Source organism: Melitaea cinxia, chromosome 17 (assembly GCF_905220565.1).
Source record: "Melitaea cinxia chromosome 17, ilMelCinx1.1, whole genome shotgun sequence".
In the NCBI taxonomy this organism is placed as follows: domain Eukaryota; kingdom Metazoa; phylum Arthropoda; class Insecta; order Lepidoptera; family Nymphalidae; genus Melitaea; species Melitaea cinxia.
The window spans coordinates 4,515,470-4,576,417 of NC_059410.1; the positions used below are offsets into that span (position 1 = coordinate 4,515,470).

At 32.9% G+C, this 60,948-nt stretch overlaps 1 protein-coding gene across 1 annotated transcript; it reads left to right on the forward strand.

Moving 5' to 3' along the window:
* The first annotated feature begins 13,792 nt into the window (after positions 1-13,792).
* LOC123661488 lies at positions 13,793-59,754 on the forward strand. The gene is made up of 5 exons (XM_045596443.1): positions 13,793-14,142; positions 39,507-39,713; positions 46,273-46,414; positions 56,778-56,894; positions 59,471-59,754. The coding sequence occupies exons 1-5, from the start codon at positions 13,935-13,937 to the stop codon at positions 59,664-59,666; spliced, it is 870 nt and encodes a 289-aa protein (XP_045452399.1). The 5' UTR covers positions 13,793-13,934; the 3' UTR covers positions 59,667-59,754.
* Positions 59,755-60,948: the final 1,194 nt, after the last annotated feature.

The following is a 60,948-nucleotide window of genomic DNA, read 5'->3' on the forward strand; positions in this document are numbered from 1 at the left end:
GTACAATCCATGGCTGTAACCGTTGCGCCAAGGCGACGTCACGGTTCGTCGTCGTTAATTTAATACAATTATAATAGACAACGTATGATGTAATTGTGTTATATTTATGTTTACGTGGTGACATTTTTATGGGTGAATCATTATTTCTAATCTAGATTCATGTGATTCGTCATTTAAAGTTTATTGCATGTAATAAGATGCAGGCAAACGTGCACAGATGATGAGAAATTGAGAATTATAATGCGTAGTTAAATATTAAACATTGTATATCTACAATTACAGACTGTGTATTGTATACATAATGAAAACTAATTTAAAATGTATATTTATATACTTTGAAGAAAGAAACTTTAAGAAATTTAAAGGGATCGATCTTTGAAATGTATTTAATATTAAAAACGTCACATTATCTATACGAATAAATAAAATTGGAGTGTCTGTTTGTAATATTAAAATAACCTTTTTTTACTAAATGCATATTGATGTATACACGGTACATACACTAAAATTTACATTTTTTTTAATTTTTGTCTGTCTGTCTGTCTGTTTGTTCCGGCTAATCTCTGAAACAGCTGGACCGATTTAGACGGGGGTTTCAATGGCAGATATAGCTGACGTAATAAGGAGTAACTTAGGGAACTTTTAATTTAGAAATCGATTGCAAAATGAACAATAATTTTTTTTAAATTCCACGCGGATGAAGTCGCGAGCACAGCTATTATATATATATATATTTAACGGACATAATCATATCTTTCTATATATTCCTAAACATTTATTTCTGTTATGTAAAAATTTATATTTTTTAACGTGAAAGTTTGTTTATGGACATATAAATTAATATCCGTAGTATTATAGGTATAGGTAAAGCATATAGCACACGTTTGTCATACATACATCAAATTCACCTTGAAAACATTTTATTAACATGCATCTAATGTTTCAACGTCCGCATGTTTTAATTTATAGAAGAGCTTTATAAATACACATCTGTGTTCGTACTTGACAGAGTACACATATGGAAAAGTGTCATATACATAAATGCATAAAGAAAACTTGGCAGAAACTTAAATAGGTTTAAGTCATTTTGATATTCGAGTCCACCTGATCATCATTATCATCATCACTTCAGCCTATCGAAGTCCACTGCTATACATATCCCTCCACAAGTTTGCGCTAAAAATGGCGTGAACTCATGTGTGTTGCCCATAGCCACCACGCTGGGCAGGCGGATTGGTGACCGCAGGGCTGGCTTTGTCGCACCGAAAACGTTGCTGCCCGTCTTCGGCCTTGTATTTCAAAGCCAGTAGTTAGATGGTTATCCCGCCATCGGTCGGCTTTATAAGTTCCAAGGTGATAGTGGAACTGTGTTATCCCTTAGTCGCCTCTTACGACACCCACGGGAAGTGAAGAAGTGGCTATATTCTTTACTGCCGTAGCCACACAGTCCAACTATAAAGATCAAATTTTTTATATGTTGACGGATGAAGCAACAAGCGTATTAAAAACTAACAAACAACGGGAAATATAACACAAAGCAACGGAAAAAAATGTAAACACAGAAATTTATGAAGGACCATCACATTCGGAAGCATTCCAAGCTTTAGAATATTTTAAAAAACAAACAGAATATGATTCAGAAAGTTACTACAGCTAAAAAAATTTGTGAATTAACGTTTGTAAAGAAAGAAAAGGCAGATGTCCAGTGATCTACTGAATGTACACTATGACTATATTTTAATTCTCTTGTTAACAACATACATACTTATTTTATTTTTAAGGTTGCAATTTTTTTTTATTATAATCTTTTGTTACTATGTCATAGGTAATGAAATTGGTCTTATATTTCTTCATAGACTTTTAAAACGTTGTAAATTATGCTTATACCTTTTAAGTGAGAAAAAATAATTAAATGGTGACGTACTATAGTGAGGTTTCATTACTTATTGGTATGTGAAGCCATAAAAAATACAATGCCTTTTTAGTTTCAACTAAAGATGTGTATCAATTTAACATTACTATATTTGTCATGTTAATGTTTCCTAGAAGACGTTTGTTTTCATTGTATTTTTTCTAATTACGTGATCGTAGTTACATTAGCACTTAAGAAAATTGAAAACAATTCCTTGTTGCAGTAAGGTTAGGAAACTATTATTAATTATCAAGAGACAAAGCAGCCAATTATTAATTATCCACTGAATATTGATGTCGGTTATGGATGAAAGGTAAATAATGTATAAAAATTACTTAAATTAAATAATAAGTTATATTGTAAATACATGATTATAACATCAAATTGTACGTTAGTGTTGTAAATAATGCAAAAATTTAATTTAATTTTATATATTTTTTGATATTGTAATAGTAATATTGTTTAGATGAACTAAATATATTTTTATTTTCACATCTTATTTCTACATGTGGAATCGACGGGATGAAGCACTACAAAGTATTGTTTAAATTTATGAGATGGGAGACATAAAGGAAATTTCTTTCTCGTTATTTGGAGCAGCCAGCAAAGGTTGCTAAAGTTCCTAGGAATATGTATTGGCAACGGAGGTAGGGTTGGCGCTATTATAAGCTTGTGATGTTCAGGGTGTTGCAGACGTCCATAGATTACGGTTACCGTTTTTGAAGTAAAACTTCTTTACGTACGCTCGGCTTGGGCAGTAAGCTGGTGAATAAATAAATAAATAAATAAATATCTTCACAATACACATACGGTCGTCTGTTACTAAAGTAAGCAACTTGATACTTGTGTTATAGGGGACAGCCGACTGGTATAGCTACATTTTTTTAATGCGTGACGAGAGCGTTACGAAAAGTGTAATCGGGCGAGCTGAACGGAAGTTGAGAGGGAGATATAAGTTAGATAGAGCTAAAGTATTTTTACTTCAGGCGTGTAGTCAAAAGCACACTCGTTTTTTATACAACACACACACACACACACACTTGTTGTTTACTTTAATTAAAATTATAATAAAAAAATTGAAACTTTTTTATATCTCATCTTTAATTTCCATTTCCGACCCGAAATATGGTAAATTCAATACTTATCGATTGATGTGCCTACCTATTGTCGTGCGTATAATTAGATTTAATAAATCCTTCACACAGAAACCTACTACGACAATTGGTCAATTTTTGAATATTATTAATGTATATTTAACCTAGAGTAGACAAGATTTTAAGTAATTAATTTTATTTTTGTTAAGCTGTCGGCTCTGGTTGTTATCATGTACCTGATAGAGATTGTTACTCATAGTAGGGAATATATCCGCCAAACTGCATTGGAGCAGCGTGGTGGATTAAGCTCTGATCCTTCCAGCCAGCCAGTGGGATATTATGCAGGCTGAAGCTTAAGAGTAGATAAGATGTTTTGGCGATGAAATATTGTAACATCGATATATCAAGTAAATAGAAAATTCGAGATTCTTTTTTAGCAAATTTATACTAATATTATAAAGCTGAAGAGTTTGTTTGTTTGAACGCGCTAATCTCAGCAACTACTAGTCCGATTTAAAAAATTCTTTCAGTGTTAGATAGCCCATTTATCGAGGAAGGCTATAGGCTATATATCATCACGCTAAGACCAATAGGAGCGGAGCACCAATGAAGAATGTTTTAAAATCGGGTTTTTTTCCTTATGAGCTTCCGCTGCGTGCCCTGCGTAAACAGTAAAAGTTTTGCAAAAATCATGTATAACAGAATTGTTCCTATTCCTCGCGGACGAAGTCGCAGGCAGAAGCTAGTTAAATATAAATTTAAGCCTTTTGCTATTAATTTTTTTAGTTAATGTAAACAAGCCAATAGAGGTATTTTTAAAGTTTAACTATTTCCAGTATTATGTTTAAACGTTTCTTTACAAAATTCATAAAACACTGGTAAAGTAACTGCTCTACGTCTAATAACACATATCTTGGCAACGATCTTTGTTAAAGTAATTAAATTTGTTTTGGAGCATTATGGAATATTACTTAGCTCGTTGTTTATATGTGAAATATGTTTTTAATTATAATTCGAGTTTGTACGTGAGAATCATTAAATTAAAAATAAAGTGTTTATCCTTCTTACAACTTTAATTTATGAGCTTTTTTGTTTCAACAGATAGGTATTTTAATTTTGTTTTTGTCCCAATATGCTTAATGGTTTTGTTATTCAAAGAAGATTTTAATTAAAAATAAGATAAAAAAGTTTTTTGTAGCTGTATTCTTTAATCGAAATTCAGTATTCTTTATTTAGAAAACTAACGTTTATTTTTAGTAATCAAATTTTAATCAGTCAGTGTCCTAAAACCTAACAGATAATTCAAATTGTCGACGATAATGACGACGATCGATAAATGAAGACGCGTTGGCGCAGCGGTTACGGCACCGCCTGTTGTGCTGGCAGTCGCGTGTTCGATCTCCGCTCACGACAGACATTTGTATCGGCCATATAGATGTTTGTCGTTGTCTAGGCGTTGTACTTGTGTATTGTGACATAGGATTAAATCCTACTGGGGTGCGTTGAGTGTGAAGCGTTCAAATTTTTAAGAAGTAAGCGTACCATGACGTGACTACAATTTCATTACAGTCAGTCTACTGGTACTAAAAATAATTTTTGTATTTAACAGATAAATTCCGTAATTTAAATTACTTATTTTTAGTATTATAAATCATCTAATATATGCTTTTAATATGCGTTTAATAAAAAAAGCACTTATAACTCCTTATAAATTTAGCATATCTACTCGTCAATGTAGCCGAGTGTTTTCTAATAAATGATATAAAACCAAGTATTAAAACGAGGAAACAAAGCGCAGACGGCTAACCTTACTAAAATGATAATGTTGCTTGTTATCGTATCGACGCACGTCATCGGGGATAAGCGGTTGAGTTGCTTTTATATGATATCTAGCTTTGCCCGCGACTTCGTCCGTGTGGAATTTAACAAAATAGTTATTGTTCAGTTCGCAGAGTTATAAAAAACAAAAAATTCTGATATAAAAGTAGCCTAAGTTACTCCTTACTACATCAGTTATCTGCCAGTGAAAGTCCCGTCTAAATCTGTCCAGCCGTTTCAGAGATTAACCAGAACAAACAGACAAACACACAGACAGACAAAAATTTTAAAATATATTATTATGATATATGTACCGTGTATACATCCATACGCATTACGTAAGAAGTGTTTATTTTAATATTACAAACAGACACTCCAATTTTATTTATTTGTATAAATTTATGTTTACTAGATATTTAATCATTTATAACGCAATTCTTGAGAAGAGATTCTTAGAATATTACAAACATTCTTTAGAAACATATTGTACTTTAAACATTATTTAAAAAAACATTGTAAAATATTTAGTGTAATCATGAAAACATTATTTTCCGTATAAAAGCTTCCCACATATAGTAAAAACAATAATAACTTAATTTCGATAATAAACTTATTGTACTGTGTGGCTACGGTACTAAAGAATATAGCCACCCCGTTTCTTCCCGTGGGTGTCGTAAGAGGCGACTAAGGGATAACATAGTTCCACTAACACCTTGGAAGTTCAAAAGCCGACCGATGGCGGGATAACCATCCTACTGCTGGCTTTAAAATACACGGGCCAAAGACGGGCAGCAGCGTCTTCGGTGCGACAAAGCCAACCCTGCGGTCACCAACCCGCCTGCCCAGCGTGGTGACTATGGGCAAAACACATGAGTTCACGTTATTTTTGGCGTAAACTTGTGGAGGCCTATGTCCAGCAGTGGATTGTATAGGCTGTAATGAATGATGAATGAATGAAAACTTATTTCAATATAACATGATCGTATTTTTTTTTTCAGATAAAATCGATTACATAGCATATTAGCGGTTTCCGCTCAACGATTACCGAATTTGTTCCATCTACCGAATTTTGTTACATAACACGTTAGGATTACGTAACAAATTCGTTACATATTATATAAATTGCGGAAGGTCATATATTAGAAAGTTGCCTCTTAATTTCACATCTACATAAAAATCATAAAATTGTTTTGCACACTTTATTTCATAAAATTAGAAAAAAAAAATAGTATGAGAAAATATACCGAATTAAATGAAAAGAATTAAGTTTGTTTATACATATACGTATGTTTTTTTTCTCAATTTAAATGCTTAAAGCTTCAAATATTTTTTATCCACATCTATATATATTGTACGGTTATAATTCTGACACTACGTCCCACACTGCGTTTGCCAAGACGCGGTCTCCACTCCAGGACCCGTCTACTCCAACGGCCATCGGTCCTACGACACAGATGACAAGCCCACTGCCACTTCAACTTGCTAATTCTATGGGCTATGTCGACCTGAATCATAAGTATAAAAAGCAGCCTCAACATAAGTATAAAAAGGAAAGCGAAATAGGCAAAACTCTACAATAAAAACCTAGTATTTATAAAACAAAATGCATTTGTTGCTGTTCTATCTACATATAAAACAGTGAAAAATGTAAACATTTTTTGCGCCCCATCCCACACTCTTTATTTAGTCCTCTGCCCAAAGGTTGCCTGGACGAGATTGCTGTATTAGCGATAAGGCGGCCTGTTGCAACTGATGTAAATTCTATTTTTATATATTATTTGTAATACTATTAAAACCTTGTATTTGTGTGCGAAAGCGTCAATAAATAAATAAATAAATACAAAATATTTTATCTTAAAAATACCTTGGCAGATCATATTGACAGGCAAATTGAAGCAATTAATATTCTAGAGTGGTAATTTAAATTGCACGATTATCTACAAGATTAAACGTTTCTTAAGGCTCTGTTTCTAACCACAGCAAACTTAAACATACCTATATATGTATATCTTAAAGCCTGTTCCAAGCACATGTTATTATATGAAGCTATAAACTAACTGGCAAATGTTAATATCCATGACAATCCGCGAGGTCTGTGTGTTTCATCTATGAGTACCGATGCTAATCTTTCCAATAAAAAATTATGGTAGAGTCTAGACTGTAACAAAACATTATGTACAATTATAATGAAACAACCTTTTCGGATTTTGAAGCATGGTCACGTGAGGACATATTCGCTTCAGCCTGTAATATCTCACTACTAGGCGTAGGCTTCTTTCCCCATGCAGGAGAAGGATCAGAGCTTAATCTACCACGCTGCTCCAATGTGGGTTGGCGGATATATTCTCTACTATGAGTATTGATCGCTATCAGGTATATATGATAACAATCGGGACCGGCGGCAACAGTTACAATCCATGGCTGTGACCGTTGCGCCAACGCGCGCGAAGACATATACGGTTGCTGTAAAGTATCTGAAACGACGGGCACTTAAAAAACTTGATAAAGCGCGATAAAAACCGAAAAAGTTGTTTCATTAGAATTATTGAAATTCGCATAAACATTAGAAAACAATATCATGTACAATTAGTCTAATAATAATCAACAAAAGTGTTTAATTTTAACAATTGTAGTTAGAAAATTATCGATACATTTGTATATTTAGGTACTACAGTATACTACGGTATACCACTGGCTTCATAAAGATAAAGGTTGTTTTTTTGAGAGTTCCTTTGTGTGTAACCTTCTCTTAAAATGTAAAAAAAAATCCCACTTCAGTATTTCACACACTGAGATTAAAATACTTATTATAAATCAAATAATCTTATCCATTTTTATATTACTGTATTTCCTTTCATAAATCCTTGGTGCACAATGCAATTCATCAGAAAACAATTTTTAGAACTAAAAGATCCAGAATGAGTAGATTGCGCAAACAAGCATTTATTTCTTCAATAAACAGTCAGTCAGTCAGTTCAGCCTATTGCAGTCCACTGCAAAAGGATATATATATCTTCTTTAACAAACAAGTTCTACATATTTAGAATGTATAAATAAGCATTTAGCTACATTGTCCCTTTAGATAACAGTATGTTAAACAGTATATAACATATAATAGCAATTTTACATACGCATAATTTATAGCATACCTATTTTTGTAATTACTCAACAAAAAGTTACATTACAGTTTATTAAACTTGAGTTTTTTGTCATCATTTATAAAAGAAATTGCAGTCTCACATATCATACTATGACATAGTTGATTGTATAGTTTTACAGCGAAATCTATTGATGTTAGTGAAATCTCAATATAAGCCTACAATGATGAGGCAGACCGTCATTACAAATCGCTTAACCTGATTGCACTCTCATGTTTGTCTTATCTGATGTTGAGGCTTTCTGCATCAGAAGAAAAAATGTGCTGTAACACAAAGTATATACACATACTTACTTTGGGAAAAAAATGTAGCCTATATTCGTATACTTTAAAGGAACATTTAAAAAAATTGACACACGAGTAAAGCTTAGCTCTGGGCGGAACAATTGTATTGTCTTGTTCGTCAAATGTCATTCTATTATGTGAGTTAAGGCGCGAAACGGGAGTTGACATTTGTGAAGACAATGTCGCAGAGTTACCTTTATATTGAAGTAAGCGTTTTAGGGAACATCGTGATCAAAATCTTTAGCAGCCCAACTGGGGAAACAGTGTAACCTTACAGAAAATCACAGCCATATAGTGTTGTATTCCCATAGTGAGTAAGGTTGCCAGAGTTTCTGGGGAGACTCTCATAGACTACGATAACTGGTCGCCTCTAAGTGGACCATGTGATTTTTACCACGCTATTTGTAACATGAAATGTTTCCTCATTCTGTTTGCACTCACGATATTCTGGTTTAGATGTAGATGTTCTATTCAATGAACTGAGATTGTTGTGAGTTTCCTAAGTATAAAACAAATACTTATTGCAACACTTATGTCATCAAACATTTTCGAATATGTTTTTGCGAAAGTACTATTTCATTCAAAAGTAATAACACGGCTTTTCAAATAGAGATCAAAATGGTTATCTAATAGCTATTTAGCGCAAATATAGACAATTTGATAAGCTTATATTGAGAACTGGTCTGTAGGTAGGTGTTTGACTACGAGCGATTTTTAGTCTCTATTACGCTAAGTCGTTACTATTTGATTTGGGAAATTAATAATTACATTTTTATGAATCGCCGATGATATTGTCATCTTAGTGGAGACGTTGGATGAGTTAGGCCAAATGCTGGCCGGCCTAAACGAGTCCTCCCGACCTGTCGGTCTCTGTATGAACTTGGACAAAACGAAAGTTATGTTTAACATAAAGTCATACCGAGACCGGTATCGGTTGATGGTACCCTTCTCCAAGTTGTTCAGAATTATATTTACCTAGGCCATACTATCCAACTAGGCCGCAACAACTTTGAGAAGGAGGCCGATAGGAGGATTCGGTTGGGCTGGACGGCGTTTGACAGGCTTCGTCGAGTCTTCACTTCAAAGATTCCGCAATGCTTGAAGACAAAAGTTTTCGAGCAATGCGTCCTGCCTGTGTTAACATACGGAGCCGAGACGTGGACACTGACGAAGGGACTGGTTCACAAGTTTAAAGTCGTTCAACGTGCAATAGAACGGGCTATGCTTGGGGTTTCTCTCAAAGATAGGATTAGAAATGAGACTATCCGCGAGAGAACGAAAGTAACCGAGATAGCCCACAGAACTAGCAAGTTGAAGTGGCAGTGGGCTGGTTATCTGTGTCGCAGGATCGATGGCCGTTGGAGCAGACGGGTCTTGGAGCGGAGACCACGTCTTGGAAAACGCAGTGTGGGACGTCCTCAGGCCCGTTGGACCGACGATATACGTAAGATTGCCGGTGTAGGCTGGATGAGGATTGCGGAAAACCGGGATGTCTGGCGCGAACTTGGAGAGACTTATGTCTAGCAGTAGACTGCAATAGGCTGAGCTGTGTGTGTGTGTGTGTGTGTGTGTGTGTGTGAATCCTTTCGCTTTCATTTAAAGTGTTACATTTAAGACGATAAATCGTAATGCAAAATTATTTATCGGTTATTATAATCTATAAAAATAAAAATAAAACACTAACAGTGTTCCTAAGGATAAGATTTGAGAACGGTTTACAAATATTTTGTAGAAGACTTAAGAATAATAAATTAGGTCACTTACGTACGGTTACGAAAACGTACGGTTATTTAAACTTCACGTCTGTTGGGTTGGGTTATATTAATAATATCCTAATAAAATGAAAAAAAAAATAAGACTATTGATTGATAGACAAACAAGATTTAGATTTCTAGCTGTTACTTTTATTAATACCATAAAATATTTTATTTAATAATATCAAATAATATCTAACCATTGTGAGACATAAACCTAATCCAAACATTGTCGCAAGCGACACATCAACACATACATGCGTTGCAGCTAAATAGTTAAAAATTAGTTTATTCGTATAGCCTAAGAGACCATTTCTCTGTAACTATTTTCTTGTATTTTACTGTTACTGATAGACACTATCAGAAGAAGATAATAGAAATCTTTAAACTTGTTTCAACTTATTTTTTAATATTGATTCGCTGAGTGGATGTACACAAACAGTTGGTATAACTTGCCGATGCTCAAATATTAATTTTTATTATATACATCTCGGAAATATAACTGATTGGCGTTGTAACACGTGGTTCAATAAGTCCCGAGACTAAGTACTAAAAAAAGGTCTTTTTTATAAAATTAATTTTTATTCATCAACATAGTCTCCTCCAAGAGCGATACAGTCCCTCCAACGCTTTTCTAACTTTTGTATCCCATGTGTGTAGAACGATTTGTCTTTGGCTTCAAAATAAGCCTCCGTTGCTGCGATAACTTCACTATTTGAGTCAAATTTCTTACCCTGAAGCATTTTTTTGAGGTCTGCAAACTGCCACTAATCGCTGGGGGCCAAGTCTGGCAAATAAGGGGGATGAGGAAGCAATTCGAAGCCCAATTCGTTAATTTTGGCCATCGTTCTCACGGACTTGTGACAAGGCGCGTTGTCCTGGTGAAACACCACATTCTTTTTGTTCATGTGAGGCCGTTTATCCGCAATTTCGTACTTCAATCGCTCCAATAAGCACATGTAATAGTCACTATTTATATTTTGCCCCTTTTCAAGGTAGTCGATGAAAAGTATTCCATGCGCATCCCAAAATATAGACGCCATAACCTTACCGGCCGATTTCTGAGTCTTTGGACGCTTCGGGCGGCTTTCACCAGCCGCTCTCCACTCCGCTGCCTGCCGATTGGATTCCGGAGTGAAATGGTATATCCAGGTTTCATCCATTGTTACATACCGACGTAAAAAATCCTTTTTATTATGATTCATCAGCGCCAAACATCGCTCTGAATCATTGATACGTTGTTCCTTTTGATTAGTTGTAAGCAAACGCGGCACCCACTTAGAAAAAAGCTTTTTCATGGCCAAATTTTTATTTAAAATAGTGAAAACACTACCAGCTGAAATCTTCACTATCTCGGCTATCTCTCGCACTTTTACCTTCCGATCTTCCAATACGATTTTGAGGACTTGGTTAATATTTTGTTGAGTCACTGCTTCATTTGCACGACCTGAGCGTTCCCCATCATTGGTGTCCATGCGACCGCGTTTGAAGTCGGCATACCACCGACAAATGGTTGCTTTAGAGGGAGCTGATCCTGCATAACATTTTATAAGCCATTGCTGTGCTTCAACGGTATTTTTTCCCATTAAAAAACAATGTTTTATCAACACGCGAAACTCGTTTTTTTCCATTGTATCGAAATTACAACCGTAGCGTCACTTAAATGTTTCAAAATCAATAATTTTATTGTTCCATTTTTAAAAAATTGACACTAATTCTTGTATTGATAGCCAGTACTTTTTAAAAATCAAAAGAGTTTTTAATATATGCGCCATTTCCAGGTTAGTCTCGGGACTTATTGAACGATCTAGTAGAGCCTTATTTGCAATAGAGGACGAGAAAAGAATAACGATGATGATGGTAATGATGAAAACTATATATTTATCAATTAATTTCAATTAATTTCAATTAATTACAAGAACAGAAATATGTATAAACATCTATTTAAATATTATCCTGTCAAAAAATATGTGTCAGGTTATTGTTACTGCCATGCCAACCATGCCAGTACCGCCAACGTTACAATCTTGCTAACGAGGGGACTAGTTCTCTCATTGAATTGTTATTTTAGGTAGATAGCTACAACATATTCACATAGCGTTCCGTACGACCGCTCACAAACAATGTAACTTCCTAGACGATTGAGTACCGTGGAGATGTGTAATTATTTCGACTCAGCTCCGTTTCTACACCATGACTTATCATTACATGTCTGTTAAAATGGAGAGATAAATCAATGAATGATGTTCACGAGTTAAATGGAGCTACAATTTTACACTGATGTCATACATCGGTTCGTAATGTTATAGACATTTTAAAAAAAAATTGTCGTTATACCCGAGTATATTAGAATTCCTCGAATCTCAAGATGAAACCTAGACCAGATTTTAAGTTAGACTTGTAGGATCAGAGTTATGAAAACTGAACCGAACTTCATACAGAAGAGCTTGTTCAGACCGTTTTTTTTTTAATTGTTCTGGCTTCAATAATTTCATTAAAATTCTTAATTTTCATAAATATTTTTCATGTACATACATCGGAACTGTACAAAATGAATAATAAAAATCAAACATGTTACATTTATGGATAATACTTAGTAGGCACTACACTTATTGAACCATATTATACTTTTAATATTTTGACTTAGCTATGGCGCTACGAGAAGCGATAATCGGTAAAAATAAATTCAATAAACTTATTAATTAAAACAAACAAAAATACTTCGCTATTTGTGTTCAAAAGAAAAATGTCATAAAAAACGGTGACGATTTTACTGTTTTTTTTTTTTTGAAACACTCGGCGCCAGTAAGGCGACCAGTCCATTTACTCTTTATAAATGTCACCTCGGCTTAGTCCTGGCGTCTTTAATAATAATTCTTTATTCATCACTCCAGCCTATCGTAGTCCACTGCTGGACATAGGCCTCTACAAGTTCGCGCCAAAAATGGCGTGAACTCATGTCTCGGGATGGTGACCGCAGGGCTGGCTTTGTCGCAACGAAGACGCTGATGCCCGTCTTCGACCTGTGTATTTCAAAGCCAACAGTTGGATGATTATCCCGCCATCGGTTGGCTTTTTAATTTTCAAGGTGGTAGTGGAATCCCATAGTCGCCTCTTACGACACCAACGGGAAGAGAGGGTGTGGCTGGATTCTTTACTGCCATACCTAATTTTTTTTTTGTAGGAATCGATTTTCTGTTACTAAATTAACGATTGTACAAGATATCACGCACTCGTTAGGCGTCGTTCTAAATAATTAAGAGTAATGTTTACTTTAATTTAAAAGTCATTACAAAGTAGTCGTATCTTAACATTATTAACTTCATTATTTATCGTTGTGTCCATTTGTTATAATTATTCTTTGACGGTTCGCAGGAAAGTGGACATAAGTTATATTATGTCCACTTTCCTGCGAACCGTCAAAGAATAATTATTAACTTGTTTTTTTTTTTTTGTAGTTTCTAACGTAGGTATATATTTTGTTAACTTTTTCTCCATTAAAAAAGGCTGAAAAAATATGAAAAGAAAATTCACTGTTCTAAGTAATTAATATCTTAACATAACGTTGTATGTTAGATTTGTAGAATTTGCCGACTTTATTAATGTTTATTAAAAATGTAGCGTCAATAAAAGTAGATTTTAAAAGTTATGTTTCCGCAGATTAAATGAGCGTTAACCCTTCGTGTTTGGATAATAGAATTGCCCTTGAAAGGAACCTGTATCATTTCAGGACAAACGGTTGTCATATAAACAACCTTTCATATAGCGAAGCAATGAACGCACGCACAGCACAACAACACTGCTTCTCGATGCGCGCGCACGTTTCTTTGACTTCGCGAACGCGTAAACACCTCGATCCTCGAGATATGTGACTTCGAAACTTAAGTTTGACAGTTTTTTATTTTTTTTAAACAATGCAGTTCATAGTGTTGTGCCTGTGTGTCTGTGTGTTGACGGTGATGGGACAGGACATCGATGCGATGCGAAACTTGCCCAAATATGACTCGAGATACGATTATCTAGATGTAGATGCCTTGTTTAATAGTAAACGTTTAGTGAGGAACTATGTGGAATGTTTAGTTAATGGACAGAGGTGTACACCTGAAGGGAAGGCTTTGAAAAGTAAGTTATGCCTACAGGAAACTTAATGTTAAATAGTATATGGTACTGTACTGGTTCTCTGTCATACTGGTACAGTAAAAAAATGTGACAAGCTCTTGTGGTTGTTTTCTTTTGTTTTACTATGAAATTAAAATAAATAAACATCAAATAGTTTTCTGTTTATCTATAAGTTGCTATGTAAAATAAAATTCAAAAATATTTTATGGTAATGAGTATAATTATGGTCGATGGAAAAATAAAAAAAAAATACAGATGTCCAATTTCAATTTTAATGAACGGTGTTTTTTATTTATATTATTTTTAATAATATAATACAGTTGTTCTCGAAGCAGATATAAATACGTAAGTAACGAAGACACAATTAAAACGTATATGGTGTGTTAAACAATAACCAATCTTCTTTACTCTTAAACCTATTTAAGAAGTTATGGTTATAACTTATTAACTTAAGTTATTTAAGCCACTATGAAAATGCTAGGTTCATGGCTTCCTAAACATAATTAATCAACAAAACAACAATTAGCCCTAACTCTTACTTCTTAGACCCTGTCCTACCGGTTGCCGATAAAATAAAAGTTAATGGTAATATTTTTCTTTTTTACCATCAAACTCTACAATATCCCCTTTTACCCTTTTGACTCTTTTTGTAACATATTATTTACAAAAGATTAATTAAAATAATCAATTGACAATATCTGAAATGAATTAAATCAATTGTTGTTCTAACTCAATTGATAGACATAATTCGTCTTAAAGAACCCTTGTTCTACTATAATAGGACGGAAGGTTATTTCTTGTCTAGTTCTCGCATTGTCGCACTTTTAGAAATAAACGACAGAAAATAACAATATTCAATTTCTAAATAAATAATGTGCAATCTTATATTATCACTTCAGCCTATCGCAGTTCACTGCTGGGCAAAGGCATTAGCAGAAATATTAAGTTACATTATAAATTCGCATTGAGAAAGTAGTACCTTAATCAATGAAATCGCAGTACGAGTAAATTGGAATACTGTGTTCACAGTATGACCTGTTGAGAAGCACTTCAGACAGAAGTTCCAATTTACATCGATTTAATAGCTCGAGGGGCGTAACCAAATCGAGTGTCAATGATGAGTCACTATTTTCTTAAAGTGAATAGAATATAATGTGTTCGAACCATCCCTTTAAAGTTTTCGCGCCTAGTTGTCAGTTACGAGTATTTTGCTTACTCCCACGGTAATAATATTTAAAAAGTATGTATATTTTGTTGTAGTCTTAAAAAAGTGAGTATAAATATACATACAAAAGATTACCCATCCATGGGTAAATATTATTATTCTGTATATAAAATGCTTTTTTATACATAAAGTTTATTCATTATATCATTTTATCGTCCAAGTTGGACGTCATCTATCTTCTCAAAACCAGTATGAGATAATGAAAAAAAAATTACCATAAAATAATATTTTATGTTTTTACTCACTTTCAACAATGCAACGATTTGTATTTAAAAGTAAGTACTTTTTTATCATCTTGATTTCTCTTTTCTCTTGAATGATTTTTTTTCTTATATAAACAAAAATATATTATTATTTTTAGTTATTATATTAGTAACTAAATTCTACGACACTACAAAAGAATAACAAAGAAAGAGTTAAAATAAAAACAAAATTTTTCACCAAATAAAAAATAGTTATATTAATTGTATGGACGAAAATCCAAGCCGGCGAAAAAAATTGTAGCTTCATCATAAGTTGTTATTTTATCAAATGTAAAGCGTGTCCCGCTTCAATAAATAAACCCTATAATATAATGTAATAATACAGGCAGTTAAATTACTTGAGTATCAAGGAAATAATTTCAAGATTTATAATATTTTTTAAAAAGGTAAATACGAAAGTTAAAAGTGTTCAGCCTAGTGCTTGACAGCTTAGTAGGTATTATATTTATTTCTGTCTAGATATATGGACTTACAACAAAACTAAATAACAATATTTATTCAACGAATTTCACGAAATTTGGTTTTGTATATTTTAACTAATTTTTTAACGTTCTAAATATTTTCCTATTACATTATAATACTTCTGATGTTTTTAATTTTTTATGCAGATTTTCGATAGTTTTCCTCGATTGGATCCCATTATCAGATCTCTTGGAGCCCATTATCAGATCCTGGTTTCCTTATCATGGTACTAAACTAGGGATATCTCCTTTCCAAGAAAAAAAGAATTATCAAAAAAAGGAGTTATCCCCAAACATACATAAATATATATATACGGTCGAATTGAGTAACCGCCTCCTTTGTTGAAGTCGGTTAAAAAATTAGAAATAGCAGCTGTGAGCGATCGAGCGCTCTTCTTATAAAGTTTTCGTTATTAATTCGTTTAATATTTTAGAATTTATTCGTTTAACATTTTTTTTTCTATTCAAAAGATAAAAAGTTTTACTAATGTCTAAAGATGTTAAACAAAGCGTAACTTATGTAGGAAGTATCTATATATTTTAAGATATAATCTAAGCATTAAACGCATTCCTTCCGCTAAATAGAAAGTCAGGTCGGCAGATTTCGCCAATGTTATTTTAGACGCATATTATTATATACTCGTAAATGAATTGGATAATAACTTTAACCTGGTAGGTACCTCTAGGTACCTGACAGAAAATTAAATTGATTGATTTAAACAATGAACAGTAAACAGTGATTTACGCCTAATATTGTTTTGAGCAAAAAAAATAAGACAACATTTTATTAAATTTTTTTTTTTTTTGCAAATGTTACCATATGTTAAATTATAATTTAATGCCCAACAAACAAATATGTCTTCTCGCTTATTTTATCTGACAATATACTTCACTAAGTACTAAAGAAATTACGATTGTTAATAAGCTTGTCAAAATAATTACCGATTGTTAACAAGTCGTTAAGTTAAAAAGAATATTGATTAACCTAAATATTTATATCATTCAATGTCATTATTACCCAAAATTACGTCCCATTCAATCGGTTATCTATAAAAATGAACTTAATACCTTGCTATATTATAACTAACTGTAAAACTACCAAATATTGAAATTACACTGTTGAAATAAATTCAAGTAATCTGGTCAAATCAATATATTACTTTCTCTGGGTATCGTATAGGAAAAACCATTTTTTTTAAATTAAGTTTATAAGAGTCAAACCGTAAACAGTTCTTTCAGAACCCGGAAACAAACATTTAGGTACAGATAATAATCTAAACAGGTAGTCATTAATTATACCTGTATAAAATTAACTATAATTTCTATAAAATAAAATTAAATTTGATACGCATTATTCAACAATAAAAAATACGAGAGCAAAAACACCATAAAGAAAGCTTATTTCGATTCATATATCAGACAGTTAATTTTCTTTTAAATCACTCTGTAAATGTTGGTAAATAGGCTTATAATCACATAAACGACTATTTTGAAATAAAAGAAATGCAACCATAGGTGTGTCTTAACATCATTAACATTGTTACTTAATTTTAATGTGAGTTTATATTTGTTATTTATCATGTTAATAAAGACCTTTGATATTCATCTAATTATAATTATTAAACTAAATCATTGTGAAAATCCGTTATAATCATTTTTATAGTATAATTGTATTAAAAAATGTTTATTTCAGTGATTTTTATCAAATGCGCTTGACCCTCGTTTTTTGTTTTACACATGGATGATTAATTATCCAAAACACTGATATTTTGGACAAAAATTTTTTATCAGAAATACTATTAAAAAAAAATAGTGTATTTTTTTTAGATTAATACAAATATGACTTGTCTTTTTCTATTTTTTTAGGATAATCATAAATCATATTAAACTATTTTAATAATTTATAAAATAGTAATTCACCACTAATTTATTTTTCTTCTGTCTTAAAGTTCTTTACAGAAAATGCCACTGCCATGCCAGCACTATGTAATAGGGCCGCCTTTTGTTCCAATTGCATTTTTTAAAATTACTTTCAAAGTGTTCATAAAATAAATCACAAAGCACATTTATGAGACAGACAGTGGACTATACACTGATTATAAGTGTAAAGTGTATTATACTCTAAGCTTTCGAAATGTCATCAACATTAAGGTGATATGGAATACTGAGAAAACACTCAGGTATTGAAAATTTGATGTGCTTTGCGATTTAAGCCGCGTTAGATTTGATGTCACAATGGATAATGTTTATATTTATTTCCTTATACATACCATTTGGTTTGTAGTTTTTATTAATCTTTGTCATAAATATAAAACTATTAAGCATATTATAGTATTTTTTATCATTAGAAAGATTATTCAGAAGTTACATAGATAATTAAACATCGTGGTCTAATTCATCAATGGTATTCAATCAATGAGACTAAAGCCACAAATACGTTTAATAGTATACATATGAATTGAGAATACCTAAGTTTTAATTATATATATAGAAATACTTCAAAAGTCATTGTTATTCACAAAACTACAAGTACCTACAAATTAGGTTAAATTATGAATTTAAATGAAGATAACGTTTTTCGACTTGTTTTTTTAAAATAAATTCTATAAATCTTAGTATACTTTATACTCGTAGATACATTCTCGTGATACACAAAATTATTAAAAAAAAAAAAATAGTGCCTATCACATATAGCCAGTTTTAACGAGTTAAATCGTAAAATATTATATTATCATATTTGTTTGTTATATTATCATAAGACGTAACGGGAAAGTCGATATTTTTTTATTTAAATTATATAAAATAAGTATGTATAAATTATATAAAAACATATATGTGGTTCAAATATAAAAAATTTTAGTTCAGATATAAGCTTCATAATTGTAGCTTGAAAAGATCAAAAAGTGGCGCAATTTGCAAATTATTAATCTATTAAAAGTTGCGTATTCCTCCAAGTGTAAAGGATTGTCATAAATCAAAATTCTTTTGTCACACATCTTGTGACAGTTTTTATTCTCACAATTCAATATATACCTATTATTATTCAGTTAACAAAATAGCAAAGATTTTAGATTAACATGGTTACATCTATTACTAAAACTATTCAAAAACGGAATATTGTTTTTTATTTTCATTTTGCGTAGCTCGATATTTCGACATTATCTGCGAATGTCTTGTGCACGAGACTCTAGACCACAAAATGAAAATAAAAAACATGGTAAATATCCAGTTTTTGAATAGTTTTAAAATAGCAAAGATCTCGTTTATCAGTATTTTTAAGAACCTCCTTCGTGATTATGATTCGTGATCACATGTACAGGTAAAGATTACAATCACAATGTTGTTTACAATTCTAAACAAAAATCGAATGGTACTACGCCTCACGTTCTTAATATGTATTTTAATACTAGATTCTACCCGCGGCCTCGCTTGATCGAAACCAGAAGAAACTCTGTCATTCTGTCTGGACTCCTGATAGTCGTAATATGATATTGTATAGTCTATACACTACTCGATTTAGGAACTATACGAAACTAAAGTAAATTTGAACCAGTAACTCCTGAGATAAGCAAAACAAACCAACTCTACAGCTTCATAATTTCAGTAAAGATTATTAAAACAATAGGCGACCAATGAACCGCGACCAATATAAACGTGCATTACCTCCAGTGACCAACATAAGATGTTCCAGTCCATTTGTATTGTTACTAGTTTACTGGCGAAATCTTGCGCTTGTGAAAGTCGTATATGGCTAAAAGAGAGGGGAGGATACTAATTTGTTTTTTTTTTTTGCAAATTGTTCGCTATCTTGTTCGCTATTTATATCTACGTATATTATATCGCTATTTGCATTGTTAATCACATTTTATTATTTAAGCTATGAGTATAAGTTTTCTCCTTATTTTAGGTTTTCTCCACATCCTACACAAATAAGCATAATTTGTATATTGTACAGAGCTACGTGGCATGTATTTACATTTTTTTTTCCATAAAAACGAAGTACAACATGCAATATAAATACAAAAAAATCTGAAGTATCTCGAAAAGTTTTTTTCGAGATTTTTCTGACTTTTTTGTTTTTCAACACAAAGAATGATATCTCTATTTATTTGGATAATGTTTCATATATTATATGTTTCCACGAACCTTACATTATAAAAAAATATATATTAAGTAATTAAAATTATAATAAGTATTTAATAAGTAATTCTAAATTTGTTTGTATAAAATCCGACTCGAATTCGTAAGAAAAACCACTAAAACTATAATTTTTTTTTGCATGATTATAAAGTATACTTAAATATATTGATATTCTAACAAGGTTCACTTTCGTATATACAAGATATTTAGAAAAAAGTTTTTGTTGTCTTACTGTATAATGGACGATGAAACCAAAAATGTATTTGTCTGTACTTACCTTTTTTTGTATTTTGCCTCAAATACTGGAATAGTCATCATCAGTCTTGGTATATTTGACTTTATACCATGCTTTAGGCCACTGAATAGTTTCTATACTGTAATTCAGTATTGTTCCTTCCTACCAAACTTTTGACAATGTGGATTGACAACTTTTCGGTAGTAAGGTATTATAACTAACAGACTCTTAAAAAAATACTAAAAGTTGACTAAATGGCTGACTAGTAGGTAATTATAACAAAAATAACATCCATTAAAATGGCGCCATAGCCATTTATGTGCAACAGAAAAAAAATTAAAAAAATGTTAATTAAAAGAACAAAGTAATAACAATAAAAGTAGTGAGAATGTCACCGCTATTACCGTAATTGTATCATTCCAACGTCTATAAAAACTTTTTCCACCATTAATTGCTTCTTGTCATTTACACTTAGTAAAAAAAGAAACAAATTATACATTACTTTGTCCAGCAACAAATGAAACGGTACATAATTATATGTTATTAAAGTCGCTTAATACTATTAGAATTATTTATATAATAATTAAATACCTTAATGTATATTGTTAGATATATTCAAATCAATGGCAGAGCTTAAGTACTGAAACAAAATCATTATATGTATAGATAAAGAATATAACCATCCAACTGCTGGCTTTGAAATACACAGGCCGAAGACGGGCAGCAGCGTCTTCGGTGCGACAAAGCCAGCCCTGCGGTCATCAACCCGCCTGCCCAGCGTGATGTCTATGGGCAACACACATGAGTTCACGCTATTTTTGGCGCGAGCTTGGGGAGGCCTGTGTCCATCAGTGGACTGCGATAGGCTGAAGTGTGAAATCTGGAAATCCGGTTCTCGAAAATATGTGTACTTTTTTCGCCAGTATAATAGAACCGGGCTATCGAATATCATTCCGGGTTAATTCGGTTGTTTTTTGATTTCGTACGCTTAGAAGTTTGATTTTTTCACAGCTCCAAGGGACAGTCGACTTAAGTATTTGATATGAATTTCCGCTTGATACCTCCACGCGTTCTTGAGAAAGAGGGTCTTGATAGACAGACGGACAACAAAGTGATTCTATAAGGGTTCCGTTTTTTCCTTTTGAGATATGGAACCCAAAAAACGATTTAAATTAGGTTTAAAATTAAGTACGTAAAGTTACAAAAAATCTCAAGGAGACCTACATTTGCTACAAAAATCTCAAGATCTTTATTAATTTTATCTCTGTAAACTGATCAAAACATAACGTGATTACACTTTACCAGCATAATTATTTGAGCTTGTTAAACTTAATACGTTATTATCTTATTTCCACTAGGATAAAACTAATTGTCAATGTTATTCTTTCAAGTTTCAGTAAATTCAGATTTGTTTTTCAGACAATTTAATTTTTTTAAGAAGTCCTTTTTTATTTTTACTCAATTAAAAAGCTATCAGTATTTTAATATATCTTGATTTATTGGTTTAGTGATTTTCAGTTGTGCCACTGGATCACGGTTGATTCCGCCAATGTCACGTAGAGTGAAGACACGAACGAGTTAATCGTTCCGGTTGAGATTTCTCTTTAATTTGTCTCGATTTAATTTTGGAAACAGACAAAGTAGTCGGACTTACAAATATGTTTATCTAACATAAATGATTAATTAAGTTGATTATATAAGACAAATTTAGTTACAAATCAAATCTTTCTTTTTTACGTAACTTAATAAGTGAAAGCAGTGTTATAAAAATACGTTCTAGGTAAAATCCGCTAAAACGCCGTGTATTATCGTAGTGGACGAAGTTTTCAGCCTTTTTATTTTATAAGAGAAGCATTAATCCAGCAGAACGATGTTCAGACGCTGTCCCAGTACAGTAAATGTAACAATTTTCTCAAAGTAAATATTAAATATACCCACTTTTTAATAAAGACATGGAATACTTTTCACTTTGAAGTTAAACACATGCTTGTAGTGCCAAAAAAGGATTTTCAATATTTATTTTAACAAAGTTGAACTGAACTTTCTAAAAGTAATTCGCTAAAGCATGCTTTTTAAGGTCATTGAACGGTATATTTTTTTTTACTTTTTTTTAACTAATGAGTTACAAACCAAAGTTAGTATTCAGAAATTTAATGCTTAAATGATTATAAGATTAAAAAAGGTTATAGAAATAAAACGAGTATGCTTTAGACCACACGATTAAAGTAAGATGTTCTTTCTTCACTAACTCATATCTCCCTCTCAACTTCCGGTCGCCTCGCCCGATCGCACTTTTCATAACGCTCTCGTCACGCATTTACCAGCCTACTCCCCAAGTCAAGCATGTGTAAAGAAGTTTTACCTCAATAAATATTTAATATGTGTATCATAAATTTAACCATTTTTCATTTTAAAAACTTAGATTAGTTACTTATATTAATAGATTTTACAGAAAATTACCCTAGTGGCGAAAAAATATAGGTATTGTGAACGCCTTACGCTCAACAGGTCCTCTATAAATACAAAACTGCGTCAGAAGTTCGGGAACATACTATAAACACGAGCAAAAGAATAATATTAACATTACTATCTATACAAATAAATAAAATTGGAGTGTCAGTTTGTAATAATTATATAACCGCTTTTTACTAAATGCCTATGAACGTATACACGATACATATACCAAAATAACATTTTTTTACAATTTTTGTCTGTCTGTCTGTTTGTTCCGGCTAATCTCTGAAACAGCTGGACCAATTGTGACAGGACTTTTACTGGCAGATAGCTGATATAGTAAACTAAGCCTACTTTTTATTTTAGAAGTCTATTTATTTCATACCTCTCCGAACTAAACAATGACTTTTTTATTAAATTCCACGCGGACGAAGTCGTGGGCACAGCTAGTCTGTTATAAAACTAAAAAGATCTTACCCTAAAAGAAGCCCTTTAAATCTTATCTATTCTAAAATTAAGAAATTAATAAAAAAATATTCTTAAAGATTTTTAAAGCATTTACTTCAAAAAATAATAATTTATTGCAATTTAATAAAATATATAAACGAAGTTCACCCGGTCAGCTTATTTTGTATAAACTAAAAAAAAAAAAGAAATATATATATATATATATATATATATATATATATATATATATATATATATATATATATATATATAAAGATGCATAAATGATTCACATTTCTAAGAAAGTGCGAATAGTTTAGCGGTATATCAATCGTAGGCGTGTGTCGCATAAGTAATGGTGACCTTGCGCCAACTGTGTCGCCTAGCGGGTCCGACACGGAATAGAGAGTAGAAATAGAAATAGTATCAAATACCGCCATCCTCCACTTCTCGGATTTCCTTCCTGAGAAGTGAAGGATCGCCGTCAACGTGAAAAGACAACCGGTCTGCTTACAGTCGGCTCAAGGCCGCTGCGTCAGCTCACTCTCCAAAGACAGAGCGTAGAATGGAAGACCTCAGTTAGTTATCTGAAATGTCACTTTGACCGGAAGCCGCGCATTGTGACCACCATGAATCAAGCAGTGAACAAAGCACCTCCGGCTCTGTCGAAACGTCACTGTATATTCACCTCCACACTACCTCTTCGTGCAAAATCGTGCAAGGACGGCGTTGAGGAGACACCAGCGGCATAACATTACATAAAAATTAGACATACCACTTGGACATAACAACCACAAGATATATAAGTTACGGAGATATAAGTTAGTGAAGAAAAAGTGAGAAAAAGAGAGAGTATACGATACATATCTTATGTATAAAATTCACAATGTTAGTTAATATACTCCTCCGAAACGGCAGGGCCGATTTTTTATGAAATTTTGTGTGCATATCGGGTAGGCCTGAGAATCGTCAAACATCTATTTTTTATAATCCTAAGTCATAAGGGGGTCAGTTAAGGGGTTAAGGGGGCTAATAACATACATGGCAAGACAACATTTGTGGGATTATATATATATTAGCTGACTCGGCAAACGTTGTCTTGCTGCTAAACGCTATTTAAAAGTAGGGGTTGGTGGTAGAAGGGTGAAAATTTAGGGTTGTATGTATTTTTTAACGCCAAATCATAATAAAACAAAAATAAATAATTTATCTAAAAATAAAAAAATAGTTGTGGACTAACCCTTAACATTTAGGAGGATGTAAAATAGATGTTGTTCGATTCTCAGACCTACCCAATATGCACACAAAATTTCATGAGAATCGGTCAAGCCGTTTCGGAGGAGTTTAACTACAAACACCGCGACACGAGAATTTTATATATTTAGATATTAGTAAGAACCACCAACAGGTTTACATGTTTAAAAAAAATTACAATCAGTTATATGCCAAGGTATTAAATATATATATAAATTTTCCTCTTAAAGGTGCAGCATGCGCTTTAGATAATTAAGTCGTCTGCCTATTAAAACGATTTGAACATTCAGGACTTAAACAAAAAAAAAAAAAAATACATACAATATAAAGAACTAAATAACTATTATTATTATAAATTATTATTAGTACTACATAGCTTTTGATTCGAGAAATCAAATGACTTTAATATGTTCTTCTTAAATTTAGCTAGGCAAAGATGTCTAATGACTGGTTTTTAACTGTAAATTCTACGTAGAGCCTACTCAGTCTAGGGATGAGGGAATAATAGCCGAGGTTTGTTCTCTGGGTTTTATAAGCAAATAGTGAAATAGGATATCGTGGTATCCGAGAGAGAATGTTAATTTAAATTTTGCTTAGGAGTTCTGAACTATCCAAACATATAAAAATATATATCTACATACATATAGATGGAGCTTGTACTTCAGTCGTGTAGTCTCAAGCATACTCGTTTTTTATTTAAATTTTAAAAATAAATAAAAATAATAAAACTCCACATCCTCAATGGCTCAACCTTTGACTAAATTTATTCAGAAAGGTTATACACAAATATAATTCTTAGACTTAATGCTAGCATTATACACTGACGAAACCTGACTGAAACCTAGTTTTAGTCGCCTTTGTCTCTATCAAGGAAATATCATAATATGTTAATTAAATATTTAATTTTTTTGCCATGTGATATTTATCTTATTTTAGTCGTTTCAGAGACAGATGTACAAACATATAGACAGTTATATGTTAATTTGATTCTACGATAATGTACACACATAGACTTTGTAGCCCAAACATAATTTAGTGGTTTTAGATAGTAAAACTCCAAAAGAACACATTTTAAAGCATGACAACAGGTTCTCCTTAAACTTCAGAAACTGAAGCGAGTAACAAGTTATAAACGAGATTAAGAAAATGTTCGTCAGTTAATTTCACGGTCATGGTGTGTAACACAATAATATATCGCGCCGGAAACCATTATAATAATTTTATAGCTCTAGTATTTAGTATTTATCGCAAGTATTCAGTATTTATGGTACATACAATTGATTTTTTGTTGCTATATGTTTAGTATTTAAGCCTGAATGATGATTCTCAACAAGTGTATCAAAGAGTGTGTGTGAATATGGACCTAAACCTAAGCTTTATCAAACGCAATGCATGTGATCAAAATGATTATCGAATTTGAACTTAATGCATTACATAACTGTTTGTGAGTATTTTTGTACGTTTATTTAATTTGAATTTGACTTTAAATCAGTAAGTTTTTGTACATAAATTATGACTTTAAATAAATTATAAATAATTTAAATTCGCTTTTTTTACTCTCGATTATGATCTTACTCAATTCTCATTTATTTTGTAAACAGTTATCTTATTATTTCATTAAAAACAAAACTAAGACACGAGTATGTGACAAAAACTACGACCGAATATCATTAAAATGTTTTTGTACAATTTTTATTATTTAGAATATAACATCATATTAATATAACAAAATAAAAGAATTAACAAAAACTTTGTCGTATTTTTTATAACATTTTACGGTATAATTATTAGCTCTCAAATGTAGAAAACCGGCTTAAATTTAAATCGACAAGTAATTGAACGTAGGTAGTCGAAAAAAATAGTGAATTAATTACCTGTTAATAACACTCATAAAAAGCAGTCGAATTGAGAACCTCTACCACCTTGAAGTCAGTTAATAAAAGGCTAAATTCGAGAACACCTAAAGTCAACCTAATATAGCAGATGATGGCATTTCCTTTGCACTTTTTAGTCTTGTAAGCTCTCGATGGTAAAGTTGTAAACAATAGTTTCGCTAGAGGCGTGGTATTCGGATTAATGGGTCTTTTCACTTTTTACATACGTATGAGAAAGATTACTTAAATTCTTTATTTTGTAGCACGATGTCGCAAAACGTAACGATTATGTGTTAACTGTTAAATTATTTAATGAAAACGTATACCAACATAAGTATACATATCATTTTCTAGAATCTAATGTATACCAATTCTAGGCTTAGTGTTACTTATTTCATTTAGTACAACAAGTTTCTCGCAAGTCGTAAGAGTTACTGTTTCAGTCCCATTAGTTTTTTAACCGACTTCTAAAAAAGGAAGGAGGTTATCAATTCAAGTATTTTTTTCATAGCACGTGTCTTATATCATATCTTAAGGGGAAACTCCAAAACGGACTATTTGTTTGTATAGTTAGAGATTAGTTCCGCTATACCGCTTCAAGGTGCATTTACGGATAATAATTTTCCTATCATAGACAATTATAGCAAAAAATCAAAAAGATACACCAGTAAATAAAAATACCAGTTAATTCTTAGGATCGAATTGTTATCTACTGGTATTTTAGTAAACATTTTAAATTGCTGTATTTTTATAATGTATGCAATAAAATTTAAATGAATAAATATAAAAATATCCGTAATCGTACATTGTTTGCATACTTTATCTATTAATACATACATTAGTTTATCCTTCCTATTTTTAATAAGTCTTCATTTATATAAAAATATACATAACGACCATCTTGATATTATATTCACTTTTAAATCATATAAATGCATTGAATAGCATTAAAATCCTTGAAAAGTAAAAAGACTGTCTCTAATAATATTTCGTTGTTTATTTGTATGTGTTTACGAAAAACGATTACAATAATTCATCTATATTAATATTATAAAGCGGAAAAGTTTGTTTGTTTAAGCGCGCTAATCTAAGGAAATTTAGAATTGAAAAATGATTTTTGTGCTGGATATTCCATTTAGAGAGGAAAGCTATAGGCTATATAATATCACGCTACGGCCAATAGCAAATGAGCATTAGTAAGAAATATTACGAAAACGGGAAAAATGTCCTTTTTTGAAAGCTTTCGTTGCGTGCGCTGCGTAAACTGTTAAAGCTACCCAAAAAATATGTATGACGGAATTGATCGTCATGAGTTCTAAAAAAAGGCCTCGACAGCATATGTCTGTCTTTTAAGGTCAACAACGTTTGCTAAAATAATGCATTATTTGTAAAGGTGGATTTAAACACGTGATATAAATCCTTATCCAAATAAATACTTTATTCATCAGAATTATTTATTTTTAAACGAAACTGTCTCCAACATCATTTGATTTCAATGAATACTTTAGAAGATATCATAGTTTTAAACTAATCCCACGTAGAATTAATGATCACAAAAACTGAAAAGATAATTTGATTCCATTATTATTAGCCAGGCATATAAATTCTTACGAATGAAAAATACTTCATCAACAAGGAAATTTCATTAAGACTTTGTTTTTAACATGAGATTTTATGAGATATTTTTAAATCGAATTATACGACGCTGCATTAAGCCGCGCGGCTGTGCAAATCGCCCGAGTTGCACAGTAATAGTTAAAAAAATATTTTAATTTAATACGTTTTATATTCATAACAACGCGAGTAAAATCACGGAGTGCGGTTAGTTTACTTATAAAACAGGCAGGTTTGATATTGAAAGAAATACCATCATTGCCTTCGACAATGAATTTTCAAGGGACATGCAATCGCAAGTTAGAAAAGTCGTTTATTGGTATAGGTAGGCCATAATACAACATATTAAAACTCGAAGGAGCAAAGCAGTACTGATTTCACAGATATTTTACGAATTTATCTATTTTAACTACACTTAATGTAAAAATAACAATCGCTATACAAATTTTACGCTCGATTTCCTTCCTTTATGGGTGAAATTTAATCGCTGGAAGAGTATTTACTTTACTTTTCTATTGTTGTTTTTGACAGTTTTGTTATTCTACTCATTCTTCCAAAACCTCAGATAAGCGTCTTCTCAATTAAGCTGGATAATATTTATGTATTCCAATTTTTCTACAAAATTACAAAATATGATCAACTTATTTCCTAGTTAATATTTAACAAGAATATAATGAGTATTTTAATCTATAATATAAAAATGAGTCGCTGAATGTGTTGCTAAGCGCAAAACTCGAGAACGGTTGGACCGATTTCGCTAATTCTTTTTTTAAAATATTCCTTAAAGTACGAGGATGGTTCTTACGGAGAGAAAAATTCAAAAAAAAAATTTAAATTTCCTGAAAAAGTCTAAAAACAACACTTTTCTATACTCCCATACAAAAGATTTGTAATAATACTTAAAAGTCAATTTGAACTTTAATACCATACGATAAAGTTTGTGTTAGGCGATACGAAGTTCGCCGGGTCAGCTAGTGATAAATATTAATGTAATAAGCTGCAATAAATTTTAAAATAATAAGTATTTGAATGCATTCAGTCAGGACATAACATTTAGTATGTTCCTATAGATGACTATTATCTTTGATAGTTATAGTAATAAAAATCATTATGGGTATGATTTTGTATTGAATATTTGCGGTTAGCCTCAATTATGTAAATATCTGTATATATAATTGATCTCTCCATTATTATGACATTTTAATTAACAGTTTACGTAGTTGTGGTAAATATAGTTCATGTTTACAATCATCTGTCAATCGTAATTTATTATTGATCCTAAATATTTTAAATTATACATATGTGCAATAAGTAATACATTTTTTTTGATAAATACATACTGTAGATAAACAAAAAATTAGGGAACAGAACAAATTTAATACAAGCCTGCATTCCTTTTACGTTCTTTATGTAACTAAACACAGTAAAATGATCAAAAAAAACAGTAAAAGCATCATCATCATCATCATTACAGCCTATACAGTCCACTGCTGGACATAGGTCTCCACAAGTTTACGTCAAAAATAACGTGAACTTATGTGTTTTGCCCATAGTCACCACGCAGGGCAGGCGGGTTGGTGACCGCAGGGTTGGCTTTGTCGCAGTAAAAGCATATATTTTTGATAAACAGTGAGTATATACTTCATATCATAAAGAGAAAGTATTTTTGCAAGTGTATTATACTCTACACTTACTTGAAATAACACGATAAAAATATCTACCACATGCTATATCTCACAGCAGCAAAAGCAGTGCGAATCATCAGCGAATGAAACCGCTTGAGAGAAGTGGTCTTTCAAAAATAATCAATAAAACATATAAAAATGCAAAATAAAGAGTCTGTTAAAATCTCAAGCTATATTACTCAATTAACATACTTACGTTTATTGAAAGATTATTTAGCAAGGACTACATATTTCTTACAGTAAATTCGATTACCGTTATAACATTTACAGGACAATACTTTTAAATATGGTACTCGCACCACAAGTAACTGTTAAAGTATTAACAAGTTTGTGACATTGAGAGTAGGAAATATTAAAAGTGACATTCATTTGATAGTAATAGTAAGCCTTGTCAAGCGGACTGTACATTTTAGTCAACATTTTAAAATACTATTATATGATAGATCTAGTCTTGTCAATGTTTAACACGCAATTACGTTATTTTGCGTTATTATTATTATTGTCACAAACTGATTATGAAAATTTAATATTTTTTTGTTTAAAATACTAATAAAAAATTTACTTTGAGTTTCAAATGGATATGTCATTTCCAACGCAGTCTCTGATGTAAGAGCTCTGAGTCACAATGTAAAGTAAAACGTAATTGGCTGTCACGCGTTTATTGTTGAACTTCATCTGCTTGTACGAGGTCAGTAGGCAACTTGGTCACAAAACTGTTCAATGACTTTATGAACACAACACTCAAAACAATGTACGCGTATGAAACGTGTCTTCCATACATTTCAATGATTGACATGTGTCATGTATGTGGGAGTCTGACTCTCAGACTTTTAAACTTATTATCATTCGTGATATTTTTTATACAACTAGGTTGGCATACCAGCGTACGGTTTATCTGATGGTAAGCGATCATCGTAGCATAAAGACCTGCAACGCCAGATGTATCGCAAACGCGTTACCGACCCTATCCCTAATCCTTTCCAAGAGCTCTGGCTGCCTTACTCACGACAGGAACACGATACTGCTTGAGAACAGTATTATTTGGCTGTGATCTTCTGTAAGGTTGAGAAACGCGCTCAATCGGGCTGCTCCATATTGCTATTTTGAGCAGTATATTTCCTACTATGCCCTACCTCAATGACACACTGGTGACAACAACAAATGGTTTTTTTGACACCTACGAGTTTATGGGTATTATAGTTTTGGCAAGTAACAACCTGTTTGACGACCACTCTAGTGTAAAGGTGCGTGTGCCGTGTCGGCGGCGCCTAAACACCAACGATCGCGGGTTCAATTCCCGCTCGGAGTGGATATTTGTGTTTATACAAATATTTATTTCCGGTCTGGTTGTTAGTCCTTGATGGTCTTCCCACCGTGCATCGGAAAGCACGTTAAGCTGTCGGTCCCGGTTGTTGTCATGTACACCTGATAGCGATCTTTACTCATAGCACGGAGTATATCCGCCAACCCGCATTGAAGCAGCGTGGTGGATTAAGATCTGATTCTTCTCCTACATGACGAGAGAGGCCTATGCCCAGCTGTGGGATGCTACAGGCTAAAGCGTAACAACCTATTTATGAAAATTTTTATAGCACTCAAAGTTCAAAAATCAATTTCGATTTGCATAAACCTAAAAACAAAAAAAATGAGGAACCTCTGTTTGGTCCCCATAACTTTTAAAGAAATCTTGCAAAACATAAGTTCCAACCAATTACGTACTTCCAACAAATTTATTACGTGTTAACTTGCCACATATCGTATGTACCATGTTTGTAATGTTTAGTAATATTACAAAACCTGAAAAGTTTTGTTTGTTTGTTTAAGTGCACTGTTTTAAGGAACTACTGATTAGAATTGAAAAACTCTTGTTGTGTTGGATAGCACATTCATTGAGGAAGGCTACACTCTATTTTTTTCCATAGATTAACGCGGTTGAAGCCACGAGACACAACTAGTAAGTATATAGTTTGCTATAAAACTTTAATCACAGGAAATACCGGTCTTTATCTCTTTAGCTATATAAACTATTGTGTAATTAGTTATTATTAATACGCTACAATTTCGTTATCAACATCTTAATAGTTTTAAAACGCTCTCATCAAAATAATCATCCGTAAACGGAGTTTAATGACATTCACATATACAGAACGATTACGAGTACCTATGTTGTTTTATCCCTATTAACAGAGTACATACGTTTGAAGTTATTTTTTAAATAAAGCAATAAATAGAAGTTAAATATTATATTCGTTAATTTAAAAAAAAAAACTCTTATTAGGGCATTATACGTTTATTTTAAAGAATGACAGTGACTACAACTTTTTTCTTGTTTTTTTTTCCATCTTTATTATTTGCTTGTAGCTTTTAAACAACTTAACCAGCTAACATTATAAGAATAATATTTGAATAATTTTGTTTTTCGAAAAATAGATTATTTAATAACGAATGTGCAGTCCTTGTGGATCTCCCCACCGTGCCTCGGAGAGCACGGTAAGCCGTCGGTCCAGGTTGTTATTATCTATGCCTGATAGCGATCATTACTCATAGTAGGGAATATATCCGCCAACCCGCATTGGAGCAGTGTGGTGGATGAAGCTCTGATCCTTCCCCTACATGGGGAAAGGGGCCTATGCCCAGTAGTGGGATATTACAGGCTGAAGCGATGAATAACGAAAAGGGCTACAAAACATAGCGTAGTACTATTTAAAAGGACATACATATGTATATTAAAATAACTGTATTAAATTCAAAGTGAACAAAATGCCAAAGGCCTATTATATTCATACTCGTACTTAGCATTACCGGTTAACCTTTAATGAGTTACCGAGTTACGCCTATTCGAAATACGACACATACTTAAACGTAGTTATCGTTATAAACATACAATTTAATATACCATAATGAAAATATATGAAAAAAGATGTTCGTATTTTTCAATTTAAATAAATGTCTATAATATTATGATTTATCCTGTAACGTTCTACTGCTGGGCACAGGCCTCTTTCTCCGAGTAGGGGAAGGGTTTGAGCTTAATCCACTGCCATGTGGTGTATGGCTGATATACATTTTCTATACTATGAGTAATGATCGCTATGATCACTGTAAGGTGTCTATTATAACAATCGTTATCGACAGCTTAACGTACTCTCTGAGGTACAGTGGTAAGACTCACAAAGACAGACTTTTAAACTGAAAAAAGTATCTGCATATATACCAAAATCCATTTCGAGCGGGAATTGAACCCGTAAACGCCGGTGTTTAATTATTCCCCATAACATTAGAGAGGTCGTCGGAATAGTAATAGGGCAACAATCACTCTTCTCTTTTCTGTCTTTTAGCCTTCTTATACTTCGATAAAAGCTTTCTGATTCCAATATAAGAAATATGAATGGAAATTTCCAATTAATTGCAGTGGCGCTACGAAACAGGTATTACTGGGTACTTTTTCAAAAATAACAAAAATAGTAAGTATAAATAAACAAAGCACTCGAATAAGCCAAGGTCTTATTCAGTTACCTAAAAATATAATAAAAGTTTAACATTTTTTCATCACCTACATTCAATATGACAATTTAATTGGTCCTTGTAAGTTTTGCCTTTTTTTAATTAATATTCGCATTTTCGACCGCATTTTATGGGTAGTACCTATAATGTATAAAAGAGTGATTACAGTCAAATAAACTGTAAGAGTAACCTTCAATAGTAAAACATGCCTAATTCCACTACGTAATATTCGCCATTTTAGACGATTGTCGAAATGTTTCAATATTGTAATGTTTTCTAGCTAAAGATATCTGACGATTAAAATATTGATTATTACTATCACATAGTTTAATTTTTGTCATAATTAATCAAAAAAATTCAAAAATATTTTGTTTGTCTATACTAAACCAACTGCTGAGGTACTTGGCTTGCTGGTCTCTGAAAAGGGCTGAAAATCAACTTCACACACAACTCATTAACGAGCGCGAAATATGTATGTAGGTACACATATTTATATTTTACTTTCTAAAGGCGCCAACACGAATTTTATTTCGCGTCTATCTGACGTCAATTCACACTTCTCTATAACTGAAGCGCCTTGGTCACTATACTGTAAATTAAAATTTAAGAAGTAATTATTCTTTAAATATTAACAACACTTAATTATTTAATTATCATTATAATACTGGGAAAAATATATATGAAAAAAGCGAACAACTAGTTAAAATCATTATCAAATAACCTTGGTAGTAATGTACCGAATAAGAAACACAATTAATTATTATTTTACGTTGTATTAGTGTGAGTGTTACATAAGATTATGTTTAACGCAAACATTATACGATAAATACTTTTTGTTATATAAATTAATTATAAACGAACTAAATATATTCATATCTTTATATAAATTTATCATTTGTAATTAGACTCAAAACCCAACTGTACTTAAATTATTTTAATAAATTACAATTTTACATAAGCGTATAACTTATTCTACGTGACATTGTCGAAATCATCTGTGCTCATTTGGCACTATTGAAAGCTATTTTAACCTGAAGAAGAAGAAGAAGAACTTATACTTCTCTAATTCTTCATAAAACAGAACGTAAAAATCTTATTTCATAATCACGTTATTGCAACGACGTTAACGTTAATATTATTGATAATAATCTGCTATTAAACGTGTGAATTGGCTTTTTTAACTCATCTTACGTTTAGTGGTGGAAATCTCTCTCAGAAACTACTTTTCAGATCCCAACCAAATTTAAATGGGACCATACGATATACTTTTTTATGCCAAAGGAGGATATTTAAAATTAGTCAAACTTTGGAAGTCTAGACATGTATTAAATTTGACTATATCTTAGCTAATTATCTTAGCCATAAAGCATTTCCGAAAGCTTTGATTACTTATCATCCTTACTACATATTCCGTAGGTATTTGTTTATTGTTTAGTTTTAATTTTGTTCTAACGAATTATGATTGTTAAATTACATACGACATATCAAATAAAAGTTTATTATATACAATATATGATATGTTAAGCAAAGACCTGTACTTTCAATTACATTTTATACTATTACTAGCTGACTCGGCAATCGTTGTCTTGCCGCTAAACGCTATTCAAAAATAGGGGTTAGTGGTAGAAGTGTGAAAATTTAGGGCTGTATGTATTTTTCAACACCAAATCATAATAAAATAAAAAATAAATAATTTATCTAAAAATTAAAAAAAACAATTTTAGGGGTGGACTACCCTTAACATTTAGGGGGATGAAAAATAGATGTTGTTCGATTCTCAAACCTACCCAATATGCACACAAAATTTCATGAGAATCGGTCAAGCCGTTTCGGAGGAGTTTAACTACAAACACCGCGACACGAGAATTTTATATATTGGATTTTAAGATTGCGGGATCCCGCTGGATCTCACGCGAGATTAAAAAAGTCGCAATCCCTAGACATGAATCCTGTGTCGTATAGATAAGCCTCTTTCTCCGTGTAGGAGAAGGGTCCGAGGTTGATCCACCACGCTTCTCCACTGCGGGTTGCGGGTCTACTATGAGTAACTATCGCTATCAGGTGTTTATGGTAACAACCGGGACCGACAGCTTCACCTGCTTTCCATGCTGGTAGGCTGGCAGGCTGCCCAACAAGGACAGACACCCAGACCGGAAACAAACATTTGAGCTAATATAATGGTGGATACCCTGTGCAGGAATCAAACCCGCGTTCACACATCGTTATCATTTTATTTCAATAAAAAATACAAAATTCCTAATAAAGTTGAGTCAACGATGATATAATCACATTGTTATTTGTGATTGTAGCTCGATTGTGATTCGTAATTTCGTATGCATTAAGAATAATTATACACTAGGGATTAACTAGAACAACTCTGTCAACAGTTAGCAATCTGCCCGAAACAATAATGTCTGTAATATAAAGAAAAATGTTACTATTTAGCTGTGGTATTTTTTTATTATTCACTACTGTAATATATGAATTATAAAATAAATTGAAAATATAAAACGTAGTAAAGTAAGCTGTGTACAATTTGAACCGGTTCTCTGCGAGCTGATGATATTTGAGTAAGGATAGTCTTGGGAGAGATATTACCTTGAAAGTAATTAAGAAATTCCGTTAGAAAGTTCAATAAATAAATTAATAAAAATAAGACTTTAATTACATCGAAAAGTAACGTAGGTAGACGAAAAAATAGTCAAGGTAACTACGGGTTATCAAAGATTACTCAAAGAGTAATTATCAGATCTTGATCAGACATAAATAGGGCTACAAAATGAGCATTAGCTTTCGATTAAAACAAAAATCATCAGAATCGATATACGCGGTGAAAAATATGTGATATAATATAACGTGAGTCAATAAAAAAATAGTCTAGTAAATACGCACTATTAGATTTAACTCGAAAACTACTTGTCAGATCTCAATTAAATTTAAATGGTGGACCCATTTAAATAACTCGCACCTCAGACAAAAGTTCTCAGGTAACATAAATTAATAAAAAAAATACAATCGAATTGAGAATCTACTCCTTTTTGGAAGTCGGTTAAAACAGCTTATACTTTATGGCACCTTGTTTGAGACACTTTGTTTTTATTTCTCTTTTATTTTAATTTACAAACGCTGGACATTTGTAGCTTTTTATATTGTGTAAGTATTTAGTATGCAAATATATATATATATATATATATATATATATATATATATATATATATATATATATATATATATATATATATATATATATATGCACTTTAATAATGCAGAATTGGAGCTAGAATAGTCGTTTGAAAAATGAAATGACGTTCTTGTACTAACCTTCCTAGGTTTTTAAATATAAGAACATAATAATACTGTTCTAAAAACTTTAAACGGAAATGTTGGTACGCAACAATAATTAAACCCTCTACAAGAGCGCTTTGGCCAACTGACGTCAGTAATTGATGATTATAATATAACTAGTTAGTTAGGTCTTAAATATGTAATTCATAAATTTCGATCTCACGTATCACAATTTCGTTACAAAACCGCAGTATTTTTTCAACAAAAGGATTTCGAAAATACCTAAATATTTCTTTTAATTAGAATATCAGCTTTGGTTGACATTGTGACGACAACTAGGTACGTTGCCTCATACAGGTAACATTTATGCGACTAATGCTTCTCTTACTCGTAGATATGTCCCAATGATGTATTAAAAGGTTTGAAATGTTATCATACGCTGTATTATAATAATTTATAAGCGATCAAAATTGTTTTACATTTTACATAATTTTAATTAATTTAATTAGATGTATATTTAAATTAAATAAAATTTATTATAAAGCCATTAAAAATTATAATGTATACAAAAGTACATGTTGAATAAACGGAAATATCACAAGGTTAGAAACAATAAAAAGTTTGTATAAAAGATATAAATCGTATAGTATCAAATTAAACTTAAATATATAAACGTTTTACTAATGCGCCTAAGGCTAATAGAACCTAACAAAACGGTATTTTTAATGAAAATAACAAGGAAATTGTTAAGTTCCACGTCACACATCGTTATTTTAAGTGGACGATGGTCTTTGAATTTAAAATGGTCTATTAACAAAAGTAGTAGCTGTAACATAAATCTACAAAATAATCTAGTTGTATTTTTTTCTTTCTTTGATATGTATAATTTCTGTTTTTGGTGTACAATAAAGTGTATTATTATTATTATTAGTTGTACTAAAGACTACGTTCGGTATATGAATCGCGGGGGAAAAGAAAAATTTGACATCAGTGTTCAATGTGCAAATTTAATAGTATAAAATAAATTACAATACTGATTGATTGAAGACTGAAAGCTAAAACAAAAAGTTTATCAATATGCTAAGTTTTCAGTTGTACTATTCAAGGACAATCGATTTCGTCAATGTCATACACTTCACACACTTCAGCCTATCGCAGTCCACTGCTGGACATAGGCTTCCACAAGTTTGTGCCAAAAATAGCGTGAAATCATGTGTTTTGCCCATAGTCGCCACGCTGGGCAGACGGGTTGACCGCAGGGCTGACTTTGTCTCCCCGAAGACGCTGCTGTCCGTCTACATAACATACAAGCGTCAATCATATTGAGAATAGATTAAAGATTAATAGTGGTTTTCTTTACTGAATGTCGTTTAAATTAATTATGGTCAAATTTCGACCACTGGGCGACAACTAAGTTTCAATTATAATGTAATATATATATATATATATATATATATATAATGTATGTTCGGGGATAACTCCATCCTTTATGAACCGATTTTGATAATTCTTTTTTTGTTGGAAAGGAGATATCCCTAGTTTGGTACTATGATAAGGAAACCAGAATCTGATGATGGAATCCTACAGAAATCGAGGGAAACTCACGAAAATCCGCATAACTTTTTACTGGGTTTGTCGATTTTGATGATTTTTAATTTAATCGAAAGCTGATGTTTATCATGTTTCATCGAGATCTGATTACAAGTTTTGGAGTAATCTTTGATAATGCGTACTTACTTGACTATTTTTTCGTCTACCTACGTTGTATTAATTGTCGATATAATTGAAGTCGGTTCTTCTTCGTTTGCCTGCAAACACAATTATTCTTTTTTTATTGCGAACATAACTCAAGGGTATTATTATTAATAGCGCATCAAAATATCAAAAAGATGAAAAAATATTTATTTGCTGCATTTAAATTCTGCCACCAACAAACACATCTTAAAATAAAAGCGAGATCTTTAAAAAAATATTACTTATCGAGGTATAATATTTTAAGCCATCCGTTAATGAAACTTGTTGAACCGGCTTGAATCAATTTACAAAAGTGCGTCAATTTAAAAACTTGTGTGAAAAAAATAAATTTATTGTTGGTTAAGCATACACTAAAATTATTTATAATAGATACACTATAACTTCAAGTATTTAATATATAATTTTATTATTATTATTTTTTATTTAAACTTATAATTATAATACAATAATACTCTCTGAAAGTAGCGTGGATTTGTCCGGAGTGTAGATTAGTCCATAAGTCTACACATTATGTTGTTACATTTATTAATTCTAACAATTACTCTACAATATGAAAAACTAAACGCCTAACTATATTCTTATTCATATTCATTCATTCATTCATTACAGCCTATACAGTCCACTGCTGGACATAGGCCTCCACAAGTTTACGCCAAAAATAACGTGAACTCATGTGTTTTGCCCATAGTCACCACGCTGGGCAGGCGGGTTGGTGACCGCAGTACTGGCTTTGTCGCACCGAAGACGCTGCTGCCCGTCTTCGGCCTGTGTATTTCAAAGCCAGCAGTTGGATGGTTATCCCGCCATCGGTCGGCTTCTTAAGTTCCAAGGTGGTTGTGGAACATTGTTATCCCTTAGTCGCCTCTTACGACACCCACGGGAAGAGAGGGGGTGGCTAAATTCTTTAGTGCCGTAGCCACACAGCACGTTATTCATATGTTTATTTTTTATGTTTAAGATATCATTCGTTGTTCTTTAAATGAACTTACTGTTCAATTTGAAATATTTGAGAGGCCAATGATTTTGTTGGTATGTCGAGCAATTGCAAGCGTTATGGGTATTTAGACGCGTAAATAAGGCATACATTTTTTAAGGTGACAAAAACACCTTTTTTAAAGTAAGTTGATAAACCAGTAAAAAGATACTTAATATATTTTAAATTTGTTGACAGGACTCATGCCAGAAGCATTAAGAACGAAGTGCGTACGGTGTACAGAAAGTCAGAAGAAGATAGCCGTTAAGATAATAAAGCGGTTGAAGAACGAGTACCCAGACGAGTGGGCGAAGCTGTCTTCGAAATGGGACCCCACGGGAGACTTCACACGGTACTTCGAAGTTTTTCTGGCTAACGAGCAGTTCAACACCATACCTAATAGTGGTAAGTTAAATGGAAGGCTAGATAAGAGATTTATGATTTTGTTTACTAACAAACGAAAAAAAAACCGACTTCAATTACATCGACAAGTAATATAACGTACGTAGACGAAAAAATAGTCAAGTAAATACTCGTTATCAAAGATTACTTAAAAAGTAGTCATCAGATCTCGACCAATTTAATAAAATAAGATTACAAAACTCAATTAAAACAAGAATCATTAAAATCGGTATATCCGGTGAAAAGTTATGTGGTTATAATGCAATGTAGGTTGACGAAAAAAATAATCGAGTAAATACGCGTTATTAGATATAACTCAAAAATTACTTTTTAGATCTCAATTTCATTTAAATGGGGCCATATGACATCACAGGCCTTTCGATTAAAAAAAAATCATCAAAATCGGTGGCACACCCATTAAAAAGTTCTGATGTAACATATATAAAAACACAATCGAATTGAGAACCTCCTCCTGTTTTAGAAGTCGGTTAAAAATAACCATTTTGTTTTAACGTGTACAATTCACAAAAGGTAGACAAAGAGAACATTAAAGGGTTATGCTTAATATTTATGTAAAGAAGGGGTTAAAGGAAAAAATATTAATAATAATAATAACTAAGCAATCAATACACACATATAGGCATTAGGTAAAAAACCAAGAAAAAAAACGCAGTTTAAAGTTAAAACCAGCTTTATCGACGATATTCCCCATTTCACAACACAATAAAATTTTCAAAGACGAAAATTTTTTATCTTGTAACAAATCTTCAATTAAACATTTCGAATACAAAATTAAAACTTTTTTAAAAGGTTTGATAGAAATTAAAAACAACAACCTTTTCAGAACCTTAGATTAGGTTCATGATTAGGGAATAGGCAATTTAAAATATTACAACTAATAACGTTCATTGATTGACAGGTTTGATTGCGACTAACAACGCTTCGTTTTGTTTAGATAGCCAAATTTAATAAAATTCATAAAGTGACGATAAATAACAAAAAACTAGTCGGGACAGGAAAAGTTATTGATACGAGTTCATAGAAACACTAAATAAATTATGAATTAATATTTTTTGAATATGTTATATTTACCACACCACTTTCCTGCTGTGTGGCTACGGCAGTAAAGAATATAACCACCCCTTCTCTTCCCATGGGTGTCGTTAGAGGAGACTAAGGAATAACACAGCTCCACTACCACCTTGGAACTTAAAAAGCCGACCGATGGCGGGATAATATCCAAATCCTGGCTTTGAAATACACATGCCGAAGACGAGCAGCAGCGTCTTCGGCGATCGTTCGTGCGACAAAGCCAGCCTTGCGGTCACTAACCCGTCTGCCCAGCGTGGTGATTATGGGAAAACACACGAGTTCGCGCTATTTTTGACACAAACTTGTGGAAGCCTATGTCCAGCAGTGTACTGCGATAGGCTGAACTGATATTTTCCACAGCTGTGACTTTTCTGTTTAAGCCTAGCTGTTCGGACAGACTGCATATTGTCTTGTGAGCTGTCAAAAGGGTTAAAATTATTGTTACGTTTTCTGTAATTTGCTGGGCAATTATATCAATTTTCAGTTCGTAAAAACTTCGTACAATTTAAATAACTCAAAAAAATAACGTAACTAAGACGAAAGAAGATGTCCATTTACCGATTACATTACATTTACCGATTCATTTTTATTATTAAAGATAATATTATATAATAAAAGCTTTTCTTAAACAACGTGCCAAAATATGTTTTAGTAAAATATTTCCAAATATGCAGTCTGTTGTAAAAAAAAACCTTAATAAATCCAATTCCACGTCATTCAAGAGGAAAATAAAAATTATTTTTAATCCTATTACGTCTTATAACATGTTTTATATATTACGATTATTTTTTATTATGTTCGCAAAACTCGTAAACTAAAACAATGTGACCTTCACGATGTTGGGATATTTCCAAATTGACTTAAGATGTATAATAATAGATTTTTATAAAATGTGTACTTTACTTTACTAATTTGTCTCCGAGGTATTTTATTAACTAGTACAATAAATTTTTATATTAATACGTGAAGCAAAAACTTTGTACCCCTTTTTACGAAAATTGGGCGGACGGAGGAGTATGAAATTTCGTACACTTAAAGTTTATACAGAGAAGGAGTGCAGAATGCTAATATTTTTTTTAAAATTATGCATAAAAATATATTACATCAATAAAAAAATTACACACACTACAATGTATAACACACACGCATATTATACTTTTTTGTTGATTGTCAAAGTCTGTAGTAAAATTGGATTTTTTAACCGACTTCCAAAAAAGAAGGAGGTTCTCAATTCGACTGTATTTTTTTTTTTTTTTTTTTTTTTTTTATGTATGTTACATCAGAACTTTTGACTGGGTGGACCGATTTCGACAAATTTTCTTTTAATCGAAAGGTGGTATGTGCCAATTGGTCCCATTTAAATTTATTTGAGATATAACAACTACTTTTCGAGCTATATCTAATAATGCGTTTTTACTTGACGCTTTTTTCGTCGACCTACGTTGTATTATACCGCATAACTTTCTACTGGATGTACCGATTTTGATAATTCTTTTTTCGTTGGAAAGGAGACATCCCAAGTTTAGTACCATGATAAGGAAACCAGGATCTGATGATGAGATCCTAGAGAAATCGAGGGAATCTCTTGAAAATCCGCAATAACTTTTTACTAGGTGTACCGATTTTGATAATTCTTTTTTGTTGGAAAGAAGATATCCCTAGTTTAGTACCATGATAAGGAAACCAGGATCTGATGATGGGATCCCAGAGAAATCGAGGGAACTTCTTGAAAATCCGCAATAACTTTTTATTAGGTGTATCGATTTTAATGATTTTTAATTTAATCGAAAGCCGATGATTATCATGTAGTCACATTTAAATTTCATCGAGATCTGATAACTACTTTTTGCGTAATCTTTGATAATGCGTTGTTACTTGACTATTTTTTCGTCGATTTGCGTTGTATTACTCGTCGATGTAATTGAAGTCGGTTTTTTTTTCGTTTGCGAGCAAACACAATTATTTTAAAATGTTCTTTATTTTCATTATTTTTTGGTTTTCTTTAATTTAAATTTTTAATTATGGTCAAATTTTGAACACTGGGCGACCACTAGTTATAAAAAATACGACACGAAATTTTTCAAATATAGAGTATTTCGTTTAATTTAAATTAAAAAAAAAATAGAATGAGTAAAATCTATTACATGACTAAATTAAAAAAAAACCAACCTAACATTTTAAATAGTTTATGTGAACGTTAGTAGTTGCTATTTAATAACAATTAACTATATTCAAATCTATTAAATATGAAATAAATATTAAGAATAACCATTATGTAGCCATTTTTAACCGACTTCCAAAAAAGGAGGAGGTTCTCAATTCGACTGTATTTTTTTTTTTTTTTATTTTTTTTTTTATGTATGTTACATCAGAACTTTTGACTCGGTGGAGCGATTTCGACAAATTTTCTTTTAATCAAAAGGTGGTGTGTGCCAATTGGTCCCATTTAAATTTATTTGAGATCTAACAACTACTTTTCGAGCTATATCTAATAATGCGTTTTTACTTGACGCTTTTTTCGTCGACCTACGTTGTATATACCGCATAACTTTCTACTGGATGTACGGATTTTGATAATTTTTTTTTTGTTGGAAAGGAGGTATGCCAAGCTTAGTACCATGACAAGGAAACCAGGATCTGATGATGGGATCCCAGAGAAATCGAGGGAACTTCTTGAAAATCCGCAATAACTTTTTATTAGGTGTACTGATTTTAATGATTTTTAATTTAATCGAAAGCCGAAATTTATCATGTGGTCACATTTAAATTTCATCAAGATCTGATAACTACTTTTTGAGTAATCTTTGATAATGCGTTGTTACTTGACTATTTTTTCGTCGATCTACGTTGTATTACTCGTCGATGTAATTGAAGTCGGTTTTTTTTTCGTTTGCGAGCCAACACAATTATGTTATACAAATGTTATAGTAGAATCGGCCTCCTGATCGGTCAAGGTAGAGCCGTTTTCAAATTTTCGAATTTTAAAACTGAGGTGGATTATTTGTTTTCAAGTATATTCATTTCTTGAAAATATAAAGGTCAACATTTTTTATTTACATTACGTTTTTCTTTATAATTTAAGCAACTGTATTAATGTACTAATGATAATTAACAGATACTTATTTACACTAATATAAAAAGGCTGGAAATGCATATTTCCTATGCTCTAATTAAGTGATTTTTGACGTGACAACGTCTAATAAATCGATGAGCGCCGGCTGCATACACGAAAAAGGTTGACTCATTGTCCCGTTACGCATTGTACGCTTGCGCCGCATCTATCTCTCTTCTACTCGATTGGACCATGCGTCCGAGGAGATGTTTTGTTATGACGTTGTCACGTTAAACTATCGTCCGTAAACCAAATTTACAAACAACCAATTTTTTTGTCTAATTTTAAAAATTATTTTTGTATTTAAAAGGTTTTATAGTTTAAAAGTTTTAAAGATTGTACAATATCGAATCACTATGAAACTCAGAGTCGAAACAGTTCACATATAAATTACACAATATATTCACAACGAATATAACGCTGTTCTTGTTCTTAACTACTGTATCTTGTTTCATTTTGAACCCACAATTTTTACGTAATCAACAGAGAATAAAAAAGGGTTTTTGTTAAAGCCATATATTTCAATTCGCCGAAACCGATATCAAACTTTTCTAATTATAAGAGTAAAAACAAAATATTCTTAATTAATACAAAAGAGATCTTCTATTCTCATAATTGCTAAATACGTCATCAAAATAACGATTCAATTATTATTTTTTATCAAAAACTAATTTTGACAGAAAAACCGAATCGTCTTGTTTTTTTTTTTAGCTTTTTGCTAGCGCAGTCGAATTTTAAAGCCACCTTTGTTTGCAGGAAAACGTACCTATATTTTTTCGGGCATCAAATGAAAATTACTGGATTAATTTAAAAGAAACCAGAGTTAAGTTTTGACTTGAGTTTTTTCTAAAAGCTGGAACAAAATAGCAATTCCCCTTTAATTGGATTTATGAAATTTTCTTTGTATCAGATGTTGTATTCAGTTAATCAATAATTTCCTTGCTACATGGCTTTTAGGATTTGTATTCAGAGAAAAAAAAATAGTTTTTACCCGAGAATTATTTTAATGTATTATTCATACGAAACATAGTAATTTGAAAAGACGTGAAAAAAGGTTGTGTTTATTTTTAAACCATTGTTTTGTTATAATAAGCTCAATTTTAAATAATTTCGGTCATTAACACAGATAATATATCTTTTGAAATTTTAGCCGACTTCAAAAAAGGAAGAGGTGCTCAATTCGCTACATCTATATATTACGTGAAGCAAAAAGTTTGTACCCCTTTTTACGAAAATTGGGTGGACGGAGGCGTATGAAATTTCGCACACTTATAGTTTATGTAGAGAAGGAGTGCAAAATGCTAATATTTTCTTAAAATTATGCATATAAATACATTAAATCAATAAAAACAATATTACACACACTACCATGTATTTGATGTGTCAAACGCAACCTTAATAATATTCAAACTTTTTACTAATAATTACTCTAAAAAGTATTATTACTTTTTGAGTTATTTCTAATAATGCGTATTTACTGGACTATTTTTTCGTGTACTAAACATTGTATACTATGTGTATTGTATGTATACTGGTCGATGTAATAGAAGTCGTTTTTTTTTTCGTTTGCAAGCAAACACAATTATTTTAATTAAAAAAAAATTGTTGTAAACCTGTCGCTAAATCATGACAAATTTTACGAGCAGATTTTTATCGCCACCGCTTTCTGTTTATATATATATATACAAATATTTTAACTTGTCACTTATTGTATAAAACTCTTAATAATATTTTACAAATCACTAGTTAGGTAAACTGTTTATTGTTTGTTATGCTGTTATGTTTCAAACAATAAATAATTCACGTAAGCCAAGTCGTTGATAATTAAGTATATAAACGTTATAATTAATAATAATTAATGCTAAATCTCTGGTTAATTCTAATGCCAACCGAGAAGTTATATGTTATATTGCGGTACCGGTTTGATGTACGAGTAAGTGCAATGAACTAATGATACACGAATCGTTATACAAGCAATCCACGTGGATTACAATATACAGCATCGTAAGGAACAGATTTAGTGCGCGTTTATTCTAATGGGGAATATGAATCTGATTTAAAATTATTATATACGTATGTGTATTTTTTTAACCATCAAACTCCATTTTATCTGTCGAATATTTTTTTCTCAATCCGATCCAAAAATTTTAGTTTAGCATTTTGTGAGTGATGACAATATGTGTGCATAATCATGCAGCATAATTATGTAACCTTAACCTCTCAGTGAATAGGCGTTCGATAACAATAATTAATAATTCGATAACATTGAAAACCGATCCAGTATAAGATTTTTCGCTCCAAAATATCACAATGTTGTATGTACAGACAAGGTTCTTAAATATTAACGCTATGTTTTAGGTAACGAAGTGCCAATTTCACCCCTACCTACATTGCGACCGGTGCCGCCACCGCCTCCAAGCATTCCGAGCGTTCCTAGCGTTCCAGCCTCTGAAACCCCAGTGACGAGTGCCACTCCGCCTCGACCTCTTCTTCTTAATAGGTAAGTTTCATTATCCTACACTCTGAAATTCCTTACTGCCCGAAGATCAAATATTGAATAGTCTATGTGAAAACTGAAACATTGTCGTGTCATAAAAATTTAATATCTCTCATTGAGTTCTTGATCGAAAGACTTATATCGACTTCTACCAACGGCCTGTTTCAATATTCTATTTATCTCTGAATTTGCTTACTAGAGATGGACATTTGACATAATCTCCATAAAAATTGTGTCAAAAATTTACTGCTAGTAAAACCAGAGATTATTGAAACGTCGTCATGTCGACTCGAATGGAGAAGTTTCTTAACTTTACAAATTACCAAAGCCAAATAATACTACTCTCAATTAGCATTGTATTCCTGTGGTAAGGTTCAAAGATGAAAAAAAAGATAACATTGTGGATGCCAAACTTTTCTGAAATCCCTTCCGTCTCTTCTATTTTAAGGTAAAAAATAAAAAATATATAGATTTCTATATATATATATATATATATAAGTATATGTTAGTGTTCGAACACAAAAATCGTTTAAGTTTATTAACGACTAGCTACCCGGACAGACTTCGTTCTGTCAAAAGTTAATTTTTTTTTTTAATATTTAACCGGCCTTAAGGAACATACAAAAAAATAAATGAGCCGAAATTGGTCGAGCCATTCTCGAGTTATGCGCTTAGCAAGATTCATTTTTATTTATTTATATTAACCTTCATCATGTTTAATGCACCAAAACAATCATTAAGAACAATTCAAAATGAACGTTTACTGTAATTTGATATATCATTAAATTATTTTACATTTTTATGCTATTCTAACCGCATCGGGTAAAAACTTCAAGCACAAAAACGATGTTTGCAAAAAAAGAGCGCATCCAACGAAATCGACATTTATTACGAATTTTATTAGTTTGTTTTTTTGTGATTATTATTAGTGACAAAAAACTGACTTAACACGAGTACAAAAAATTCTATACCACTGTAATATTTTGAATTGAATTAAAAAAAATAAAAAGCAAAATTCTTAAGGTCATATTAATGATATTAAACTGATACCTGATACCTTAATAAAGTTTACATACGAACTAAAGTCGGAAAAATCCTTAGCGTACTAGATATATTATGAGATTTGGGTTAGGGTTGAGAATTCAATTATCGATAAACATAAATAAATTATATATAGCCTTATGTCCAACCGTAGGATGTTATAGGCTGAATGCGTAATAATGAGGACCATACTTTGCTTGCCACCTTATTTTTAATAAAAAAAAAGTTAGCTCAATTGTTCTATCAATTGTAACTCCTCTTTATCTAATAATGTTGCAACAATTTAGATCCAATTTAATCAAATTTTATAATTATTTTCTTTCCTTTTTATTTCTATATAGGTATAGAAAAACCAGATTAATTGTTTTGCGTTAAATTATCGCTCCCGGTCGTTATCATGTACACCTGACAACGATTGTTACTCATAATAGGGATTATATCCGCCAACCCGCATTGGAGCAGCGGCAGCGTGGTGAATTAAGCTCTGATCCTTCTCCTACATGGGGAAAGAGGAGGCCTACGCCTAGAGGTGGGATATTATAGGCTGAAGCGAAATGACATTACGATAAATCAGCCTATAATTGTGATGTATGATAACAATATTTTTATTTTATTTTATTTTATTTTATTTGGGATACTTACAGCTAACATTAACAATAATATAAATTATAACAACAGAAGGCTATTGACAAGTTTCCACGTGTAGCAATAACTTAACAATAGTGTTGTATTGGACAAGTAGGAAATTAAAAAAAAAGTTTAATTTTTGCTGTGTTAATTTTTAATTTGCTAAAACAAAATAAGCTTACAGCACAAGAAATCAATGTACGAGTATGTGTATATGTGTGAGTGTGTATGTGTACATATTCTTCATAAGTCAATGAAATAATAATTTGATATGCACGATAAGTTTCTTTTTTTACTATTCAATATGTTAAGATTTATAAAATCTAGAATTCTCTAATTTGATATATTCTTTGAATGAAATAACTAACTGGATGACCTCCGTTCTAAAGGCTTAAATTGTTCTTTAAAATACTTAATTAACCTCGTATGTAACTATGGGCGAAAAATTTACATAATCAATTATTTATTTTTTTATAAAAGTTGTTTGTAAACGAAGTTGCAAACCATTCAATTGAAAATATTTACCGTCAATTCAACTGGTCATATGCCTTTTTCCCTACGTAGGAGGAGGATCAGAGCTTAAACCACTACCATGAGCTAAAATATGAGTGGATAGACGAATAAAATGTCTTGATTTTACATTATGTATATTAAATTTTGGGTTTTAAATATAGGTTTTTAGAAATTTTACATTATTTAAATAGCTAACTGAGTATAAAATATAGAGAAACTACTTCTTATCAATTTTTGTCATGAAATCCGAATAAAGATTATACCTGTAGGAAAAGTATATGAAAGAATGGTTTTCGTTAACATATTTATTCATATTTTACTTGGTTCACCAAAAACTTGCAAGTCTTGAGGCTTCAGTATTTGTCAATTATAATTAATGAACAGTAAAAATCGCTTTGTGAATGTTAAACCAGGTTCAATTTATATGTTTTAAAAATTAACCCCACAAATCTTTTCGGTCGAAGCTTAATCCACCACGCTTTTCATATATTCCTATTATGAGTAACGATCGCTGTCAAGTGTACCTACTTATGTAATTTAGCCTCTACTTGATAACAAACGGGACTGAGTATTTTAGGCAGTGCAAAAAGACCCACACGACCAGACCAGACTAGAAAGACCGAAGAAGATAAGACTAGGCCGGAAACAACTATTTGACAAATACAAGTATCCGGCCGGTCAAAGCGAGAATAGAACCCGCGACCGCCGGTGTTTCATCATCATACATAGGCTGGCGTTTGACCGCTATTTCACCTGATGATAAGTGAAAATGCGGTCAAAGATGGAGCACGCTTACCTAGAAGTAACCTATTCACTCGCGACTGAAAGATCCCCAGGTCATAGCTTTCGGGAAACACAGACGCTGGTAGAGAGTTCCATTCTTTGGCCGTACTGATCAAGAATGTACTAGCGAATCGCTTAGTGCGTATAGGGGGAATGTCAACCATATAAGGGTGACGTAACGCAGAGCGTCTGGTTGTACGATGATGAAAGGGGGAGGGGGGAATCAGGTCATGGAGTTCTTGCGCACACTCTCCGAAGTGTATCCGATAAAAAACCGACAGGCCGGCCTCCCTACGCCGATGATGTAAGCTTTGCAGCTTTGTGGCGACCAGTGCATCGTCACCGATGAGCCTCCTGGCTCGTCTCTCAATTGATTCAAGAAGCTCCAGCTGGTACTTGGCTGAGCCATCCCAAAGATGAGAGCAGTACTCCATGCATGATCGAACTTGTGCTTGATATAAATTCAGAAGCTGTTCCGGAGTGAAGTACCGTCTCACCTTCGAGAGGACGCCCAGTTTTTTGACAGCTGTTTGAGCTTTTGCCTCTATGTACGAGCCAAAATTGAGGGTGGATGTTAGAGTAACGCCAAGAAGCTCCAGGTGGCCGGATATGGGCACGGGCACACCTCGGAAAGAGAGAGTCAGTTGGAAAGGACTCCGTTTTGCCGAGAAGAGACAAGCCTGGGTCTTAGAGGCGTTGAACTCGACCAGATTTGCGTCACCCCAATCAGAGACGGCTTTAGGGGACAAGTTCAGACGCTGAATCATGGCTTCCCTCAGCGACTGGATCTCAGACCCACTCGCTCGTACGTCGGATATGTAACGCTCGACAACGGTGTTGTCATCTGCATACCCAAAGGTCCCGGGTTTGAGCAGGTCGTTGATGTGCAGCAAGAATAGCGTTGCCGAGAGTTCAGACCCCTGAGGGACCCCGGCATTGATGACCAAACGATCGGACTCGCAACCGTCTATAACCACGCAAATTGATCGATCCCTCAGGAAGTCAGATATCCAAACACAGAGAGAAGCGGGTAGGCCGTATGAAGGAAGTTTGCTAATAAGGCCATCATGCCAGACCCTGTCAAATGCCTTCGAGATGTCGAGCGAGACCGCTATGGCTTCCCCGTGTTTCTCGATAGCCTCACTCCAAATGTGTGTGGCATACGCGAGAAGATCACCCGTGGACCGCTTGCGGCGAAAACCGAACTGTCGGTCGCTAAGAAGATCGTTCTCCTCAAGGTGTGCCAGGAGCCGATTATTCAGTTTACGTTCCATACTCTTACAGAGTATGGACGTTATGGAAATAGGTCTGTAGTTGACAGGGTCAACTCGACTGCCCTTTTTGGGCACAGGCTGCACGTTAGCTTGCTTCCAGGCTTTCGGCACTTGTCCTGTCGCTAGAGAGAGACGAAACAGACGTGTCAGGATTGGAGACAACTCAGGTGCGCAAGTTTTAAGTACTATGGCAGGTATTCCGTCAGGACCACTAGCTTTATTCACGTCCAGATTGCGCAAGGTTTTAAGGACCTCTTTTTGACGAATTCGGACTTCAGAGATAGACGTCTCGCATCGAATCGAAGAAATTGGAGGTGTGGCGCTGCCTGAGTCTAAACATGAGGATTCCGCAAAGAGATTTGCAAATAAGTTTGCCCTCTCCTCTGCGGTGAGGGCTAGTGATCCATCGGGTTTTAGCAGTGGAGGTAGTGAGGGGCGACAGAAGTTCGACTCAACCGACTTAGCCAGGGACCAAAAGGCCTTACTACCAGGTGGGTATGACGAAAGCCTAGTCCCAATTCTGCCAATGTGGTCAAATCGAGCCTTCCGCAGAGCCTTCTTGCAGGACTTGGCAGCTCTATTATAGGCTTTCTTCCTCTGGCCCACGTCTGTTGTCTTGTGGTTACGAGCACCGACCCAGGCCAGGTAAGCAGTGTTCTTTTCTGCTTCAGCACGAGAACAGTCAGAGTTGAACCAGGGTCGAGCTGCCACGGAGGCTGAAGCGTCAGTGAATGGAATGTAATACTCCATTTCCTGACGCAGCACATCAGCTACAGCATTCGCACATGATGAAGAATCATCAGAGGAGAAGCAAATCTGCCGCCACGGGTACGATGCAAAGAAAGAACGCATCTCATCCCAATCTGCTGATTTGTATCGCCATATTGGACGGGTGCCTTTGGGGCAGGGAAAGGGCGGCGAATAAACGGATACAGACTTCACCAGACAGTGGTCGGAGCTGCCTAAAGGCGATGAGACCGAAACCGAATAGCGGTCAGGATCTGTTGTCAGCAGTAGGTCCAAACAGTTGGCAATATGCGAGTCAACATCAGGTACCCTAGTTGCTTCTCGGACTAGCTGGGTGAGATTGAGCGTTGAAGCGAGGTTGCGAATCTCTCTACCAGCGTGGTCAGTGTGCTGGTATGTGAATAGCCACTCTTGGTGGTGGGCGTTAAAGTCTCCCAGCATTACCAATTGAGCAGTAGGATACCGCTGCTGAGCCGCGTCAGCCGCCTCACTAAGGTGTTGCATAAGCCTGGTTGTCTCCACATCTTCGCTGTGTGAACGGTAAACACAGACGTAAAGAATTTTCGCCACTCCTGTATCCACCAAAACCCATAAGTTGGAGAAGTTGGGGTCTTCAAGATTACGGAGACGCCGGCAGCATATGTCGTCGCGGGTATATAAGCAAACGCCCGCGCGTGGTTTAAAATTATGCTCCAAGGTATATCCCGGGTAACATAAGTATGCCGTGTCAGACGGACTGCCGATCTGCGTCTCCGAGAGGAACAATAGGGCCGGTTTCTCAGTCTCGAGATGGCGGTGGACTGCAATGAGATTGGAGTGCAAACCTCGAATGTTGGAGAAGTGCACTGATAGTGAGAGGGAGTGCAACCGCTGTGCTGCCTTGTTTTTGTACCTCTTAGTCATATAAAACGAGTGAAGGAAGGCGAGAAGAAGGCAGTGAAATGAGGCTCCACGCAACTAACCCCCAGACCACCGGATCACCGCGCCGGAAAGGGGATTGAACTGGAGACTGCGGGGACGCCCGAGCCCCCCCGGAGATGTCCACCGGGCCCTCTCGTCCGGTCGCCAACTGGCACGATGGCGCATCCCGGGATTTTTCGACAGTTGGCGGGGCAGCCTTTCGTGTGTGGCTAGCACATTAATTAGGCCCCCAACTACCTGCGGTCGGCCAGCGGTGCACCGTACCTCGGATCCCGTTACCCTCCAATTCCAATCACCACAGCAATCAACTCAGTCTGGTCAATTCGCGCGGAACAACTATTTCGACCCAACTTCTCAGTCGGCTACACTGATCAACGTACCGAAACACGAAACCGCTTGACGGTACGACTTTGTTCAGTGGGTGGTCGCGAGCCGTTGGCCAGAGCCTACCACCAGTATGTCACCTGATTAGCACCACCCGGGGACCACGTGTAGGGTTTCGCAACGGGGTATACACCTACGGACGAGGACGACTCAGTCCCCTGCATGCAACATTACGCCAGAGCGCTTGTGGGATTAAACGCATGTTCTATTTATTAACCGACTTCCAAAAAAAGAGGAGGTTCTTAATTCGGCTGTATTTTTTTTTAAATGTATCATCATTACAGCCTATACAGTCCACTGCTGGACATAGGCCTCCACAAGTTTACGCCAAAAATAACGTGAACTCGTGTGTTTTGCCCATAGTCACCACGCTGGGCAGGCGGGTTGGTGACCGCAGTACTGGCTTTGTCGCATCGAAGACGCTGCTGCCCGTCTTCGGCCTGTGTATTTCAAAGCCAGCAGTTGGATGGTTATCCCGCCATCGGTCGGCTTCATAAGTTCCAAAGTGGTTGTGGAACCTTGTTATCCCTTAGTCGCCTCTTACGACACCCACGATTTTAAATGTATGTTACTTCATAACTTTTGACTGGGTGGAGCGATTTCGACAATTTTTTTTCATCGAAAGGTGATGTATGTCATTTGGTCCCATTTAAATGTATATGAGATCTAACAACTACTTTTCGAGTTATATCTAATAATGCGTTTTTACTTGACGCTTTTTTCGTCGACCTACGTTGTATTATACCGCATAACTTTCTACTGGATGTACCGATTTTGATAATTCTTTTTTGTTGGAAAGGGGATATCCCTTGTTTGGTACCATGATAAGGAAACAAGGATCTGATGATGGGATCCCAGAGAAATCGAGGGAAACTCTAGAAAATCCGCAATAACTTTTTACTGGGTGTACTGATTTTGATAATTTTCAATTTAATCGAAAGCTGATGTTTATCATTTGGTTACATTTAAATTTTATCGAGATTTGATGACTCCTTTTTGAGTAATCTTTGATAACCCGTAGTTACTTAACTATTTTTTCGTCGATCTACGTCGTATACTCGTCGATGTAATTGAAGTCGGTTTTTTTTTCGTTTGCGAGCAAACACAATTATTTCAATAAAGATGTATGTTAATAAGTTTAAAATAAAGGCTAAAATTACATAACAATTAATCGAATCCGATCTTCGAAGTCGCGTGCGTCTAATGATAAAAGAACGTAAACGTTCTGTTACCTTAAAACACAATTGTGTTTAACTGGTTCTGTTCCAAGAAGTTATTATCTGTTATGTATTAGTGTTACAACATCTCTCTTGATAACGTGAATATCGTATATAATTGCCTACAATGGATTAATATCACATATTTAATTCAGAATTAAGAATGTTGTGAATTTTTAATTATGGTCATAGAGAAGCTTGTGTAGAAACTAGTAAATGGTATGTGATCTACAATTACATCTTTCTTAAATTAAATGGTAGATTTTTATCTTTAAGTCAATTTAGAAGTTTCAAGATGCTGTTATAAATCGAATCAATTTAAAAACATTGATCATTAACATTTCAATTTTAAAGCTTTCACGGTAAATAAGGATTTCAATACTGCCCAAGACAGGTGTATCGAAATACTATTACAAAATTGTTAATAAAATCTGGTTGAATAGCTATCGTTGCACATCGTCGTTATTATTAAATGAATAAATCGTTCAGTGTTATATATATTTGTCAATAGGTTAATTGACAAACAAGTCTCAATGGTGGATTTTGTCCGTCAAAAATCAAAGTTGTGGATTGCGAATAGGTTGCAAAATATAAGCTTAAAATGAACTAATGATAATGGAATAATAAATTAAATATTTTTCTACTTAAAAATTCAATATAAAAGAATTTTCAGATAATTTTATGATTTCGCAAGTAGTCACTTTATAACAATTTAGCTAAAAAATTTTTTTAATTAGTAGGTCACATCTGTCAATAAATTTTATCGATTTGAGCTGGGGTGAGCAACTGATATTCGGTCTAAAAGCACAGAATGATGGAAAATAATTTTGGTGTGCCTCATTGTAATAAAATTACTAGCGGGCCGAATAAAATCTCTATTCGGGTCGCGGGTCGCTCACCCCTGGATTAGAGGATAAATCACAAGCTCACAACTAAGATGACCGATACATTAAAAGTAAGATTAAACATAAATTGTTTATAAAAAATACTCCTAAGCAAAAGAGTGATTTTAATTTATTTATAAACTCGATTTCTATCAAAAAAACTCAACTTATCGAAGGCGCTACGCTATATTGAGGTTTTTTTTTCATATAAGTTGGATAATTTGTAAAGAAAACTATGATTATTGTGAAAGAAAAACTATAGATTCGTTTGAAACATACAAATTTTACTCAAATTGCACTAAGCAATAACATTTTGTAACCTATTTTTAATTCAGAATGTAAAATACAATTCATATTTATTCATTACAATTTTATTTTAAATCTAAATGTGTGTTAAAAAATTAATATTTGTGCTATGCATTCTCAGAATTGGGAATGCTAATTGCTACGAGTACCTTTCTCCATTTAATATAAATTCCGAATACGGACGACGTTAAATGCAGCGTATTAAGTAATACATTGTTTTCCTTCAGATTAAAATCTTGTAGTATATACGTCTGTGTTATATTTTATTTATTGAATAATTTCCATATGCATTTCCCATAAAACCAATAATTATGCTTCGAATACTTAATAACGCGTAACACTATCATTCCATATAAATAATTTATGATGTGTTGATGACGTAACTATTTGCATTAGTCTAATAACCATACAGAGTATCTTATTTTATAATTTGCATGACAGGTTTCAGGTGACATTTTCTTGCTAATATTCTTTGTATTTTGAGAATAACAAATATAATTTTTTTAATTAAATACTGTACTCTTTTCAAGTTTTAGTCATTCGTATTTCTATTAGTTAAACCATCAACGCATTTGTATCTTATTAAGGTTAACTTTTCCATATTTAAAAATATTACACACAACGCTTATTTTTTTAAAAGATTTTAGAATATAAATTAATCTTAAAGTTCTGTGGCTTTGCTAATGAGAATCCTAACGGGCTCCTATTCTAATATAAGTCGCGATTTTCTTAATCTCATGGCAGTCGTAATATTTAGATAGTGTATACAATGCACCGTAGCGACGCATTCCCACGTCGATTGCGTGCGCGTCGGTGGAGAAAGATAATTACTCACTAAGAAATTATTATTGCAAATATTTACATTTATTACAACATTGTACGTGTGTAACATAAAGGTTACTATTAATTCGAGTTTTGTTATTTTTATTTAGATAGTTTTACGTAGTCTTATCATAATCAAAAACTTACAAGAATTACCGAATGAAATTTAGTATTAATAATAAATAAAATATAGGCATAAGGGTCTCATACATAACTTCTATATATTATATGTTCTTACGCTCTAATATTTACATCATATATACCTATTCGTTATCAAGTTTTCCTTATTTATTTATTTTGTTAAATCAATAAAAAATATTTTAAAAATACACCTATATCCGACGACTCTAGAGATTTAATGGTGAAATCGAAACTATCAGTCTGTCGTGTATTTTTTACTCTACGTGACATCGGTTAAATCTTCTATGCTATTTTTGGCTGTTATTTTTACTACTCAAAGCTGTTATTCCAAAAGAAGAAGGAAAAGAAATACACTTCTAAAACGATAGACATTATAGTATTATTATATTATTAAGGCAGGGCACGCAGGAAATATCCGGATCAAAATCTGGAGCAGCCCAACTGAGGAAGATCACACTCAACCTTACAAACACATACAAACACTCACAGCTAAATAATACTGCCATCGAGTAATATTGTGTTCCTGTAGGGATCCAAACTTTCTGGGGAGGATCAGGAGTAGGGTTGGTAACGCGCTTGCGATGTTGCTGCTGTTGCAACCGTTTATAAGCTACGGAATCCGCTTACCATCAGGAGGGTTGTATGCTTGTTTACCGCGCAAATCGTATATTAAAAAAAATACTAATAAAAAATTTCATAATTCCAGGTTTGGTGGTGAAGACGAGGTGATGGAGGGCAGTCCATCATCAGCTGCAGCAACTCCTCGCCCGACGCCAGCCCTCACCAATAGACCTCAAACTATGAGGCCACCTGTACCGCCCAGGTAATTTAAACTATGCTCTGTATATGTTTACAATCTGTGATAAATTAGTAGTCTATGCCATAATAATATAAATATTTTATAATATGAGATAGATTACAGATTTTTAATATTAAAAATTTCTTTACTCAAGTAGGCTTCATAATTACCAGATTCGGCAATGTAATGTACCACCAGTACGAAATGTAGATTCTGTTAAGTAGAATCAGTCTGAAACTTTACCTGAATTTTTTTCAAAACCTTGAATAAAAATACTCGTCATCAGGTTAGTTATTTACGAGTACATGTCATGAAAGCGAGCGTCACATCAACACATCTTTGTCACTTATATAATCTTGTATCAAAAATAAGTTTTTAGTATTAAAGACTTTTTTCAAACTTAAATAAAAACACGTAGACACAAATAAATAAAATATGACTGATATGATAATGTTTGACTTTGCATTTTACGTATTTAATAATAATACAAAAATTTAAACAACTGACTTAATTATTTGTATTACCTTATTATGTCTAATTACAATTCCTGTAAAAATACAATTTTTTACTTTACTTAAGATGTATAAAAACTTGTTTTATAACAACATTATCATTTTATTATGGATACATTTGTAAATTTTTCATTGTAGATATACACAGATAAATATTTCCGACGATTATTCCATTTTATTTTTTTCCTCGTGGAATATTAGCAACGATTGTTTACGTATTTCGTTATGTAATTTTCCGAATTAATTATAATATTATGAGATGATAATTAAAATGCAGGTGCGTATGTTACGCCTGACGGTAATTATACCTGTCAGTACTATAAACAAATCATTACAATGTTTATCTTATCCTATTAAACGAGCAGTTCTTGTAAATATATATACTAGCTGACCCCGCAAACGTTGTTTTGCTATATATGTTTTTAAACCCGTTTATCCCCCCCCCCCCATAACTTAGGGGTATAAAAAATAGATGTTGTTCGATTCTCAGACCTACCCAATACGCACACAAAATTTCATGAAAATCGGTCAAGCCGTTTCGGAGGAGGTTAACTACAAACACCGCGACACGAGAATTTTATATATTAGATATATCATGAAATTTAGTATGCAGCGGATTTCGAGGGAGATAAATAAATCTAGCTAGGATTCATTTTTAGAAAACGTCGTTTTATCCCTGTTTTAGGCAATGACAAAATGGCTTCAATATCGTTAGAATACGAAGATACATTTCGCACATATGAATAAAGTTATGATAGCTCAGGTGGGAAATCGGCCGGTCACGATCGACCAAATAGACCACGATTCAAATCCTCATGTTTAGATCGATTATTATTTTTCTTTTTTTTTTCTAATCGCACTCGTTATTTTTTATTTAAATAGCCATTATAATTATGTCAGTAAAGTTGAAAAATATTATTATTTATCAATATAAGTTTAGTAATTAGTATTTAAATATGATTTCCTAAACACACGATTTACTAAAAATACCGAGCTAAGCTCGGCCACCCAGGTACTACTATTAAATTAAGACGCTTTACCAATATACAATCACATATTTTCCCTTGCCTGTTAAAAAAATGGCTGATTGTAGATTCATCTTTTTTAAATACCCGTTATTTAAAAAAAGAATTATCCAATTTGGTTTAGTCGTTCGGAAGTATGCATGTACATACATTTTTAAGACTCATTTTAATTTGTATCTAATTACGTATACACAAAATTTTTCTTCTTGGACATCTTGTTAAATTATGAAGAAAAAAAAACTAATATAGTTACGTCAATTTAAATAATCTTAGGTTCTTTTTCTTCTAGTATTTTTATTAAGTCAAGATAATCTAAAGAAACATGATATTGCACTTTACCAGTCTCTACTAAAGGACAGAGGCGTATTCAATTTACAGTCCATTAGGCTGGTTAACCAGGCTTCGAGCTTGAGTTTCAGGGTTGCTAGTGTTTTGAATTGTTTTATTGATAAAATATATTAGTTTTAAATCAAAACCTATCGAACAAAATATTTTGTTATAAATATCGAAGAAATGTTGGAACTAATCTTTTTAACTTAATAGTTTTTTTCTATTTATTTTTTTGTCAATTATAATTTTTTTAAAAATAATTTTTTCTTAACACGAATATATTCAGTAAAAAATTAAGTAATCTGTACAAATAAATAAAATTGGAGTGTCGGTTTGTAATATTAAAATAACCGCTTTTACTAAATGCATATGGATGTATACACGGTACATGTACCAAAATGACATTTTTTACAATTTTTGTCTGTCTGGTTGTTCCGGTTAATCTCTGAAATGGCCGGACCGATTTTGATGGTACTTTCACTGGTAGACATCTGATGTAATAAGAAGGAACTTAAGCTACTTTTATTTTAGAAAGTTATTTATTTTATAACTCTACGAACTAAACAAACACTTATTGTTAAATTCCACGCAAATAAAGTCGCTGGCACAGCTAGTATATAATATAATTCTTACATAAAGATAACGTATAATACCCCTATATGATAGATGACAGAATTAATTTGTTATCTATGTAACTGTTTTTTTTTTTTAAATGTATATAATTTTTTTTCAGACCAACTCCGATAGCCTGGGCCAGTGTTGGTACAGCCACAATGACGACTCGGCTTACATCGCGTCCTACAATTGACTTACCACCTCCATATTCAACCGCCATTACCTTCATTGACCAAATTGGCATCAAGATCATAAGGACTACAGAACTCGTAACTGACATCCTAAAGAACACTGTACGGGCAATGGTTGGGTGACATGTGACATAATAAGGCCCTGTTGCATCAGTTGTGGATAACGCTATTTAACGGATAACAGAGTCGAATAGATAATAAAAGTTTAAAATGTATTTTTCTTTTACACCATTTAATTCCAACTTATTAATGAAATATTTCTATTCGTTAAAGTAAATATGCAATTGTAGTCAATTTATTGAGCAGAAACAGGTCTTTATGGCCTATTCTACCTCCGGCTTTTAAAGCCTATTCGTAACTTATGTGCAGAATAAACTTAATCAACAAATGGTTAAACACGACCTAATTTTTTTTTTTTTTTTTTTATAAGAAAATATGCCAACGCGTTATAGTCATTCGGCCTTAGAAAGACGAAAAAAGGTTTTTCCAAATGGTATAAGTATTTTGTTATTTACTCTTAAGAAAAGAAATTTTGAAGTCAAAATGTTTGTAATAATTATTCTTATTATTTATTAGGGATAACTTTAATGATACGAGATTATTATATTTATAATTTAATTTTTTCTTTTTATAAATATCTACATTTACAATAGATAAAATCAATAAAAACTATTAATATGGATCTGTATAAAACTAGAAACTTTTTCACTTTATTCTTTAATTAATATATTTAAAAATTTTAAAGAAATTTTTTATTGTTTAATTAAAATTTTTATCAACTTTATTGTAAGTCAGATCTTATAGATTAAGTTTTAAATTATTTGTAAATTAAGGAGTTTTCGTACAATACTAGAATATACACTATCAAAATAAATATAGGTCTACATAATATTGTGAATTTAAATCGAGCAGAGACTCAATAAAGTTTTATAAATGTGTGAGGTATATCATTTAACATTATCCCAATTTCACTAATATGAAACGCCCATTTGAAAATTAGTTGAGACAATTTATTTATTTAAAGTACTTGTTGTCAAATTAAATATACATTTGGGGTCCTAAGGGCTTAGGACGAAAGCCTATCCAGGTTCCACCTAAAGACGTCTCATTTTTCGACGATTTATGGGGTTTGGGGTGGAGAGGGGAGGGGAGAGGAGTGGATTACCCTCTGGTACTATTCCCACCGTTCGAAACCCCATGGTTATGGATATCGTGGTTAAAGTTTAAGTTCCTTAACATAGAGGTTAGAATTGTTTTATTTAGAGCTATCATAATACTTTAGAGCTCCGCGTCTGACTCCACCTTAGCTCGCAGCGGCAGAGCTAAGGTGGTGGTGTATGGGATTTCACACGGTGGGAGTGGTACCAGAGGGTAACTCACTACTCCCCCTTCTCCCCCACCTAAC

What these genes read in the sequence shown, in the direction of transcription:
- LOC123661488 (XM_045596443.1), top strand. Translation starts at nt 13,935, where the DNA reads ATGCAGTTCATAGTGTTGTGCCTGTGTGTCTGTGTGTTGACGGTGATG. An exon ending in CAACACCATACCTAATAGTG is followed by an intron (nt 39,714 to 46,272) that starts GTAAGTTAAATG and finishes GCTATGTTTTAG; the next exon opens with GTAACGAAGTGCCAATTTCA. An exon ending in AGGCCACCTGTACCGCCCAG is followed by an intron (nt 56,895 to 59,470) that starts GTAATTTAAACT and finishes ATTTTTTTTCAG; the next exon opens with ACCAACTCCGATAGCCTGGG.